We start from the raw sequence: 72,089 nt of genomic DNA on the forward strand, positions 1-72,089 counted from the left end.
AGCCACAAGGGAGAAATCTTGAGAAGAAGTCGAGAGTTCCTTTCGTAGAAAGTATTCTTGATTCAAAGATGATCTAATTTGGAAGGGTCCCCGCTCCTGCCTTTATCCTAAAGAAAGGGGTGGGTACGTGACTAGTCCTGCCCTAGGAGTGGGACCAGGAAGGGGGGGGTGGTTACACCCCTCTCCCATGTCGGACTTTCCCCAGGCCAGGGGCTGGTGTGCCCCTGGAACTGGTTCTAGCCGGCAGATGCGTAGTGAGCACCGGGGTGCCACTCAGCAGTCACCTTCCTGTAAAGCCCTGCCTACCCAGGATACACAAAACCGTGTCTGGGATGGTGCGAACACCGCCCCGGACAGGAAACCCTTTGTCCAAGCTCTCCTCGCTGGGAGGACTCCCAGCAGCAGGAGGTCAGACTCGTGTCTGTGGTGGCAGCATCCATTTTGTGGAGCTGAGGCTTCAGTTAACTTTAACCGGTGTTTACAGTTACGTACATGTCATGTCCCTCTAGAAGGGTGGAATGATAACCCCGTCGCCAGCATTGGTGAGGGGTCAACATCCCAATTCGTATGACACCTTACTCGACATCTCTTGATACCGAAGTTCGCGATATGGTATGCGTTATCATGGAACAGCCATTGGGTCATGGTTCCGCAAGCTGCAACCGGGCTCGGCTCGTGCCAGAGCCCAATTCACACGATTCCACGCACTCTGCCTTCAGGATTGTCAAGGCCTGCCATAGGAGTGACTGATAGGAAGTCGGTGTCCATTTTAGGGTTAGATTTATTTATTTATTTTTTATTTATTATTACATTTATTGAGCGCGCAGCTACCCGGAGGTTTCCCGGCGCTACGCAGCTACCCGGAGGTTTCCCGGCGCTGATATAGGGATACTATATCTAAAGCAAAGGGCGAGTACGCCACCTTGCTCCAGCTGTCGTGCAGCCAGTCGTGTCAGATTTAGATGGCCATCCAGGGGTGGCATAATACATGCTTCAGCCCCTGGTAGGCCCTGGGTACACCGATGCCCTGAGTTACAGGGTCTGACAAGGTGGCCCAGTTCCAATTGGGTAATGCACCTAAGGTACACATGTCAATTTAGCGAGAGAACAGCTAGGCTGTGGGTCTGATTGGCAGGCCCACAGCCAGAGAAAGTCGTAAACCAGTGAAACAAAAGCAAAAAATCTGGGTGATCATAGGATTGCAGACCCTACTCTCCTACAGGTAATAGCAGAATGGCAGTGTTTGAGGAAATATTTTTTTTAATTCCATGCATCCACTACAGCAGTGGAAGGTGGATCTCTGTGCCACAGAAGCCTGGGGCACGCTAGAGGACAAGAGTGTGGTTGCCTGGAGAGTAGTTTGGTCAGTTGAACACACACCATAAGTATTACGTTTAGACTGACCGTCTCCTTGCCCAAAAAAAGAAAATCACACAAAATTTCAGTCTGGTAGTTCCTTAGACAAAGGCAATCTAATTGAATCAATAGATCAAAGGTAAGATATATGTATACGGATATGAAGTAAACACTTGGGTGGCATTTCTAGACTACCAACCAAAAAGGTGTTTTACTGTTTACTCTTAAAGTTGCTGGAATCCATGATTGGGTTTACAGAAAAAAAATAAAAAGGGCTCAACCAAAAGTGACTTTACAATGTGAAAGCCTTGGCTAATAGTAGAGGCCTCCATTGGTATATGCCAGAGAGTTTGTCTCGATCTAGGGTCTGCAGCTTTTTGTAGACACAAGTCAAGTACCATATTGAATTAAATTGCAAGTTGACGCTGTATATTTTACAGGCTACTTAAACACAATGTCAGCTTCTGAATCAAGACAAAGCTTTTCAATTTTGATGTATTGGAGCCATTGTATCTTGTTCACGGTCAAATATAATCCAAGTCTCTTGTGACGCTTCCACTAGCCGGGAAAACTACATTCTTTGTGTTTTGTGCACAGGAACACGTTGTGGACAACCAGAATGGAACCCACAGGCCATCATCACTCTGCTTCGCTTTTAAATACAAGGCATGTAATACTATAGTCACATACAGAAACATGCACAGCATACACTTGGATGGGATTAGGTGACGAAACATGGTATAAATCTTACTGCGCACTGGCAACACACTCAGCTAGTGCCAAAGCTCACTTTTAGTGAGAGAGTGAAAACCTTCAATTCACCGAATAGTGACAACTAGAAAAAATGGTTAGGGGTTCTGCCCACCTCACCCTCCCGTACCTGAGCAGGAGACATCCACGGATGAAAAAAGTAGAGAAAAATGGTACTGAAGGGATCAATCCACTTTTACTTCTCAAACAAGAAACAATTAATTTTCTTGCGAATAGCAAATTAAATCAAGGAAGCATATCTATAAATTCACATATACATATATGGGCGGGCAGCCAGAGAGGCACAACAAAAAACAGTTTATATACAACACATCACATGTACATTCTATACAAATTTACAACATATATGATATCAAAAACATTTTTATGTACCCTAAAGAAAAAAAATATATGTAATATATATATATATATATATATATATATATATACACACACACCAATTTACATATGTATCTCCTCTTACGATCTAATGGAGTATACAAAAAAGGTAGTCCCAACAGACAAGCACCAGGGGGTTAACACATATACCCAACCTATATTTGTTTAGGTGCATCAATGAATAAATCAAATCTTTGTTGTATTAAACTAAGGGACTCCGTTCAAAACTAAAAAGGTGTCGACGCGGTCGCGTTTCAGCCAGATGATATAGGCTTCATCAGGACATGGGTACTCTAATAACAACAAACACATATTATTTTATCCTCTTTCTTACCAAAACAAGGAAACACATTACAGCTGCAAAAATTCAGATTGAACAATATATCTCCCCCACAAGTGTGGAAATGCAGTGTCACTAGGAGACTATATCAAAACAAGAAGAAGAGATATAACCAGAACAAGTGCACCAGACTAAATCAGAGATCGCTCCAGCATCAGAAATGATATTCAAATGAAATACCAAAATCAAAAAAAGGGGGGTAGAAAAACACGAAACCACACCCACACCTGAGGCACGATCTTTAAACACTCTTTTATTTCCGCACCAGCTCCCCTTGTGCAGTGTACAGACCCTGCACCAAGGTTAGGACTCATGCCTATTTTTATTAGAGCAGTCCTAGAACTGGCACACAGCTGGCTAGGATTCATAATGTTTAAAAACGATGTACCCTCTGAACCACATGTTTAAACTGTCTGCCCCATACAGAGCACTATGTATAATGTTTTTCTACAGCTTACATTCTCGTTTGTTTGCTATCCCAGGAAGACTTGTATCACTATACTCCTAAGACCCTGCATGAAAAATTGATATACTTTCTCTTCTATTCTTACCTTCAATCCTCTGCACACCTTCTATTTTGAACATAGCCGCATCCGTGTCAAGCTTGCTTGCCTTCATTTTCAGCTGCAATTGACTTATACCCAATTTCATAGATCAGAATCCCTCTTCTTCAAAACCCTATCCCTTTAATCTAACATTACCTAATCTCCACCAGCCTAATTGTCTCACTAACCATTCACCTGATTCCACATAGCCCCCACTAGTGTTCACACTTACCTGGTAATAATATATTGCAAAGTAAATGAAATTAAAGCATGCAGTTGTTCCTTAGAGCACATGACTTATCACAATAACAAACGTTAATCACTAACCTTTGTTTACCAGAGTAGCATGCTACCCACGGTAAAGCATTTGAACGCCTCATCAGCACTATATAAATACAATTACAATATGGGGAGGACCTGTTTGACAATCTGCATAGGCTCACACATTGCCAATTAAAGCTATACTCGCTGTTTTTCCACTTCTCCGAGCACGCTTTGTCAGGTGAGAGCCTTGTATGCGAATGAATAGGACCACTATTTATTGCACAAGGCAGCATGCAGGAAAGTTGGTGGTTGCGACTTCTTAAACGCAATAGTCCTGTTTATGTAATAGAAAAGCTCTCTACACGTGAGGCCTATGTAATGTGGTCTGAAGATGTTCTATGATCAAGGAAAAAAACAGCAATTCTGCATTTGAATGCATAAAAAAAACAAAAAAAAAAAAAACAGGCCAGTGCAATAATTTGTATGTGTAACTCAAGAGCCTAAATCCATTCTACCCAACACCCCCCTTCAAAATTTAAAAGTGTCCCAGTCATCCCTTGCCAGTCGTCTGGTACCAAAAATCTTAAAGACAACAGGAGAAACCTAGCCAGCTGGATCGGCTTTGTTCCCCTGTCCGTAGACAGACTATGAAGAGACAGAACAGTAAAAACCATTCCGTCTCCGGTTAGCATTGTAGTAAATAGCATCTAATGTTAGGCCAAAGTACCCCAATCGTTGTATGGATAGAGCCTAACTTACACTAATGACACTTGCAGCCTTACCTTCATCACGGACGGTATCAGCACCTTCTGGTTTTTCTTCCACTACATAATTTTAACTGGTCTCTCAAAACCAGTACCATCAATATACTATACACAAGAAGCCCTCACAGCTAGACTGTTGCATATCACTGTCACCAACAGACTGTATCATTTCATGGAATGCACCTTAACTGCACCTTAGGGTACAGTTCGAGTTGTATCAATTGGATAACGAGAGGACAGAGAGCATGAGCAAGTCATGAAAGTTCTGTGGAACCATAGTTCTGGAATGAAACACTTGTGGTCAGGAAGAATTCTACTGGAACGTATTTTATACTGACATAAAATTCCATCTGAGCATATCTAAAAAGGATTGTATTGTTAATTATGCTGCTATATATATATTGAGGAATGAATTGGGAATTAATGGGGGGGTGGAGGGGGGGGGGGGAAGACTACTCATGTACACTGATAGATGGACAACTTGTCATTGCCTGGAAACCCTAACGTTCCGAAAAACTAGATATTTGAGGCAGCCAAATATTTGATAGACAACCAGCACCTGATAATGTTGAATGAGATGTGATGTATGTGTAAACTGAAGTGTACTGTTTTCGTAGGTTCCATTCCAAAAAGGATAAATAGATATCCAAATAACCCACTCTATTGCCATCCATGAAGGTTGCGGTCCAGCAGCACTCTACCGCCAACAAATTTCTCCTCCGGGACTCCCTCCCAGGCCTATGTACCCCAACCATCTCCCAAATCATAGCCTGTTGCAACGTAGGGATTCACGTCTGCCAAGTGTTCTATCCGGTTTAAGAGCCGTTTTCATGGTATGTTCTAGTGGAAAGGATTGAGGATTTATATGGGTTTCCAGTTATTCTGTTAGGGTCCTGTGTAGTGGGTGGCAGTGTCTGAACTCTTAATAAAACAATTTCTCTTCTTTAGTGCAGGTCACATCTTTTCAAATGGCAGTGAGAATGGGATAGATAATAATCTTCAGCCCTTCCCACCGAGGATGAAACAAATCTCAATTTCTGGCTGCTCAGATTTGTGGGCCCTCAAATGGGTGGTCTACTAGCTTCAGTGGGACTGTCCAGATCTTCAAGGATCCTGCTGTAGAAGCATCCTAAAGGGAAAGAGGGGGGGCGGAGCAGACCCTGCTCTAGCAACAAACCCTAGGGAAAGGGATGCAATTCTAACAAACTCAAGCTGCCTAGGCTGCAGTAAGTTCTATCCAAATGTTTGCCAAGCACAGGCGTTTCCAGATAGTCGATGTACATAGATAGCTATTGTACATCTTGAAAGAAGACAGTTACTTACACCCAGAATGAAACCAGAACACACCTCCAAATTCTCTGGTGTTTATTTTCAACAGAATTGATGGCCAAGCCAGTTCACACATCAGCCAAGGAAGACCATAGATATATGATGCACTAGTCTACAGTCCCATCCGTCCAGCCATCAGCAAGGTAAGGGTTCCTTCAAACGTGGCAGGCATGTTCGTTGTGCACTTTCAATGTGCTGGAACATCTTAACCTGGTGATGCCAGAATAACAGTTCAGAGTTCATATGCAGGCTTCAGAAAAACCTTGAAGCCAAGGCATCACGCTTTCTGGAACACCTGCTTGCACACTTGATCCTCGCAGCGCAGTTCCTGCATGGTTAATGAAAAACAAAATTACAGTAAGAGGATGGATAACAAAATTGAAGTGTACACACCAAGCATTTTACTGCCGGTTGACTTGACCAGACTGAAGCCCTGTGGACTTCTGAGATCTGCCACTTTCAGCTAGAGTTGCCCCTCACCACAGTGAAGAGCCACCCGACAGCTAGAAATGCTTCTCGCTACAGATATGCTTGAATAATTCTTTCGCAGAGCTGACCATACCCATAAGCTGTCCCAGTACTTTACAGAAGGAACAATATTAGAATAGAAACATTCATTGTTCTGAAGGGTAATATTATTTGACATTTAAAAGTGCAGCTATAGAGGTTTCATCAAGACTTCAGAGAAATGTCCACTTTAATAAATTCAGGAAGGCAAAAATGCATTCTGAACATGGCAACACAATTTAGCATGGGAAGGCTTATTTTTCTTATTTCTGCCGAAATAAAGTTCCAGAACTGCAAAGGGCTTCCTGTGCAGGGTTCCAAAAATAGTATTTGAGGATCACCCTGTCCAGGGGAAGAGTTACTACTGTCCCAACCGAGGCATCGAACTGCATTAAAGTTATTGATTTAAGACTGCTTTGTAATACTTATGGCAGCATATGCTTCCAAAGAATTCACTCACCAAGAGTCGTAAGCCAATTTCCTCCTTTAATGTATAATCTTACAATATATGTACCCACATAATATTTAGTCACCATAACTAAAATATGTATTCTCTATATTCAGCTGTTTAACTAGCAGTCAAGACCAAATTATGCAACCATTACTGCAAAATACTTTACGATTAAAAATTTAATTAAGTACATTGTAGGGAAGCAGCCATAGTGTCCTAATAGAATCACAATGCATGCAACAAAACATTCAGAACCAACGACATATACTAAATATAAAGCGTCCTTGTATTTCTCCCAAAGCTGTGGCATGCGACACAGGCGGGGGTAGGGGACTGGTATCAGATACAGTAGTACAGGCATAGGGAGGGAGGGGGGAAAATTGTACACTTTCCCAAGAGACCTGTTCGAAAAATCCGAAATCCCTTAAAAAATTATCCATTTGTCCCACTTGGTGCTAAGTAAAGAGGTAAAACACATTATAGCAGCAGTCATCTCAGAGATAATCGCCTCCAATTATTCCAGGCTTCTTGCTAGATCAGACTCTAGCAAGGCTGTATATACACACACAACTTTGATTGCACAGGACTCTGAACATAGCAGGATTCAGTTTATTGCAAATATTTGAACAACCGCAGGCGGTGTGTATGTGGAGACTCCTTTTATAAGTGTTGCAGCAAGATTTGGGACCACAGTAAGGCTCTAAATATGCAAGTACTTTTATTATTCTGAAGTTCAAGATACAAGACTGCCGTCTTTCGTACTTAAGTTTCACATGAATGGTCATGTGAATTGCCCAGGCAAGTTTGTGAGCATTAACTGGATTTCATAAAATGTTACTGAAAATATATATATTTTTTTTTAAATGCAGCCAGTGGTCACCAACTGAGGATCAAGGAGAGCCCGGCTAGTCCGACCGTCTTCACATGAAGATGTTCTGTAATTCCTGGGCAGATCACCATCACAGTGCCATGAATCCCTGGTTGGCCTTAAATGATTGTAAACTAACTGCTATTTCAATCAGTGAAGATAATCATTTTACAATTCGATGACCTTTGCAGTCGTGTGTGGGGTTAATATTATGGGCTATCTAGGCATACAAGTTTAGCCACAACACGCAAAGGTTTTTCAATATTCAAACAGTCTCGCATAAAGGAGTTGGAAGTAGGTGCAAGTGGTCATTCCTGGGCAAGATTGCCTAGCTAGTTGAGAATACTCTTGTAAACTTGTGGGTATGCACAAATCTCTCCGTCTTCCCACCCAAAAACTAGTCAAAAATGTTTTACTCCCAGGTGAAGGAGTTTCTTTCCAGGCTTTATTAGCAGACAATTTGCGTGTTCCAACATGCGGACAGGTGGTCTTTAACGTGAAAGCAATGTACTTGGCGCTGGTCAGAAATAAAGGGCAAATCAATATTCTTCAGCATAAAAAAAAAGAATCTTAATTAGGGCTCCTGGTTTTATGGTATTAATTTTTCTGCCATTTCAGTCTGTATTTATCCATATTTATTTTTTGCAAATTTTGTCTTTATTTACCCATATTTATTTTGAGTTTTGTGGAAAACGTAAGCTAAAATTAGCATATTTCCACATTTCTTTAACCCAGTGGTTCCCAAACTTTGACCAGTGGCTTCCTTGACCAAATTGGAAGTTGACCGTGGCTCCCCACCATTTTTTTACTGGTGAGTCAGGCAGCACACTATGCTAAGCCAGATTTTTAGCTTAAGTGTTTTAAGCCAGGCCCTTTATTACATCGGCCACCCCCTTTGAGACCCCCCCCCCCCAGTTTTTCATCCCACCTAAGCCCTGCATTTACATAAATGTAGGAGTACTTCACCCGTCATACTACTAGCTGCATACGTTTGTGTTTTAAAAAGCGCCGCTGGAATAATGTGATTATGCTGAAGCTGCTTTTTTTGCAAACTTAAGGATGAGCTGCATAATTCTATGTCAGGACCGGAGGCTTCAGATTATGCTATATCTTCCTTCGCTTTATTAACATAAAACTCTACAGCAGCTTAGGAAAAAATATTCGAACAGTGAAAGAAAATGCTTTAAGTCCCAAAGCATTTGAAGGAACGTTATAACAGTCCAAAACCACAACTCCCAAGAGTCTCTTGTATACTACTAGTCCATAGTCCTTCCACCATGTCCATCATAGCTAGATAGCCAGTCCTCTCTTCCTCTTCCTTCGCTGCTCCCGCAGCCAGATAAGTGCTTTTCACGTTTTCCTTTTTGTGTGTGAGATTTACTGTGTATATCGTGTATACGATTTGTTGGGGGCTCGTCGCATGGTTGGCATTTCTTCATTGCAGAGTCGCCGGTCGCGGGAACGTTCTGTTCGTTCCTACGCGATCTTTTCTTTCCCCGATTGTGTGCGGTGACTGATAAAGCCGCCAGGGGGCGCCCGCGCGCCTCGCCGACTCCTCAGCGCGTCTCTTCAGTTACGGGAGCCAAGCTGAGGAGCCTGCCTGCGTCGGAGCCTGCCCTCGCTTGCCCCTGTGACGCCTGGTTTACCGGCTCGGTATTCCTGCCTTCTGACGCCCCGCTGGGGTCTGTATTGCGGCTTAGACCGCGGAAACGCCTTCGGGCGCCTTTTGTGCACCTCATTTTCTTCGTGTGGCGTAGCGCGCTTGAGGGGTAGCAAGACTCGGTCCCGGTGAGGAGAGTCCGCGCGCTGGGGGGTTGGTGCAGCCCTACCTAACACACCGGTTGGCCCACAAAGTGATTGCAGTCAGTTTTGTCTGCCCAAAATCGAATTAACTTTCGTCTAACACCCTCTTGGGTGCATTTAGTGCCGGGTTGCTCCTGGTTTGGGGGGTGTTTCCCTTAATCTCTGTCTAGTGGATTGTTTCCCCTATTTCTGTGAGTTGTGATGGCCCAAGACGGAGAGTATGAGGAGGAGCCCTATTCATACCTCCAGGATGATGAATTTTACCAGGCGGTGGATAACTCCATATACCGCTTTGTGACGGAGGTGGTGGGGCCCATGGAGGACCGCCTCTCCGCAGGCATCGTTGAAGAATGCGCAAAGTTGGCATCCGCGCATTTGGGGGCGCCTACTGACCCCCCCCAGGAACATCGGGCGAGAAGCCGCCGGCACCGAAAAAACCCTGCAGGGAGGAAACCCCTTCAGGGTCGCAGGGGGTAGACAGAGGCGCCTTTGAGCGTCTCCGTGACGCCTTTTTGGCAAAGGCAACGGCTGCACGCCCTGCCCCCCTGTCGAATCCTGAGGCAGCGGGGGACGTTGGGACGGCTCCCGCATCACCAGTGTATGATTCCCCGGACACTGACGATGACGGGGAGTCGGTGCGCTCTTGGCGCCCCTCGAGCTCAACTGCAGAGCTCCCTCGGGATGAGTCGAGCAGGTTGGACCCGGACGAGATTGTCCATCCGTGGTCCGCAGCCTGGACACCGGGAGAGACTGTGGCGAGGTTTGTTGCGGGCCAACTGCGCAAACCGCTGGAAAAAGAAGCCAGAGGCTGTTTGCGAGGGGAATGCCCGAGGCAGACTTTGGACGGGAAGGCGGCTATGATCCGAGTTGGATGCGAAGATGGCCACCTTCCTGGCCAAATTCATGAAAGATCCCCGCAAGGGCATTGATCGATCCTGGCGGTCCTGTCAGGATAAATTACTGGATGCCGTAGGGCCTGCCACGAAAATCCTCGACATGGCGGAGGAGGCGAAAGCGAATGGCACGGTCATTTCCCCGGAGGTGCTATCGAACTGGGCACAACGAGTTATCGTGTTTCTGGGGAATGCCAATTGCGCCCTGTCCACCGAGCGCAGACGTTCGTTGCTGATTAAGCTAGACCCTAAACTGGGGGACCTGGCCTCTTCGCAGGCGGGCGCGGTAGCCCAGGGGGTCCTCTTCGGCGAGCCCTTTATCAGGGAGCTGGGCAAATTTGTGTCCACTTTTACATCGCTGGACAAAGCACAGTCCAGCATTAAACAAGTTTTTCACCAGCGTTTCTCTGGAGGGGCCGGTCGCGGCAGGGGCCGCACGACCGGCCGTGGCCAACAGGCCAATAATAGAGGGCAAGGCTCCGGCAGAGGCCAGTACCAGACCTCTGCAAACTTCAATAATTTCTATCCCACCAGAGGGCAACGTTTTGGCGGCAGAGGTTTCAGGAAGAATTCCGGACCCGGCAATACCTCCGGTAAGTGTACTTTGTTTGGATCAGGTTCCAATAGGAGGGAGGTTGGCAGCCTTTTACGGGGAGTGGGAATTGCTCACTGCCGACGCTTGGGTCTTGCAAACCGTCCGTGGGTTTCACATAGAGTTCTACGACCAGCCCACTCAGGAGGTTTTTCCACGTCAGATTGTGTTTTCAGAGTCAGACGCGCTTTTGATAGACGGAGAGGTCGCGGAGTTGCTTTGCAAAGGGGCCATCCGTCAATCAACGCGCCACCCCAATGGGTTTGTCAGCAATGTCTTCCTAGTGGACAAGACGGATGGGAGCAAGAGACCTGTGATCAACCTCAAGGAGTTCAACGGGTGGTTGATCTATCGACACTTCAAGATGGAGGGTATCCACCTCCTTCGAGACGTACTCCTCCCACGGGATTGGATGGTGAGGCTAGACCTCAAGGATGCTTATCTTGTCGTTCCTATCCACCCGCCTCGTCGCTTCCTCCAGTTCTTGTGGAAAGACAGAGTGTTCGAGTACACTGCACTGCCGTTCGGCCTTTCATCGGCCCCATGGTGCTTCACAAAGGTGTTGCATCCGGTGGTAGAGTACCTCAGGGGCCAAGGGGTGCGGATGTTGGTATACTTGGACGACATCTTCCTCATGGGTCAGTGTCCGGTGGTTTTGGCCGGGCAGCTGCAACAGGCCGTACACCTCCTTCAGAGTCTGGGGTTCGTTATCAACGGCTCCAAGTCGGTTTTGGTTCCCACTCAGAGACTTACCTTCCTGGGTTTCATTGTGGACTCGGTGGAGGCAGTACTGAGTCTTCCACCCCGGAAGATCGCGAAGATCAGACATTTGCTACGACAGACAATCACAAAGGATTGTACGTCCTTGCGGCATGTCGCCAAGGTGGTGGGACTTCTGTCGTCCTCCATCCAAGCGATCTTTCCGGGGCCCCTACACTACAAGGCGCTTCAACGCCTCAAAGCTCAGCACCTCCGGAGAGGAATGGGCTACGATCAGTTGGTTTCTCTCACGGAGGAGGTGAAGGAGGAAATGTCATGGTGGCTGTCTCACATGGAGGCGTGGAATGGGTGAGCGATCTTCGGGTCGGTCCCAGATCTGGTCATAGAATCCGATGCCAGCAGATCGGGTTGGGGCGCTCGGTGCGGGGATTTCTCCACCGGCGGCGCATGGTCTTCAGAAGAACAACGGTTGCATATCAACTGTTTGGAGCTCCTGGCGGGCTCCTTCGCGGTCCGTTGCTGGACCAAGGATTCAGTCAAAGCCTGTGTTTTACTCAAAATGGACAATGTTTCAGCGGTTCGTTATGTGAACCATCTAGGGGGTCCTCGGTCTCGCGCTCTGGCGAATTTGGCGAAGGACTTCTGGGATTACTGCCTATCGCGTCACATTGCTGTGACAGCGGAGTACCTGCCAGGCCAATCAGGTAGCGGATTGGCACTCCAGGTACCTCAGGGATGCCAGTCAGTGGAAACTGGATCCGGAAGTCTTCCATTGGCTTCAAAGCCTTTGGGGTCCCTTTTCGGTGGATCTGTTTGCGTCCCGTCTGGATCACCAACTGCCGCGGTTTTTCAGTTGGAGGCCGGACCCTCTCGCGGAGGCCACGGACGCCTTTCTGCAGGATTGGAGTCGGGAGAAACCGTTTGCGTTCCCCCCGTTCTCCATGGTGGTGCGGACAGCGGCCCAGGTACGCCGCTAAGCTGTGGAGCTGGTGCCAATTACACCGCTTTGGAGATCTCAAGTGTGGTTTCCGGTTCTTCTGGAACTTTCTTGGGATTTTCCAATCCTACTCCCCCTGTTTCCTCTCCTCCTGAGGAATCCAGATCAGGAACCGCATCCTCCCATCTTGCGGAGCTCGCTCCGTCTCATGGCGTGGAGGCTCTCAGGAGACGTTGGACGCTCCCGGGCCTTTCGGGATCAGCTGAGAACCTTCTCTCCAAAGCATGGGCCGATAGTACGACGAAGCGCTACAGATCCGCTTGGCTTAAGTGGATGCATTGGTGTCTTCGAAGGGATTTGGATCCCTTGGTCGCGGGCCTCGTTCCCATCCTGAATTTCCTGGCTGAACTAGCCGACAAAGGCCTTGCCTACAGAACGATTAATGCGATTCGATCAGCGATCTCTGCAGGTCATAACAAGATCGATAATTCTCCGGTGGGGGAACATCCTTTTGTTTGTCGACTTCTGCGAGCTATTCGTCTCGCGTTGCCTCCGGAACAGAGGTATTCCGTCCTTTGGGACATCAATTTGGTCCTGAATTTGTTCCTTTCATGGCCGGCCAACTCCTACCTGTCTCTGAAAGAGCTCTCGGCGAAGTTGGCCATGCTGTTGTGTTTGGTTTCTTGTAGGCGTGTGTCTGATGTACGCGCCCTGGACATTTCGGCGCGCATCTTCTCCCCGGAGGGGGTTACTTTTACTGTGGGCCGCCGCACAAAAACGGCGTCACGATCCATTACGTATCCGGCTTTTCTGGACACCCCTAAGTTGTGTGTTGTGCAATGCCTCAAAGCATATGAGGATTTAACCTTAGAATTGCGCCCCCCGGGCGAGCGTCAATTGTTGATTGCCTTGCGAAAGCCACCCAAAGCTGTTTCCTCCCCCACTATTGCTAGGTGGGTGCGTTGGGTCATGCAAGAAGCAGGCATCAATACAAAACTTTTTGGAGCACACTCTGCCAGAGGGGCCATGGGCTCTAAGGCGTTTGCTGTAGGTGCTCGCTTGGAGGATTTAATGCGAGATGCAGATTGGTCCTCAGACTCCACGTTTAAGAGGTTTTACTTTAAACCTGTGGTGGATTTAGCCCAGTTGGTGGTAAGTAAGCTTTGAACTAGCATAATCTGAAGCCTGCGGTCCGGACATAGAATCGAAATTTGCCTAGCTTATGTAACGGTAAGTTTCAATTCTATTAAGGACACGGAGGCGAGGATTATCCCACCCAGAACGCTCAGTGGTTTCTACCCACCCGTATGGCAGTAAGTAAAGCGTTTTCCTTTATGCTATTACGTTAAGTTGCTAAGGTTTGATTTTCCTCTGTCATATTGTTTGACTCCTGTGACTCCTCGCTTACGCTGTCCTTTTTTTCTGGCAGGCAACGAGGGTGCTAAACAGGATCAATGAGACGAATGCGTGATCTGCGCGAAGAAAGAGGAGGAAGAGGAAGAGAGGACTGGCTATCTAGCTATGATGGACATGGTGGAAGGACTATGGACTAGTAGTATACAAGAGACTCTTGGGAGTTGTGGTTTTGGACTGTTAAAGCATTTTCTTTCACTGTTCGAATATTTTTTCCTAAGCTGCTGTGGAGTTATGTTAATAAAGCGAAGGAAGATATAGCATAATCCTCGCCTCCGTGTCCTTAATAGAATTGAAACTTACCGTTACATAAGCTAGGCAAATTTCGATTCACCATCTGCTGCATAGTCTCCAGATGTTAACAAAAAAATTGTTTCTACTTCAAATGCCACTTCTACCTTGCTCCTTCAGTTTGCATTTTCCTGTAATTCCATTGATCCCCATCCTTCAGCCTGAAACCTTGGAATGCAACTTAACTACATGATGATAATCAGGTCGACTAACTCAGCTACTACAGCCATCAGATTCCAACCACTATAAGAAATATTGATTCCTACTTCTCGGATATTCCCAAATTATAGATCACTATGGAATTTAGTAAGTTGTCCTATCAGAACAATTACTAGGAGGACTCCAGCAGCACCTTACTAGTCCCCTTATAAAGGCATTCATTCTGATACAAGAATGCAGTATATGTTTCACATACACAAACCAAGGTTTTGGAAGAGACCCGATGCCTACTACAGGCTTCTCATCCTACAATTCAAAACTTTACATGGGAGGGCACAACCAGACATCTTTCAACTATGAAGTCATCCAACCAAACCCAACTCCTATTACTTTAATGCACAACTTGAAACTGGAGGAAAGGCTTCAATTTCGTCAGATCACAAGAAAATGACCAATTTATAAAAGTAACTAACAACCACCGAGTTCACCACTAACAGAGTAGCATGCTAACAACCATTAAGTGCTTCAATGCTTTTTCAAGGGTTTTGTTAGCGCAGCATAAATGTAATTACAATACAATACTCCCACACTACTGCTCTACACTAGACACTATTCTTCCAAGCAATAAGCTATTGGCTGTAAATAAGCCACACTATTTATCATTTAGGTTTTTGCCTTTTGAATTGCTTCAGCCCTTGCTATGAAATAACTTTCCTAGTCAGATCCGAGCTCCTACTCTACAGGATCTCAAGCACTTCCTCACAACCTCTCTTGAAAAGACAGTCTGATAACCCCGTCTGCTCATCCTCCCGAGATGGACTACCTTCACTCCTTCCACTACGCATGCAAATAAAATAACTTTGGAAAGTGTGTAACGCAATGTTGCTTTGCTTTATCCCCGGCACTCAGAGTGAACAAACATGAATGTATTTTACCATAACTCCTCATCTTTACATATCCTTTAACATTCGTGTTAGTAGGTTCAGTTCTTCTGATAGCAGCGCTTTACTGAGGCAGTGGAGAGAGTGAGAGAAATGATGTTCGATTTTTAGTTATGGCACACCTGTCAGGACTCAAGTGTCTTATTACTACAAGAGGCATAGTCTTTATTGAACTGCAAGACCTTGACACATGAATATTAAATGGGACAATATTAAATGGCTGCACTGGTTTACTTTTTAATAATAATACTTGCTGAGGTGCACTGAAGTCGCCATAAATAGAAATTATACCGTCACTGCAGACATAAAATGAAGACCTTATTGTATGTTAAGAAACTAACACTAGATGTTTTTAGCAGGCATGGGCGTAACGCAGGAGTGCGTGTTCTCGAAGTCAAGCGCCCGTGAATGACTGGCTATAACCTACAGCGATTGATTTACAGGCACAACGGAGGGCCCGATTGTGATGTGTGCTGAAGGTGGCATTTCTTTCAAACCCCCCAAATCCTGCGCGGCGCCCCTGGCTTCTCATCACGGCGCACACTTGGGGAACCACTGATTTAACCGATAAATATGCACTCATGCTTGAAGGTCTGCCAGGTTTCAGTGCTGTGAGCACCCGCAGAAGATAAATCAGTGTACTTAGTGAAATTTGCATTTTTTCATATATCAACCTTGTGCATATCTACTGCAGTTAAAGCCTCATTACTACAATTCCTTTCTTTTTAAACCCGCTTATCTATCAATCCACACATCTATTGATTGGCCTGGCAGTCATGGCAGACCGTATTTAGAATTACTCAAAAAGCAACCAAATTTCCGTTTTTATCCTCATTTAAAAATAAATACAGACAAGAAAATTGATATTTATTCTGTATTTAGCTGTAAAAACGGAACACAGGGAGCCATAATCTTAATACAGAAAGACGGTCAAAGATTAGTCACATTGAAGCAAAGCAAAATTGAACCATAAACGTTTTCAGCTGTAGCACCCCCCCAAAAAAAAATAGGAACGGTGTGCAATCTTGTGATAAACTGCCCAGCATAGAGTATTTGTCTACATTTTTGATGCAGAGGTTTTCACTTGGGTGGAGACAGCCTCATGCTGCTTTGTGTACACCTTTGCTAGTGCGAGTTTACTTTGTTTGAGGGGTGTCCGTCAGAAGAGGCAGCACGCCGACCTCCACTCAGTGAGAAGGATAGTTGGGGATAGGGAACGTTTCACCCACATCTAGGTGGAAGGAAGTTGCTTGAATTTGGCCTAGCACATCTGGAACTTGGAATCAGCAATTCCATTTGTCTGTCTTAATGTACAGCATTATATTAGTATTTCGAAAGAACACATATTTCGACACTTCACAGGGCATGGTAGGTCATTGGACATTCAACAGTATAAAATCTATTAATTCCAGACCTGTTAAAACGTTTATTTACCACAAATAAAGTAATTTAGACCTTTAGAGTTGAAAACATGGGTTTGTTAACCAACTTTCCTACATAACTTACCTTCGCCCACTTTCTGATCTCAGCCATGCATCGTGTTTTTTTGTCCTTCTAGGCACTTAAGCGGTTAGAGCATTAAGCTGTTTTTCAAAGATCCTGGTCTCAAAAAATCCCAGTGCTCCCAATTTCAGTGAAGTCTTAAGTTATGGTAGGGATTTTAAAAAGCCAAAATGTGGCAGCACTATTTATTAAAAGCCCTAGTACTTCACTGGATATGGTGTGTAATCTTTTCAAGAACTAAAACTTATCCATTAGGCTACAGATGGGAGGCTTTTTTCCCCACTATGCTACAATTCATCTTTTGGCTCCCCCTGTAATATATCCCCACCTTCCTGAAAAGTGTGCCCTTTATATGGCAGGATGACCTCCAAGCTCTAGTTAATGAAGATTCTTATGATTTTACCTATATGGCTTAACACTTCCTATCAGTACATCCAGGGCCGTTTCTGCCATTAGGCAGGACTAGGCGGCCGCCTAGGGCGGCAAAATGGTGAGGGCGGCTTTTTGTTGTGTAGCAAATCATGGCTATGGATGTGCAGTGCACTGTGCAAGCGCGCCGCACCTGCTGTTTGCTTGCTGTGACACCAACCTGATCATGTTGCGCAAATGCGCACTTTAGAGCCGAGCGGGGCACACCCTAGCTTAGTGGCGGCGGGGGCGGGTGGCGTGCACCCTAGATTAGTGGTGGCGTGTGGACTGGAGCGGGTCGGGACACACTAGTGTGGGTCCCCAGGGCCGTCAATCTTGTAGCGCTGAATAGCGCTACCAATGACGGCCCTGGGAAACAATTGTGGCCAATCCGTGAGCAGTGCTTCAGCCAGGGAGGGCAGCCCAGGACGGTGACGCACACGGCGCACAAGTGCAGTGCCACCGTGCTACCATCTCTCGGCGCGCGCGGGGGACGGACTTTGTCGGCTGGCCTGGCGGTGCTGCTCTAGTGCCCTGTGATGGCCGTGAATTAAATACCACAGTGCCACACAGTCTTTTTGTCCCGTCCGGACCGGTCCCTACTCCGTCTCCCGGCCCTCTTTTTTTACTGTCTCCACTCCGACCCTGGCACCACGAGCCTGCAATCAGCCACAGCCCTGCCGTGGTGGGTCGTGGGGACGTGACTTGAGTCTTGCACTGAGCAGTGCACCAGCCGCCCGGTGAGTCACGCAGTCAGCGAAGGCCGCTGGCTGTGAAAATAAATATATAAATATATCTTTCGGTCGGATATAATGGAATGGATCGGATGCATTGAATGCAATACATGTAGGTTGTTCACTCCTAAAAGCACCATTTCCTGGTATATATATTTCAAATATAATTATTAAATGTGCCAAAATGTCTCTCATATTGAAGCTGTGTATGCATCTTTTCTCACACTAATGGCTCTGTAATAAGTACACGAAGAGTAGATGGGGTTTGCAGAACATGTCTGGCTTGAGACATATTTCGACAAATCCCAAGCCAGGAATTCTTTTAGAAATGCTTAACATTACCAAGCCCGTTATTGTACATCATTTCAGGAAACGCACTGCCATAAAAGTCTTCGCGAGCGTGATTCGGAGGTGGCCAGGATAACCTGCACTTCTCAGAGTGAGCTCGCAGGTTTCCCATAGATACACGACGGGCCTTCTGCAGATTAAATAAACGGTTCCTTTCAAGGGAAACGTGGTAAAGGTATCTTAACTGAGTAGAAAGAATTTTCTGAGGGGGAAAAATAATTCTAATAGTATCCAATATGTCTGATGGTGGGATGACGTCTGGAAAACTTCTTTGGAGGCGTGCAACATTTTTATTACGCAAGTTTAGTCTTGGTTCATTCCCAAATTATTAGCCTACTAAATTCGCAGCGTCCCCCTTTTGCTACATCAATGCGATTGCATAGCTATTCCTCCAGTATTTACCCTTTGGTTCTGAAAGTGTATGTTACCTTTTCTTGCAAGTTAACTTTAACACACTTTTGATAACGGATCACGAAACTGCACAGATTGTGGCAATCTTTTTTGTTTCAAAACTCCCATTTTTAATGTGTAAACCTACGTGACCAATTCTGAACAAACATTGGGTAGGAACTGTAACAATTGCGACAGTTTTATAGAGGAAATATTTGCAACACGCCACAGATTTTTTCTTGATGCAATGCTCGGAGGTCAAATATTAAAGAAACATGAAAAGTATGTTTTTAAAAGAGAACATTGATCGGGGTCAGACTGGCTATATAGGGCAATCAGGCAGTGTCTGGTGGGCTGGCAGGACTGGTCAGTTTGTGGACCTGTTTTATGGCCTGCTGTGCATGATTTTTCAGTAGATTGCAGTAAGCTCAGATCTAAGTAGTCTTTGATACCGTGCAAAACACTTGTCTTTACAAGTTTAACACTGCTCCAATATCCAAACTTGGGACACTTTTTAAGGTATGTAATTAACTAATGGGGACCACTTTCATTTTGGAGGCCAGGCGGCTATCACAGCTCTTATATCATGAGATTGCAGCAAAAATTTGCCGCTGCACTATGGCACCAAAGGGACAAGTGGATTTTGTTACAGGACAAGTCGATTTATGAAGCAACCTGTCCCATGGACAAGTAGATATTTTATTACATTCCACACCCCTTCAAATATCATGAACAGTGCTTATTTACTTATTTCATGTTTAATGTGTTTTATTGTTTAATGTTTAATACAAGTTCTTTTATATCTAATGGATTTATTCTTCTAGCCTGGATGACGGGGGAGAGAGTGATGGTAGTAAAAGGGAGGGGGCGGCATTTTTCAATTCTCGCCTAGGGCGGCAAAACACCTAGAAACGGCCCTGAGTACATCTGGACAGATTTACACTGCCACCATGTACTATATTACAACAAGCATTTACAATGCAACGGTTTCGCCTTCGGAAAAGTTAGAGCTATTGGCATTGTAAATGACAAACTTTTTATTTATGTGTTGGTTTTGAAAACAGATAAATATATGGCATTGTCATTTACAATGCCAATAGCTTACTCTGTCGCAAATGCGAGACGTATTGCATTTGCACACACACACACCCACACAAGAGCCCCACACACACACAAGAGCCCCCCACACACACACGAGGCCCACACACACACCACACAAGAGCCCCCCCACACACCACACAAGAGCCCCCCCCACACACACACGCAAGAGCCCCCCCCACACACACACGCAAGAGCCCCCCCCACACACACGCAAGAGCCCCCCACACACACACACACACGCAAGAGCCCCCCACACACACGCAAGAGCCCCCCACACATGCAATAGACCCCCACACATGCAATAGACCCCCACACACGCAAAAGCCCCCACACACGCAAGAGCCCCCCACACACACGCAAGAGCCCCCCACACACACACAAGAGCCCCCCACACACACACAAGAGCCCCCCACACACACACAAGAGCCCCCCACACACACACAAGAGCCCCCCACACACACAAGAGCCCCCCACACACACAAGAGCCCCCCACACACACAAGAGCCCCCCACACACACAAGAGCCCCCCACACACACAAGAGCCCCCCACACACACAAGAGCCCCCCACACACACAAGAGCCCCCCACACACACAAGAGCCCCCCACACACAAGAGCCCCCCACACACACGCAAAGAGCTCCCCAAACACACGCACAGAGCCCTCCGCTCCATTTGCATCAGGTGTGAGGCTCCTGACTGCTGACAGCCAGGAGACTCCAACAAAAGGAGGCTTATGACCTGCTATAGGCATTGTAAATGACAATGCCATTTATTTATGTTTTAAAAACAAAAGCATAAATAAAAATAATGTCATGAGCAATGCCAATAGCTCTAACTTTAAGAATGCCGAGACCATTGCATTGTAAATGCTTGTTCCCTTTTGGCGGCATCTATGTAATTGGTACACAAGCTCCTCCCGCTGCCAGTATTAGAATAAACCCTGTGGATTGAATGGGCATGAAGTCTCATCTCTCCTTTCACCTACCTGACCTTGTGTGATTTGAATGTAGGGGCGCTGTATTGTACAACGCTTAAAACCCCAATATTCCTAATCTGGCGCTTTTCAAAACCACCAGACACAATGAACGCACCTGAACGCCTTGAAGTGAACCACTTTGCAGGATGAGCTATGAAGGAACTTGATCCCGTCACCGGGAGGAGGATGTATGGTCAGTCGGGATGCCCTATGGTCCAGGTTTGGCACGTTCCAGGAATGGAAGTCCATCACTACAGCGCTGTCATCAGGGACATTTTAAGGATTTTGGGGGCTCTGGGCCAAACGTATTTTTGGGGACCATGTTTGGAACATCTTGGATTTATGATCCAGTTTCAGGTAGTTCGTGCCCTCTTTGGCCAGATCACTGACAGTGCACAGGGGCACTCGTCCAAATTCAAAATGTGTGTTTATATGTAATATTCGGAGACAGTGAGGTGTATTTAGAATATCGTAACATAGCAGCAGCTCACACATAAGAGGGTGCAGTGGGTTCGGTTTCACATCTCAGGGGGTTCAGTGGTACTGATCCCCCTCGAGCTCCAGGGAATTGTGGGTCCCAGGCTTCCTTAAGTAGTCTTCAGGCTTATGGACCGATAGCATGAGGGAGTCTCCGAGACACAGAGGGTGAAAGCGAATGAGAGCAAAAGAGTGAGGAAGAGAGGTAGGGAGAGAGGGGGTACGGAGAGTGTGAGGGAAGAAGAGAGGAAGGGAGGGGGGCAGGGGAGAGAGGGAGGGGCGGAGGGAGAGATGGAGAGAGGGGGAGAGGGGGAGAGAGAGGGAGGGAGAGAGGGAGAGCGAGAGGGAGAGAGGGGGTACAGAGAGGGGGGTGCGGAGAGTGTGAGGGAGGAAGAGAGGAAGGGAGGCAGGGGGGAGAGAGGCAGGGAGAGAGGCAGGGAGAGAGGGAAGGGGGGAGGTAGAGGGAGAGATGGAGAGAGGGAGGGAGGGAGAGAGACGAGGGAGGGAGAGAGAGAGGGACGGGGGAGAGAGGGAGGGACGGGGGAGAGAGGAAGGCAGCGAGGGGGAGAGAGGGAGGCAGCGAGGGAGAGAGAGGGAGGGAGAGAGAGGGAGGGGGCGGGACAGAGAGGGAGGGAGAGAGGAAGGCAGGGAGGGAGAGAGGGATGGACGGAGGAAGGTAGAGAGACGAAGGGTGGTAGAGAGAGGGACGGACGGAGAGAGGGAGGGATGGAGAGAGGTAGTGAGGGAGTGAGGTGGGGTGGGAGGTGGAGAGGGAGGGAGGTGTTGAGAGAGGGGGACTGGAGAGAGGAATGGAAGAAAAGAGGGACGGAGGGAGGAAAGGAGGGAGGGGAGGGAGAGGGAGGGAGGAAGAAAGGGAGCGAGAGAGGAAAGGAGGGAGGGATGATGAGTAGGAGGGACAAAGAGAGTCAGGGAGGGAGAGAGGAAGGAGGGAGGGAGAGAGGGGGAGACGAAGGGAGGGAAGAAAAGAGTTAGGGAGGGAGAGGAAGGGATGGAGAGAGATTAAGAAAAAGAAAGAAGGAGAAATAGCAATGAAGTGAGAGGGGAGATAAAGTGAGAACGAAAAAAAGAACAAGAGCTAAAGAGAAAGGAGAAAAAGCAGAATGGAAAGGGGTGAGAGTAAGAGAGAGAGAGACACACATGTAGAGCAGGAGCGAGACAATGTGAGAGACCGAAAGAGAGGGAGCACGAGAGCGAGCGAGCAGGAAACAGGCAAAATAAGAGAGATGAAGAGCTAGAGAGGGAGAGAAGAGACGCAGAGAGAGGGGAGTAGACTGTGTACCTTGTGAGAGAGAGGGGCAAGTAGACGTCACCAACAGCAGAGCTGACGCTCCCCCCTGGGTCGGTAGGTACTCACACGGGTCAGCGTGAGAGGCACAGCCTTGCAAGCGCTATGTTACAGTCTAACTAACTACAAAACAAAGCGCTATGTTACAAAGTCCAACTAAATACAAAACAAAGCGCTATGTTACATGGTCTAACTAAATACAAAAGTAAGCGCTATGTTACACAATCTAATTAAATAGAAAACAAAGCGTTATGTTACACAGTCTAGCCAAATAAGAAACCAAGCGCTATGTTACAAAGTTCAACTACATACACAACAAAGCGCTATGTTACACACTCTAGCCAAAGTCAAAACAAATTGTTTAAGGAAAACGAATCTGACATTAAAATCACCCGTGAAAAAGAGAAAGGAATGCTAAGAAAGGGTCCGACCAGAAATGCAGTTTAAGCTAGACCCCCCACGAAGCACTGACATTTCACAATAGCACTGACTGTAAGAAAGGGAGCGAGAGAGGAAAGGAGGGAGGGATGATGAGTAGGAGGGACAAAGAGAGGCAGGGAGGGAGGCTGGGAGGGAGAGAGGAAGGAGGGAGGGAGAGAGAGGGGGAGACGAAGGGAGGGAAGAAAAGAGTTAGGGAGGGAGAGGAAGGGATGGAGAGAGTAAGAAAAAGAAAGAAGGAGAAATAGCAATGAAGTGAGAGGGGAGATAAAGTGAGAACGAAAAAAAGAAGAGCTAAAGAGAAAGGAGAAAAAGCAGAATGGAAAGGGGTGAGAGTAAGAGAGAGACACACATCTAGAGCAGGAGCGAGACAATGTGAAAGAGAGACCGAAAGAGAGGGAGCACGAGAGCGAGCGAGCAGGAAACAGGCAGAATAAGAGAGATGAAGAGCTAGAGAGGGAGAGAAGAGACGCAGAGAGAGGGGAGTAGACTGTGTACCTTGTGAGAGAGAGGGGCAAGTAGACGTCACCAACAGCAGAGCTGACGCTCCCCCCTGGGTCGGTAGGTACTCACACGGGTCAGCGTGAGAGGCACAGCCTTGCAAGCGCTATGTTACACAGTCTAACTAACTACAAAACAAAGCGCTATGTTACAAAGTCCAACTAAATACAAAACAAAGCGCTATGTTACATGGTCTAACTAAATACAAAAGTAAGCGCTATGTTACACAATCTAATTAAATAGAAAACAAAGCGCTATGTTACACAGTCTAGCCAAATAAGAAACAAAGCGCTATGTTACAAAGTTGGGATCTCTCTGGGGGCAGTGGATAAATAGAGCTTCGGATGGGGGCATCCTTTAGAAGGGTTTCTAGCACCGGGAAGGGGCGTGAGATAGAGCCTCGAATCGAGATGCGACATGACTGGGGGGTAAGACCTGGGCCATGGGTGAGGGGAATAATACTTAAAAGAAATCTCAGCCTGTGGAGGAGAAAAACTGTAAGAGTTGGGAGGGTAGAGGAAAGGGCGCATGGCAGAGCTTGTCACTTGAGGCCGTGGTATATGGTTCCAGAAAATCGGGGTTCACCGTAGAGATTTTTGCTTTCGGCAGAAAGGGTAAGACACGCCAGGCCTGGGGTGGCCAGAAACCCTTTCTGATGTTTCATAGTTCTAGAGGGAAAGGTGCTCTGGGAGGAGCAGGGAGTGCACGGACGCAGCCCCTGGTGGCTTGGTTCCCTCGCTGGCTCTGCTGGGGGAATGGGATATGTGCAGATGTGGGTATGAAAAGGTGGCATTGTCCACGCGGCCACGGAATATACGTGCAGTGGGATTTATTGAGCTGTGTTGTGACATCTCGGGTGTTACATAGTTGTGGAGGGGGGCGGATTGTGGTTCGGGGGAGGGTGCTGCCGAGTTCCTAGACTCGGGCTTGTGCTTTCTATTAGAAACTGCAGCTTTCCAAGGGTTCCAGGTCCGTATGCTGGTGTTTTTAGCAGTGCTCGTCATACAGGGGAAAGTGCCAATTCTGAAGCCCCACACACACTCATGCCCGATGTGCCTACCTTCACTTCCAGCAGTTACCCGAGTGGGGAAGCTTGTTTTCCATGAGCAGCGCAGACTTCCAGCGCTCGCCGTGGCTCCTCTTCTCGCGCTGGGCGGCGGCGGGTGGGGGGGGGGGGGCGGGCACTTCCGGCCGGCCGCGCTGGGATTGGCCGGCCGGCTGAAGAAACCCCCGGGCGGGACGGGATACCAATATATGTTTGTGAGGACAGGGGGGGGCGGGAGAGGACGAGGGGGGCGGGCGGGAGTTCCTAGACTCCATTCCAAACGCTGTAAGGAAAAGCGTACAGTGGAGCATGGTGTATGCCTAGCAAAAAAGAAATACAACATTATATGTAGGCAGCTAAAAATATATGGGTGGAAATGCATGAACACATCTGAAACAAGGGTAATTAGCACGCAAAGTAAGACCGAGAATGGTGGATCCCGGCAGATAAGTGTACATTGAGTGAATATAAATTAAAACGGACGGCGGGAGGGGGCGGGAGAGGACACAGGGGGCGTGAGGGGGGAGGGGGGCGGGAGAGAACACGAACGGCGGGAGGCGGCAGATAAGTGTACATTGAGTGAATATAAATTAAAACGGACGGCGGGAGGGGGCGGGAGAGGACACAGGGGGCGTGAGGGGGGAGGGGGGCGGGAGAGAACACGAACGGCGGGAGGCGGCAGATAAGTGTACATTGAGTGAATATAAATTAAAACGGACGGCGGGAGGGGGCGGGAGAGGACACAGGGGGCGTGAGGGGGGAGGGGGGCGGGAGAGAACACGAACGGCGGGAGGCGGCAGAAAAGTGTACATTGAGTGAATATAAATTAAAACGGACGGCGGGAGGGGGCGGGAGAGGACACAGGGGGCGTGAGGGGGGAGGGGGGCGGGAGAGAACACGAACGGCGGGAGGGAGGCGGGAAACGTGCCGGGGGAAAAGCATGCCCAGGACAGCAGCAAGCACGGCCCGGCCGGACCAGACACGGGGGCGTTCCCGGCGTCCCGTGACGTCGGCAAAAGCCAAAGAATGTCGGGAACGCCCCCGTGTCTGGTCCGGCATTGACGGACAGGCCCCTCGTCCAATGGCTAGGCTCCGTTTATGGAGCTAGCCAATCGGACGGGGGGGCGTCTTCCATAGTGCTTACTATACTCATTAGATTTCTCTGGAGGCGGAGCCTAATCGGCTCCGCTCACCAGCGAAACCTAAAAAGGGGGTGGTTTGTCCACCTAAGTGTGGAAGGGTATACTCAGATGTGAGTCCCTTGCTCATTGCACCATCAGGATTCAAGCAAGCCGGGCCAAAGACGGCTGAAATGCCAGAAACCGGTCCCCGGTAGCTTGTTTCCTTCCCAGTGTAAGAATTGGCTTTTGTAGTTTGGTTTGCCCTGTTCCCATCATGCACTGGGACAGGAACAGACTAATTTGCATACAGCCAGGTTCTGAAACTGGGATGGTGCAGTGAGCTAAAAAACGGTGTTGGATCTAGCCCTGATCTCTTGACTGGGTGAGAGTATTCTGTTTAATTCAGAGACTCTGTCCCTCACCACCCCTTGTTGTAAATATTTTTGTCCACCCTAAGCGTGGAAGGGTATACTCAGATGTGAGTCCCTTGCTCATTGCACCATCAGGATTCAAGCAAGCCGGGCCGAAGACGGCTGAAATGCCAGAAACCGGTCCCCGGTAGCTTGTTTCCTTCCCAGTGTAAGAATTGGCTTTTGTAGTTTGGTTTGCCCTGTTCCCATCATGCACTGGGACAGGAACAGACTAATTTGCATACAGCCAGGTTCTGAAACTGGGATGGTGCAGTGAGCTAAAAAACGGTGTTGGATCTAGCCCTGATCTCTTGACTGGGTGAGAGTATTCTGTTTAATTCAGAGACTCTGTCCCTCACCACCCCTTGTTGTAAATACCATGTACTATATTGGCATCGTGTTCTTGCCAAATCAACATTTATTTGGAGGAACCTGGGTAAGTAGATTGTACCTTTTTAGGAGTTAGAGGCCATCTCATCCTAATCTTATACGGCTTCCTTTAGGTTGGAAGATCCCATGATATCTGGGAAGGCTATGCCAACCATTTTTGCCATGGTGTCTCTGGAACGCCCACCCTGTTCCCCTTACGTTTAAGATTTCCTTTTTATAAGCTCACCACCAGTGTGGAGTATGGCGCAAGTGGTCCATAGGAACCCTTTCATAGTCTCCACTCTAGCACTTTAACCACATGGGTGCTAGGCGTTTTCCCGCTGTGCGCTGAAAAATCGAAAATGCCCGAGTTCATGACGAGTTGACCTTGTCACAAGCGCAGCGCAGGTAAGGTCCATGACGAGCTGGCTTTGTCACCAGCACTGAAAGGGTTAAGTGGCATTAATGGTTTCCTGACTGCTATTCTGTTTGTTCAATGGCGGTGAGAAATGCAGTGGTTCCCTTGGGTAGATATAGTTTTGGAGAGACATACACCAGATGTATTTGTCGGTTTAATTGTAGCATGCTAACCACAAAGTTTTAGGTACCTACATCTGCCAGATATGTGCCCATACAGTTCTATGACCCAACTTTAAAAAATCCTTCAGAGGTTATAAAAGGATCTCACCCACGAGCTTCAGGGCATTCTTCATCAGGACCCTCACCCAGAGTAGGGGTACCTCTGGGTGGACTCAGGCCAGTTCAGGAGCTCTTTATTGTAGGGATCAAGTATATAAAAATCTCTGTTAGAACACAAGTCTATAACTTTATTATTGGTTACTACGATAAGATTATAAACAAATGCACTGATTTGTACCATAGTGGCGCTAGGAGACTTCTAATGGCCCTTGCGTCGCTGGCCTGGTCTTCAAATTTAACCTGTAGGATTAGCCCGTATGGGCTAGTGGACCTTAATCATGACAAGAAAGAGCCCCTAAATATGGTCTGAATCCACTTGGGACAGCGGTTGCCATTTGAGGTAAATGCAGACTGGGACATTTGGCTAATGTAGGACTACAGAGCCGATCTCACTGTGCACCCTATAGGGCAATAATTCAACCTTCCCTGGTATGACAGTATTCCAAGAAAAATGTGTGTAGGGCAAGTGTATACATTATTTATAAATGCTAGTATGGGTTAATCACAATACGATTAATCCATTTTTTGGTAAAAACCGTGGCAAAAATGTTGGCCTAGGATTCAGAAGTGGAATGGGCCAATGGGGAGGATGTAGCCTTGCGGCTAGAGCAGTCGACCTCGGACCTGGGGAATCAGGTTAGAGTCTCGGCAACGAAGCGCCACAACCTGCGATTCTGGGCAAATCACTTATTCTCTCCATGCCTAACAAAAATGAATGTGTACTTCTGTAACGAAACTGGTGCTCATGTAAAGCGCTCCGATACCTGATGTCTCAGGTCTAGTCTGCGCTACCTAAAACTCCCAAATAAATATGGGATTTACAACCCTCTAGGTTTTTCCCCAGTTTCAGAAGGAGTCCAATTTCTGCTTCACACATAGTTGGCGATTCCATAGGCTCAGTTGAAATAATTAAACAAGGTTGTCAGAGGGCAGAATAGGAAACCATAATTTTGTCTAGAAAGCCACTGGAAGACAACCCCCGGACAGGGTCTTGTTCAGACTCATTCCATTTATAGCTGACAGTACCTCCAGTGACTCAATGGTGCTTTTCATTTCTTGTCTTTTTCAAAAAATGAGGTTTACCTACAAGGGATTTTGTTTTTCCAAAGTTTTGACTGCTTTTTATAACAACTGTTTGAAGTCGACTCAAACATCTATCTTTGTAGAACATTTATTGTTGGAATGAGAGAGAAGGTGTCAACAGTTTTTGTATAGGTTATTTGACGTCACCTTACATACTATGTTTTGTTGCATTTCCCTGATATTTTTTTTTTAAATATACAGATATATTAAATATATGAATGCTTTTTTGAAAGATATTTTGTTGCCCCGTGTAAGATTTATGATTCATTTGATAAATTGTGATTTTATTGTATTTCTGTTTTTGATTCATTCTACCTTTCACCACCATTTAAGGTGTGACTTCAAACAGTTGTTATAAAAAGCAGTCAAAACTTTAGATAAACAAAATCCCTTGTAGGTAAACCTCCTTTTTTGAAAATGTCATTGCCCATACCTGCAAGGGTAGATTGGGTTCCCACTCCATTTGACCATTTCATTTCTGGTCTTCACTTCTGTAAGCGCTTTGCATCTAGAGCATGGCTTAAATATTATCTCATCCTTACTTCCTTTCTCAGCTGTGTTGAAGAATTGGTACCCTCTGTGTATGAGGGGTTGCCAGGGGGAGGGTACCTTCTTCCACATACTGTGGAAATGTCCATACATAGTGCCCTTCTGGTCTAAAGTTGCACAAACAATGGCTACAGTGGTGGGGATTCCGGTACCGATGAATCCTAAATGGTCACTGCTAATGATCAAAGGTGCCACGGATTGGTCCAGGTACACACGAGATTTGGCTCGAAACAGCTGCAGGGGTGGCCAAACGCAATATAGCCAGTAATTGGGGGTGCAGACGCCCCACAGTGGGACCAGTGGCTAAGGGACCTGGATTGGCGTCAGAGGGCGCAGGAAACTATATATAAATCCAGCAGTTGCATTAAGAAATGGAGGAGGATGTGGGGGCCTTGGCACAAGTATCGGGACAGGTGGGGTGGGATAAGGGGAATTGTTGTTACAAGCCCTTGTATCTAAAGATTCGGTCTGTACAATGAATTGTGGTTATTCTGTAAGCCATTGGAACACTAGTGTTTTGTACGAGACCTTGAGCAAAGTTAATAAAAAGATTTATTAAAAACAAAAAAAAAACAAAAAAGGAGAAGAATTGGTACACTGTGGTAGATACCTTCCTTGTGCAGTCATCTATTACGGTTTTTCAATCTGGGGCCCTGATTTTTTTTTAGGGTAAGAAGCGCTAAAGTGTACATAGCAACTTCACCACTAGAAGTATATCAATTTTGCTAAACTTTTTATGGAAATTGTGTTTAAGCTGCGTAGAGTAGATTCCACTTCTTAGCATCTGCAGTTGGCCTTTGACTATTGCCATAGATTTTTTACCCATCTCTTGTGATATTGTGGTCTTATGCTCATGCCCAGTTTCTTCTAGTTGTAGGAGAAGCCTACAATCTATAAAGCTTTCACCTAGATTGGCTCGAGTGTTATTCCCCTACTATGGCTTTAATACAGCAAACGATAGAAGATTTGTAGCCAAGGTGTCGTTTTCAGCCATACAATTTGAATTCCCCGGCAGAAATCACATTTATTGGGTCTATAAAAAGAGGCATGCAGGTCCTGTGTGTGTTAGGTTTTAACTCATTCATGTGCCAAAAATGAAAGTTTGGGGTGAATGTCCACTACCATCTGAGCTTTAAAGGGCCTTTCCAGTTGGATTTCAATGGGATATTATGGAGCCTTCTACTGTGAATTTTTTTTTTTTTAAATCTCTGGTATAAATAAATGTCTCCAGGTATAGCTTTGTGTGATGAAGGTTGGGCATATCAATCTAAAGCTTGGTTCCAGACCTGCTTGGGGTCACCTTGTATAATTGGGGTGCTTCTTGCCGGACCTGTAGAAGGCTCACGTCTGGGTCCTTGCTGTGCTCTAAAAGTTTTTTGCTGCTTCCATGTATTGGTGGGGCCACCTCCCTCCACTTTACCCTCACTTTGGGGCAATGGCTGCTGGGTAGCTCCATACACTGTGTGCCACCTGTCCTGCAAGCCAGGCGATGGAGAAATTAACAGACCCCTCCACACCTTAGGTGCTTCGCATGTGGAGGTAAGAGATGCAAAGGACTCCCTGGTCAGAAGCAGAAGTCCCAAGTCAATGCCAACTGATCACCAAAGAATTTCTCATACTCCGGTTGATCTTCCCACCACAGCCGGTGGCCCTCGTTTCCAGGGCCAAACGTCTATGAGCCATTATCCAACACATTCTCCAGTCAAGCAGCCCTCTACTCCTCAGATACACACTGGGACCTATATTACCCACATGCCACCTTCCATGGGTCTTCCTGCTGCCATCTAGGAGCGGAGTCGGATTCCATCATTAAAGAAGTTGCGAGGTTGCCCCATATGTACTGCTTGGAGTCTTCAGCTAATGGGACTGAAGTAGGGTTGTATCATCATGCCTAAAAGGCCCTGCAGATCATAAGGAACTTCTTTAGTGTGCTTGGCTGCTGAATATGGGGGTAGAGTGGTAAGGAGTGGGGATGCTTGGATAAGCTCAGTTTTATCCTTGTGGGTTCCGTTTAAGTCTTCATGTGTTTAATGTAGAGTTTGAATATAGGTTGGGGCTGCAAGATTCAGCATCATGGCAGTTTGGCATAAAACGCTGAGGAGGCTTCTGTATATTGGGTTTCTGAATAAAGCCCTCTTTATAATAAGCCCCTCTCTCCAGTGTTTTTCTGTATCTACTCTTGAGGGAAGTGGTGGATGACCGAAGGAGCCACACGAGTGAGTGGAAGTCTGCTAGCTGCTATACACATCTGGTGAGCGCAGAAGAGAACATTTTCATGGAGCTCCACGTTTGTCAAGGGCTAGAAGGCTGCAGAGATCCCAAGTGATGTCATGGATTTACCACAGTAGAGGAGGCAGTGAATATGATATTCCGTGCTTATCAGAACAGAAGGCCCCAATGATGGTCAAAGGGTGAAGTCAAGGACATTGCATAGTAAGGTGCTGCTACAGAAGTCTTGGGCTGTACCAGAGTTAGTTGATGTTGGAGTGGGTTCTTTCCGTATATATACTATTTTCTGAATTTATAAACATGAAGCCTATTTAGAGAATCTTTGTGTGTCCATTTATTGACAAGTTTCTCAATGATGCAAGATCCTTTGAGAAGATTTGATCCTAGAATTTCAGAGACCGGGGGTTTTCCTAATGCAAGAACCTGTTGTGATAAACCACTTTAATCACAACTCTTTCCTATTGCTAACTTATCCACTCCATGTTAGACCGTGGTGGACTATGGCCTGAGTCAGGCCATGCCTCGCGGATAGCCAGTTCATGCTGGACCCTGAAGCCTGATCCATGATAACAAAAGCCTAAGTGTCTTTGGACTGGACAGCCAGCCAGCCACCAGCGACCGCTGTGCACATTTTGTGCGTTTAGGGACAGAATGCACACAAAGACACGCACACCCACAAAAGATAACATGGTTGAGGTTTGTTGCATTTTTGAGGAGTCCAGTTAACTAATCACGCAGGCTACAGGCCACAAATTCCAGGGAGGTTTGGTAAGAGAGCAGTATCTACCAACAGTCGAGCAGAAGCGTGGCTTCTCCATTCCCCACACAACCCCTTACCAGGTGCAGCTTATCCTCTTCAAGCCAATGAGTCCAGCCACGGTTCTTCTTCTCGCCCTTCTGCTCACAGGTCAAGCGATCATTGTCCCAGGAGACTGTACACTGTGCGGGGAAGGGGGAAGCATACAGTTTGATTTTTCAACTAAGAATTTCATTTGGCAGAAGCTGAAAGTTTAAAACAGGCCTTCTCACTTCTGTAGAAGCAAGTGAACTTAACATTAATAGGAGGTGTGGACTGTTACCACCATTACTATACCCCCCTTCCATTCATGCCCCCCCGCCCCACGGCAAACCCCTCCTCATCCACTCTCAAGCACCTCTATTTCAGGTTTCGTTACATTCAATGGGGATTTTTACATTTTAAAAACACAGGAGGACAGAGGACTGAGTGTATACATCCTTGGTAGTTTTACAAAGCAAACTAGGGTTCTCCTGGCAGTTGGATAAATGCAGGGAGATACTGGAATCAAAGCTTTGCGGTGTGTGGTTGTAGGAGTCTACAGGTACGGCGAACGTGCTCTCCTTCGACAATGAAACCCTCAGGAATTATTTGCCCCTCTTCAAACCACTCCCCGCTATGGGTTAGGGAAGCCTACAACAACAAAAAAATGATAAAAATTATGTAAACGTGGATTTGCCAAGGTAGCAAGTCTAACCTCGAGAGGTTCTGCACCCCACCCATGAACAATAGACTAAAGACCTCTGGCTTCAGCTACAGAATCATGCTGAAACTTGTTTTAGCTTATAGAAAAGATGAAATATGCACGCCCTCTGGCATAAATCCACAGAAAGGCACGTTCTAATACAGACATTTAAATGTATGAGCTCATTGTTCTATCCAACAATTCACTAAAAACTCATAACTGTGAAACTCATCTAAGGAACAGACTTCCATCATAGGGAACACATTTGTTTCTACCATTTTTAATGGGATTACTCTGTGCTTGAAGAAGTAAGTGCTTGAATATTTGACAGGTTCAGTATCTGAATTATCAATATCTTACAGGGAACTGGTCGACTCCCCATGCTTTGCGACATGACCTGCCCCATGTGTGGTGTTCATTACATTCACTTTCAGCCGCAAAACAGCTGTTACCAAGCAAAACCATTATAACTGAGGTTACTGAGCGTACAAAGTATGACATGCCAGTCTTGGCTTTGGTGAACCTAAAGTTGTAAACCAGGGAGGAATCGAGCGGGAGGTTTCCAACTCCAGCACACACAAGTGACATATCGAACACCCATTCAGTCGCTTCAAAAGTTTAATAATCATACCGTGCATTTCCTGTTATCCAAGCCTTTTGTGTCCTCTTCAAACTCTTTGCCCACTGTGAATTCGACCAGGTAGTTCCGGAGTGAGCTCAGCGTGCGGATGGTGAATGAGTCTCCATTCTGTTCAATCACCTTTTGGGGCTTCAGCAATTTGGCAATTTTACGTGTGGCAAAATCCACATCTAGAAAAATAAACAAGTTCCAAATGCAAGTCAGTGGGCCTATAAATACTTAGCTGGAGAGTGGAGTGGTGGAAGGGATAGTGCAAACATTTGCCCAGGGTTAGTATGCCCCACAAGCTTAGATTTGGGACAAGCCAGCTATTCAAGAAGAGTCTATTTGCTCATGGCTTGGCAGTACCTTAGAAGGAAGTAAACATGACAGGTAGACAGACGTGCAGTAGAGCCACAGCAACTCTGACATTTAGAGGTGGTCAGGGAATATATACACACACAACTTCCAAGCACATCCAAGGGATATCACCACCAAACCTTTAAGATACTTTTGAACCCCCACACCACTACCAAAGCCCTTCAGAAGTTACAGGCATACGCGTCACAACCACCACCCTTTATTTTTCTTTACTACAGGACCTTCAATAGGACTCAACTGTCTGGGAGGGAATGGTCGAGATGGTCTGAGAGGATGCAAACAAACTCTTTAACGGCCCTTGCTTCTCTCGAGGCCAATCGTTTGGGTCGCAGACCTCCACTACAGGGCCCACCACACACAGAGGTAGCATCTCTACAGAATCCTACCCCTTTCCTAACTTTTGAAAAATCTAACTCCACACCCACCCACCCATGATCTCCAAGCTGTTCAACCCCCACTTGTGCCCCAAAACTAGCCAGAACAGGAGTTAGAAGCACTTATTCCAGTCAAAGTCACATTCATGGCAAGAGAATATCCAAGTCCCTATAAAAGCGAAATTCTGTATGACACCACATTCAGGGAGTTTACAAAAGTTGCACTCTTATTTCAAGGAGGAGTCGTTTACACCGTTCCTAGCGAGGACCTGATCCAGTTAAACATAAAATAAAGCCTGGAGTAGTCTTCAAGAACTATCCATATAGCAAATATAAACATCAGAACAGTCTATATCAAGAGAAATCCCCTTGAAGAAATGGAGAACAAGCATTTACAATGCAACGGTTTCGCCTTTGGAAAAGTTAGAGCTATTGGCATTGTAAATGACAACATTTTTATTTATGTGTTGGTTTTGAAAACAGATAAATAAATGGCATTGTCATTTACAATGCCAATAGCTTAATCTATCGCAAATGCCACACACACACACCCACAGAGAGCCCCCCACACAGAGCCTCCCCACACACCCACACAGAGCCCCCCCCCACACACCCACACAGAGCCCCCCCCCACACAGAGCCCCCCCCCCCCCACACACTGCGAGCCCCCCCCCCTCGCACCCAAGTTGGAGGGGTGGAGTTGGAGGGGTGGAGAGTTGGAGGGGTAGAGTTGGGATCTCGAAAATCTTTCTAGCTATGAAGCACATTATCCTGGGTAAAGCGATTCTGGTCTTTTTCTGACCTCTGGTGGTCGTTTTCTATCAAGACAGTTAAATAGAGGCAGTTGCTAGGAAAAAAGGTAGTCCCTAAACAAAAGGGGGAGCAGACATGTCCAGTCTTTAATGCTCCAAAGCCCACACAAAGTACATACAACAGATCTTCCAGACAGTGCAAGCGCTGTCTAGGCTCGACTTAAAAATGTGTGCAGGAGGGTTGGCTGGCTGTGGAGCATGGTAATGTCTGGTAGTCCCGTCTACCCCCTACCCCCCAAATGATTTCATTTCCAACAATTTTTTTTCTGAAGAGCAAAGAATGGCCAAAGGTGTAGGGATGTGGGGTGGTGACAACACATGGAGGATTCTTCTTTAATATATAGTACAAATAAAAAGAGAGGAGGGTAATGAGAGAGGTTAAGGAACTCCATGGTGTGCATGGCTGCCCAATGATATTTCCTGATGCACAGTTGATCAATAGTATCACTTTTGGAGTGAGAGCTAATATGGGCCATACATAATTTGAAAGTGTAATTAGAGCAGCAGTGATCATGTTTTCCACCTCTGGGTTCGTGGTTACAGGATGGTGACTTGGAGCTTTGCTCCCATTGTCTGTGATGTCCCGTTCATAGCTTTGGTGAAACATAGCCCCGATAATGATAGTTACCCAGCTATAATTCTGTATATATTTTTCTATTAATCCTCCCCCAGAGTGCTAGGTTGTGAGAAGCATGGGAACTGTAAAACAGATGGCAAGATGGCTTGCAAATAAATGGTAAGTCTGTTTAGTATGGATGCTCACACGGGGTCCTTTGATGCATACTCAATGACTGGGTCCGAGACTGGCCTTAGTTCTGAGTTCATATTGATGAACTTAAAGTGTTCTCGCGTATCTTCTTTCCCCATAGGAGTGCAGACCATTCATTGGATACTTTTGGATTTTTTGTTTTGTTGGATGGATTTAAAATATTTGATCAATAAAAATATTAGTAGTTGGGTACAAAACTGCGACCAGAATGTATACACAAGCGAAATCCTCAAGTGTCCAGCTAAAGTTACGATCCTGAAACCAACAGTTGTAATTGGACATTAGGCCAGTCTGCAAATACCACCAAAATGTCTGTTTGAAGAAATACTAACAAGAAGCGGAAGGGAGGACGAAAGAAGGGTCACAGAGCCAAAGCACAATATAAAAATATTGCATTTAAACGAGGTGTGCACTGCTCACTCTGCCCTGTTAAGGTCCTTGCAAACGAACCACACCAATCGACACACAGAATTGTCACCCCACCCTCTTGGCCAGCTAACGTAGAATGGGTAGGTCCTCCAACCCATTTAAATTCATAATTCCACTGACTATTCATCAGAAGCTTCTGTGCCTTAGCTGTTCTTTCCCCTTTTATCATCCGCTCCAGCTTCCTAGCCAGGTTGTCTGAGTTCAAATTAGCAAAGAGGAGAAAGTGACAATTCCACATCACCTTTGCACATATCTATGCCTTCAAAGTCAATCTATGCTCTCAGAGTCTGTGATGACCATTCCTAGGCTTCCCACCTCAGATCCATCTCTGTCGTAATGAGTCTGTAGACATTGCATGGTGAGCATTGGACAGCCCTTGAACATACCCAAATCTGCAAATTGTTTGCTGACCGAGGAAATGCAGAACGGCAGCAGTCTTTGCTGTAGATATTCTATGAGCAAGCAGAGCATGAAGGGTGCCACCCAGACTAGGCCAATCTGGTTGTCCTTTGCTGGTTTCCTAGGCTTGTATTTAGCCTTTTTATCTGGTTAGTCTCTGAAAATAAAATGTAGCCACTAAATGCTCCAAGCACTTCTAAGCACAGGGAAAAGTGTGTGTGTGTGTGTGTGTGTACACACACTTTACACACCTACCATCCCCTAGACCAGCCTCTTCTAGTTCTATTGCTCCAAGAACTTCGGTATACTAGTAAGATCTAACATCATTTCAAACTATGCAATTTAGAGGTGACCTTGGTTGGTATTCCTGTTAGGTATAAGGAAGTAATATCTGCCCTCTATAATGGGTTTTATTCTATTTTTCCTGTTAGTACATCGGTATTCCAGAAATTGAACAAACAAAGTAGTACCACACCTTCATGCAGCTGCAATGAAAGCTGAATTAAAATTAAGTACGGAAAGATCAACCAGACTAATAGGAAAATTAAGTATGCCAAGTCATGTTGTTGATCAGATAGCACCAGGCACAATCCAAGAAAAAATCCTTCACTTCCTCAAACTGTTTCTGAAAAGCTGCTACAGAAGACTTGACCATTCGAATCCTTGAATTGTCCGTATCCGGTTCTTTAAAATATTTGGCTGCAGATATTTCCATCGGATAATCACACCAGGCTTTATCCACGAGTCTAGTCTGCAATGTTTATATAAAAATAAAAACAGGTGGGAGGAGCCAAGATGGCGACCGGAGCAGACGCGTGAGCTCCCGGCTCCGCTGGTCCTTTAGCCTCGCAGTACTATCCTGCTCTATATCCTGCTCAATTCAACGCCTGTTCGGTTGGAAACAGCGCGCTGACATCGCTCATGTCCCTCCGGAGTCTCAGCTCGTCCGGAAGGCGGAGATAGCCTGGTACCCGTCCCGACGCCCTGTCCCCAGCGTACATCGCCACCGGATGCCGGACCTCGACGGAGCAAAGACGACCGGCCTGCCCGCAAGATGCCCGCAGCCCGTGAGGAGCTGCCCCTTTCCTGATCGTGGACCGCGGCGCACTGATTGCTGTTGAGTTTTAAACACCGCGACCACCTCGCGCTCGGTGAGTGGACCGCACTACACGGCCGGCTCCTCTGCTACGAGCTGGGTAAGGGCTGATTAGACTACGCTACGGGACTTGCTCGGACACTGTGGTTCGCCCGCCCGCCCTGCCGCCCTGTTCTGGCCAGGGGGGTCCTTTCACTGGCGACTTGAGACTACAGCTGGCTGTAATGGGAGACGAGGCAACTGGGGATTCTTGTCTGACCCCCCCAAGACTACGAGATCGGCTTGTGGGCGATATGGCTGTACCCGCCGACTCTCGGAGTGCAGAAGATCGCCCACCCTCACTTCGTGCCTGCGGCGGCTTGGCTGGGCCGGGGACTGACTGGACTACACCCGCTTGTGTCCCGGGCATAGGGGGACCGCAGCCTATCCTGCTCCATGTTGATATCCTGTCTGCCCTCAGCGACTTCAGATCGGTGCTGTTTCATGACTCCCACAGGCTGTGTGAGAAACTCGATGGCATAGCCCTCGACTCGGAGCTGACTCGGAGAGACTATTCCCAGCTACAATTGTACACTACCCTGCTGGTGCCTGGGGTTGCAACAGTGTTACCAAGTGATTCTAGCGGTGGTGAGACCCGGGACGACTTGACTGGCGCCTGCGGACGACGGCCTACCGATTCCGCCTGTGATACATTGTTCACACATTTGGGGACTGCTTCTTTGTTTCCACCGCCATCTTCGACAATGGGACTACTAACTGAGCGATTTTTGGCCCCCTTGAAGACTATCGTCGAAACTTGCGCTTTTTCCCCTGTTGTGTTTGTGCTATCAGGAAAAATTTGAGACTCTTTTGTTTGGGATCAATACATTGATGGGTATTTTGCGCCGTCCATTTTGTAACCGTGAGTCTCCCCCTTCTTCTTTGCCTACATCTGGTCTCTTTGTTGTGGAGGGGGTTGGCGCTCGACGAGGGGTGTGTCCTGAGGGATATCCGAGATCGGGCCAGGGTTAGGCGGTTTCTTTGTTCTTTTGCTTTCTCCCTTCTCCTACGGCTGTGGCTTCTTGCGGGGGGTGGATACACGGGGTCTCCCAAGATCGGGCCAGGGCTAGGCGACTTCTTTAGTGTTATGTACGTGTAGACGGGCTGGGACTGGGATGGGACTGCTTTTTGATTGATTTATTCGCATGTTTTCCCCACCTCCAGTTTTGATTGCCACCACTGTCGTGCTGATGATAATTGTGGTTGGGGATGTTTACGGGGCCGGCGAGGACCGGGAGTATACTAAATTTGCCTCCTCCCACCTCTTCTGAGAGTTGGACGGTTTTCTCTCACTCTCTTTATTCTCTTTCCCATTTGGGGGTTCTCTTGGGGCGACAGGCATGCCTATTGGGGGGGGGGGTGGGCCGTGGCCTTCCGCTGGTATGCAGGGTGGGGGGTTGGGATGTGTTGTATGTTTTCTCTGTTTCTATGGCCCTCTTTTCTTTTCTTCTTTCTTCTATTTCTTTTTCTTCTACACCTCTTTGCTTCCTTGGGGTTAGGGTTCAGTGTTGTCAAGGGGTTTATTGCTTCGTAACATTATGCGACATAGCGGTTGGCCCTCACTTTTTGGGGACGGTTAAATTGCCTTCTGACACATGCCTTCCTCTATTACGCCTCCTTCCGGGTGCTCCTTGAATGATGATAGCTATCCTGGTCAGTTATTAGCTTCTACTCTCTTTGCAGTTTTGGAAATTTTACTCCACAAAATCATAAAATTAAACCTTATTCTATCCTTGTACTATGGTTCTAGGCTCCATACGATATTATGTGCTCAGAGACTGTTGCAAAGGCGTTCTGTCCGGTTGGTTTTACTATATCCTTCTCCTATATGTCATAGCAGCCGGCCCTGAGGGGTTGTAGGCAGACGCTGTGTACTGTGCTTTTTATCAATAAAGGTTTAAAAAAAAAAAAAAAAAAAAAAACCATACTGCATACCACTTATAATAAACATTGGACAAGCCAAAAAGTCTGGTGTTGGCGGATAACCTTTAGGCTTTAAAGTATTAAAAAAAATCCCTGGCTTGCTTGTATACTGGTTCAGGGAGGACCTTGCCTGGCAGTTCGGGCTGGACTGCTCCCATTGGAGCATGACCAAGACTAATTTACATATGGCTGAGTCAAAACGGAGGTGGCATAGTGTGAAAATAATGGATGCAGCCTGAGTAATTAACAGTGGCTGAGATTATTTCAAGTATGCATTGCTGTGTCGCCCTAAGTTGATGGGTGTGCCCAGACATTAGTTCCGTGCCTTGTGTCCCATGGAATCAAGCTATACCTGGCGGAGGAGCCCTAATTGGTGCTAAACTGGTCATGGGTTGCTTATATTCCAATTCAGAGAGGACCAGGCCTAGCATTTCGGGTTGGACTGTTACCATTTGAGCAGGGTCACCTTAGGCTTTGACAGTGCTTCTTTTGTTTTTATCATGGATTTTACAAATTATTATTTGGTAAACTGTTGGGCTGTTGTTCATCTTAAAAGATACGAAAAAAGTCCTCACACCCGCATTTACCCCGACCCAAGTAGCCTGTGTCTCCATTTACATTACATGGCATGGTATTCCTTTTCTTGATGGTTCCCATGCAGGCACAGTTGAGGTTTAAAGAACTCCCACCCAAACGGATGCCACGGGTGTGGAATCCAGAATGTATTACAAGCAACCTTCCTCACAACAGGCATTCCCTCACTTCTGTAAGATGGTCTTGCATAGATATGCTCCTTACTCCTTTAAAGGGAGAGATATTAGATTAAAGATGTGATTTTCTGGTTTGGCGTAGACCATCCGCAATCTTTAAATTTACATCAGCATAGAAAGAAAGTGTCCCCTCACCCCATCCCTTTAAACAAACATCAAAACTCTGTGTGGCTCATTTGGCTGAAATGGGTACATGTCTAATTAAGTAAGCCAGACTTGAATAAGTAGGGAAACCAGCTTGTTGCATGTTAATTGTCCTGTTCTCAAGCATAGCGATATTGGGGCGGAAATGATTTCCATATTTTTGAGGGCCCCTTTCCTAATACTAATGGACGAGTACAACAGATGTTTGGTATTTTGGCCTGTTAAGTGCCCCGACTGATGCTGAACAGGCTTTTTGACTAATACATGCATGTGTTCATAACGCCGAACTACTTTTTCCAAACAACTCCATGCCATTAGGACACTATATTTCGGCCCAGGCCTTTCATTTACCAACTCTTTCCATTCTGGTATTCCTAGTCCTGCTTCATCTAAAGTAAAGCAATTTGATTAAAGTGCTATATCACAGTGGGTTGGAAACAGAACAAGGAAAGGCACGGACAGCGGGAGGGGGGGGCAGGAAAGGCACGGACAGCGGGAGGGGGGGGGCAGGAAAGGCACGGACAGCGGGAGGGGGGGGCAGGAAAGGCACGGACAGCGGGAGGGGGGGGCAGGAAAGGCACAGACAGCAGGAGGTGGGGGCGGGAAAGGCACAGACAGCAGGAGGTGGGGGCGAGAAAGGCACAGACAGCAGGAGGTGGGGGCGGGAAAGGCACAGACAGCAGGAGGGGGGTGCGGGAACGGGCACACGGTATTGGGCCGCTTTCCTAATACTAATGGACGAGTACAACAGATGTTTGGTATTTTGGCCTGTTAAGTGCCCAGACTGATGCTTAACAGGCTTTTTGACTAATACATGCATGTGTTCATAACGCCAAACTACTCCATGCCATTAGGACAACATATTTCGGCCAAGGCCTTTCATTTACCAACTCTTTCCATTCTGGTATTCCTAGTCCTGCTTCATCTAAAGTAAAGCAATTGGATTAAAGTGCTATATCACAGTGGGTTGGAAACAGAACCAGGAAAGGCACGGACAGCGGGAGGGGGGGGCAGGAAAGGCACGGACAGCGGGAGGGGGGGGCAGGAAAGGCACGGATAGCGGGAGGGGGGGGGCAGGAAAGGCACGGATAGCGGGAGGGGGGGGCTGGAAAGGCACAGACAGCAGGAGGGGGGGCGGGAAAGGCACAGACAGCAGGAGGGGGGGCGGGAAAGGCACAGACAGCAGGAGGGGGGGGCGGGAAAGGCACAGACAGCAGGAGGGGGGGGCGGGAAAGGCACAGACAGCAGGAGGGGGGGCGGGAAAGGCACAGACAGCAGGAGGGGGGGCGGGAAAGGCACAGACAGCAGGAGGGGGGGGCGGGAAAGGCACAGACAGCAGGAGGGGGGGGGGCGGGAAAGGCACAGACAGCAGGAGGGGGGGGCGGGAAAGGCACAGACAGCAGGAGGGGGGCGGGAAAGGCACAGACAGCAGGAGGGGGGGCGGGAAAGGCACAGACAGCAGGAGGGGGGGGCGGGAAAGGCACAGACAGCAGGAGGGGGGCGGGAAAGGCACAGACAGCAGGAGGGGGGGCGGGAAAGGCACAGACAGCAGGAGGGGGGGGGCGGGAAAGGCACAGACAGCAGGAGGGGGGGCGGGAAAGGCACAGACAGCAGGAGGGGGGGCGGTGGGAACGGCCACAATCAAAAGCACTCACCTGGACTTCCTCCGGCGGCGGTCAGCCGCGGAATGAACAAAAGAAACATGGAACACCAAAAAAAAAAAAACCCCGCCCACCGCCGCACTGACGTGCTAAAAGGGGCTGGATGAGAAAAAAAAAAAAAATCTCCGGAACGCCCACGAGTCGCCTCGCAGAATGACGGACGCCTCTCTTCCAATGGCTAGCCTCCATTTATGGAGCTAGCCAATGGAAAACAGAGGCGGGACAAAGCCCACATACTGCAAAACAAAAGATTTTGCCTGCACGAAACGCTGCTTTCGACAGGTGAAACCTAAAAAGGCAGGTCTAATCTATGCTCCGAGTGAGGTACCCAAGTGTGATGGTGCAAGGTTTCCAGTCTGTGACTGTGTTAGAGTTCCATCGTAGGAAACCAGGCCGGGCGGCGTCTGGGTTTCAGCCAGCTCAGCAGGAATCAGAAGCACTGAAAGGCGCAATTAACCAAGCCTTTGAAGGTGGTGTGTCCGAGTCCTAGCCCTCTATCCCACCACTGTTGTCAATAGTAGAGCATACCCAGAAAACAAAATGAGCGATAAATGCATTACTACCTCGCTAACGGCTCGTGATCAGGGACTGCAGAGAACACTCACGCTTCGAGGCGTTATTTTTGTCTGTCCTGAGAGAACGTAGTTTGTCTCGAGATTGGCAAGTTGGAATATCACTGTTCGGATTTTAAGGTCTAGCCAGAGATTAGCAAGTAACTGGCCACAAACTGTATGAGGTCCCTTATGCAGACCCTCCAGGATATCGTGATTTGCCGCGAAATCGGCACTTTTTTAAAAATGCCGCGATTTTTACAAAAGTGCCCGCGAAATCGGCACTTTTGTAGAAATCGCGTGGCATTTTTACAAAAGCCGCTATATGGGGGGTCTGATGAGAGCTTCATACGTGCGTGAAATAAGTTGTGAAAGGAAAAGCAGCGGCCGTGGGGGACTCCAATCTGAGAGTCGAGTCTGCCGTGAGTACTCCTGGTGCGCAAAAATTAAAGCATTGGGCCCGGCCGGCGGCAGGAGCCTGAAAGGCATCGGCAAACAGTGAGTGACACTCGCTCTCAGCAGCTCTGATAGCCGTGCAGCAGTTGTGCGGCCGCGGGACCCGTGCGGCTCACCACCGCGGCCGCCGGACCGGGGACGCACTCGTAGATAGGGAGACACCTGCGCAGTCACTGAAAAGTAAGTACATTGGCCCCACGCTGACACCAGGCAGCCTGCGGCCACTGCTTAATTTTAAATGTACACTGTAAACTTCAGTCACATAGCGCCTGCACCACGGAGCGCACCACCATTGCAGATCTGCATCGATAATTTCAGACACCCTAACTAGTTAAAATCTGCATGTATGTCTGCCCTGTCCCCTTATTATTGAGGTATCGGCAAGTTCTGATTCATTATGATTTCAAATACATAAATCTGCACTGTCAGCAAGCCGGAGCGGGGTTGCTCTGCCTCGGCCGCGTGACCCTTGCTTTTTCTCACAGTTAGGGAGAGTAGCGAGGGCTTCCGGAATATATTTAACACAGTCCTTAAATTCAGAGTAAATGCCAATGGGGGGCCTTGCTGCACCTGTCACGTGCCGAAATATCTGCACAGGAGTAAGGACAGACATTGGTCATCCTGAGGCTTGACTGGTGATGCAGCCACGCTCCGAGTCAGTGAGTATGTCAGCTGTCCTGACTAGTACTATTATCGTAATTTATTAACAGGCTGAGGCAGCTGAGATCCATACTGGGGCCTCTCAGGACAGGAAATAAATATTCCTTCCTAGTTGTAGATTTGCTGTGAAACTGCAGCAGCCCATAATTGTGAAGCACACACTCGAGGGAGACAAAGGGGCAGATTTATGTTAACTGGTGCATCCCCAGGGATGCGCCAGTTAACATGCGCCACAGTGCGCCACAGCTCCGCCAGCCATGGTGCGCCGCATTTATAATGCGGCGCACCATGGTGCAAAAACGGCACAGATGCGTGACGCATCTGTGCCGGAAATGTGGCGCATTGCTGGAGTTACGTCGCAAGCGCGACGCAGCTCCAGCAAGGCTCGGGGGTGCCCCATTTTAACAATGCTACGTCAAGACCTACGCCTGCTTCAAGCAGGTGCAGGCTTTTGACGCAGCATTGGCTTAAAAGTGACTGAGTGAAATCTCATAGATTTCACTCAGCCACTTTTGTGAGGCGCACCTGCCCCGGAACGCCCACCCTGCGCCGGAACGCCCACAAGCGGCGCAGGGCTTTACAACGTGACGCATCTGCCTAGATGCGTCACGTTGTAAATCGTTCGTAGGGATGCACCACGTTTACGCCGCCTTGTGTGACGCAACAGCGGCGTAAACATGGCGCAAGGGCCTCATAAATCTGCCCCAAAGTGTCTACATTGTAAATAAACCAAATATACATAGCTTCATGTTGTTAAATAGGTAAAAAAACTAAGATATGTGTTTGTTGTAGGAAAAATGACCACATAAAATGCTGCAAAGTTGCAGCTAAATTTCCATATTTGTGCCGCTAAATTTCCATTTTTGTGCCGCTAAATTTACTAATCCATGCCGCTATATCCTGGGGCGTCTGCTTATGGAGAGAGGCACCCTGGTCGTGCTACAGACACCTTTAGCACTACCTGAGCTCACGCGATTAACAAAAATATTGAGGGGCTTCTGGTCCACGACCGCAGCAGCAAGAACCTCAATACGAACAGCAATAGAGGTTACAACAGCAGAGAAGCAACTACAGCAACTAAGCAACTACAGCCCCACACACTAATTATGTGGGGGGGGGGGCACAATATCTCAAACCCAGTGACCCTGCTTAGGAGATAATAACCTGCCCCTTGTCAGCAGCCCAAATGTTAGATCCGTATTTTGCAAATCACTTGAGCAGTTAGTAGAACGGACACTGGACAGGGGCGTATTGGCAAGGCGGGCATTCGGGAATGGGCCGAAGGGCCGGTGCCTCAGTGCCCTCTCTGGGCCGTTTTTTTCTCCCCTGTCCCAGTCCAGAGAGTGGACTAGGAAAGGGGAGAAAAAAAACCGGCCCACAGAGTGCACGGAGACAGAGACACAGAAAATGAAAGCAGCCTCGCTGTGCGGCCAGACAGCGATTGTAAGCCATGGGCTCTCCTTCACCCCTGCCCTGCCAAGCAATCAAGCTGAGGCTGGGCTGGGGAAGGGTGATTGTTTTCAATAATCGGCCTCCCTGGGGGCCAGGTGTTTCTCAGGCCTTTAAGCCATTTGCACCTCGGCCCCCTGGCGCCCACAGCCCAGAAACTGTGTTAGTCTTAACACCTCGCCCACAGCCCTTCACATTCAGGGCACAGTGGGCGAGGAAGAATGGGGCTTGCTGTGGGGGCCTGGTGATGTTTGGAATTTTTTTTGTTTTATTTATTTATGCGATTTTATATAGCGCGGACTTTACGGAAGGTGTCAGAGCGCTTCACACTAGGAACAGCAATAATACATGAGGAGAAAATTATAAGTGGACAAATTACAAAAGCAAACGTTAAGTTACATGAATCAAAAGTGACAATAGTGAGCAACCAAAATACAAGATGAGCAAACGATACATTATAGGAGGAAAAAGTGACATGTGTGCAGGTTACAAAAGCTTACAAAATACAAGTAGAGGTATAATACTGCAATTAATGGCAGACACTCCAGCACAAGAACAAACGTTACGTAGGCAGTGGTGGCACTTGTGCAAGTATCTAAAGCAAAGAAAAGTGAGAGGAGCAAACAGTGTGTTACAAGAGAAAAGTGACGTGTGCAAGTTACAAAAGGGTACCATAGACAGTTGCAAGGGTAATACTACAGTAAATGGTAAACACTCAAACTGCCAGAACACACTGGGAAGGCACTTCCCATGCACCAGCTTCACCTCAGCCTCCCCCCTGGCTACCTTGGATGACCCAGAAAGCTGTGTTTTGTGCTCCCCTGCCAGGACATTTTCCCAAGGCCTGGAGGGTTGATTAATTAACTAATTGCAGGGGCCTTACCTCTGTTCATGTGCTCCTGAGCTGAAGGTCTGGGGAGGGCTGAGTAGGTTAGTAATAGCAGGGGCTTTTCTGCTTTTCAGGTGCTCCTGTGCTGGAGGGCTCGAATAATTTTGTGACAAAAAGGGGCCTTGCTATTTTTTTTAGTTGCTCAGAATGTAGGCCATTGCCCACCTTGGCCCTGTGTCGTGTGCAAGAACAGTATCCTCCCACTTTCATTCCTTGTCTGTGCAAATGGTGTTTCATGAAAGGGCACGCCCCTTGAATGTGGGCCACGCCCCTTAAATATGGGCCACGCCTCTTGAATGTGGGCCACTTTTTTCGTCAGTGCCCGGGCTAAATTGTGATCCCAATCCGACCCTGACACTGGACACCCTACGTTTGCAAAAAAATGAAACCTCTTCAGTAGATCCAATAACCCCAGGGACCCATCTCCCAGGTGTAGAAATGCGTAGCTTACAGGTTACACGCGATACCTGCACCAAGGACCTTAACAGAAGATGCTATGCTATCACATTGGCATACAGAGACAGGTAACATGCAGAAGCTTTCCCATGTTGCCCAGGTCCATGCTGGACTAAATGCTTTAGTTAAACGTTTTCTTAACTTCCTATCACGTGCATCTTTGCTTCAGCCATTATAAAAACAGGACCACAAGCCCGAGAATGCAAAGAAAACCCCGAACTTGAGCAGCTAGTACCACATAGACTTGGAAATTTGTCAACGCTACCGGTTACACATCTGTGCAGCGCGTGCACTACTCACCTGAGTCTAGGAGCATAAGAGGCAGTCAAACGCAGACAAGCATTCACCACTGCTGGGGGGGGGGGGGGGGGGGGGGGAGACAACTCTAGGAGAGGCTACTTTTTCAAATTTTTAATTTCCAGCTGTGATCCAACTATAGAGCACTGATACTCAAAGTACAGTATAGGGGGGGGGGGCGCCTGCAGCCTTCCTGACCTTGACATGTGGCCCCCTGATCAACAGCAGCCTAGCTGTTCACTCGACTCAACAGTAATATTAAAATGATGGTAAATAAACTGACAGGCATTAATTTAAGGGGTAAGTGAAGTTAGAGAAATGAAGTAACTAGGGTTCCCGCTGTTGCACCTCAACTTAAGGAACACCTTTATTTTTAATCACATCTTGAAGCAAAAGTGTACACATTTTATAAAGTCTCTTCAAAATTCAAAAAGCGTATTTCATTAACATGCAGGACCATTTCTCCTTAGTAAATCAGATGTCAGTGCATTGAGAACTATTTATGTTGGTTAAAGTAATAGTTTACAAACATTAAATTAAAAACATTCATTCTTTACCCGCCCACCCAGACAACAATGCCAAAATTGAACTAAGAGTAAAGTCAGTTATGCGCATCCTCTGGGTGGCCTGGGATCTAATTCATGAACAACAATCTAATTTATTAAATAAAAACACAAGAGAGGATCTCGCAAAGCCCACATCCTGAAGTCATATTCCAGGGTCTTCGTATATGCGATACTGAAGAAAAAGAAAACTGAAACAATTGCTTAGGATCATATAATTTGGTAAAGTAGGGAAGCCGGGATTAGTCCCTTTTCTGGTTCACATTATGCATTTCAGTTACAGATATACATGCTTCGCTTCCCCTGTACCCACCATACCACAAACCACCCTGCCGGCATCAACGTATACCTCAGTCACTTCACAGAGTGAAACATTTTGGCCCCTGTGTAAATGTTTTCGCGTACCCATGGACGAAAGGGACTCCCTCCCAGTCCCTGCCTGCCATCACGGTAAAAGGTTTCCAGTCATATCCATTGACTCACGGTCAAACCATCGTCTATTAGGTGAGTCGAAGAGATTTATTTAAATCAAATTTAAAAGCTCAGAATGTATTGGGTTGCCTCAACTGGAAACAATGCCCCGATGACACGCGGAAATGGTCAACATATGTCCCAGGTTGTCGCTGCATCTCTGAATAATGTACTTAGTGCTGTAATTTCTCGTTGCCTTCTGGGACTCGTAGTTGCACTCCCTCCCCCGCAGGACTACGAGTACCAAAACACTAAACAGATATAAATAATAGGCCATGCTTTTGAACGGGGGCAGCTTAAGGTCTATGGGCTGGGGAGAACTCTGGGCGTTAGACTCAGGCCGGAGACCCCGACAGAGTTCTGGTTCCTGCGGGTGCAAGGGGGTGTTGGTTGAAAACTCAAAATACGACGAGAGGGGGCCGACTCACCCAGCCGCTGCATATACGGCTCGAAGTTCTCGTTGCTGACCATGTTCCAGGTGCCGCTGAAGTCCGGGTGCGTCGGGGGGGCCATGCTCGGGGGCGGGGCAGCGCTCAGAGTCACGCCAGGTTCCAAAGAAAGTTTCTGCTGAAAGTTTGATAAGCAGACGCTGCAGTGGGAGCTTTTATTAATGGCCGAGGGCGGGGCAGTGGCGTGCCTGTCCAAGGAGAGGTCACGTAACGGGGGGCGGGTCGGAGGCATGTGGCAACCCGGTGCGTGCCACAATTGGCCCAGGACAAAGGGAGCCTGGGAAGGCACGCAGGAGTAGGCGGCCAGGGCACAGCCCAAGAGGTGTTAGACTCCCTCGAACCCGCCCCAGCACGTTCGGGGCACGGCGCCCTGGCACACTTTATGGCTCCTGCACTAACGTTTCAGCGTTGTTATGTTTCCCTTTAATTATGTATCCGATCAACTCCCTTTAAGGGAATGGAAAGGAGAGACGGACCGGTAGGTGCATATGTGCATTGGTTCCTACCTTTACCCTATGCAGTGCAGGTTGTACATTTCAGACATTGGCAATTGCTGCCTTAGCTATTCCGAAGAACAAAACGTGTTTATAAGCCACATTTGAAGGTGAACTGCTGCATAGGGCCAATGTACTCTTACTGTAATTGATTCGGGATGCTCGCCTTTTGATTACAGAATGGTTTTTTTATGCAGATTGATATAGCGCGAACTCGACCCGAAGGTATTGGAGCGCTTTACATGAGCACCAGTTACATTACACAAGCCACAAGGACACAATTGAACAAAAGGACAAAGGACAGATTGAAGTACTGGGATCTTTAAGTGATATTAACTTTAAATCGAAGAAATTATGTATTTTGTATGCAATTAATATTATGGGTACTATACATAAACTAAATAAAAATACTGCATTATTTGAGTTGTAGTCTGCCTTCACACCAACCACATACATCAGTGAGCATTGAAGTACCAGTTTGCCTACAACTTTACATCTGGACACCTCGCTTGTCGCTTGCCTTTGGCCTCCAGGTTCCTGCTGGTTTCCAGACTGATCTAGTGACACGGCAGCTGCCCGATTTCCCCCCTGGTGTTCTTCCAATCGAGTTTTCCCATTTAGCGTTCTTCCCACCTACAAAAGCCTGTCCACCCTACTTAATGCAGGCCGCAGCATGAACACACCGCTGGCGCGCCAAAGGCAAGCCCGTCTGCTCCCATCTGCGCCCAGCACCATGATCCCTGGCCTTACCCTCCCCCGAAGATATACCAATGCTGAGTTCGAACACAGATGCCACAACAAACACTGCCTCCGTGCTGACCCACACTCCATTGTAGGACCTTTCACCTGCGCCGAAGCTGTTGTGGATGTCGGCGATCTTGCGGTGGAAGAACGAGGCGAGAGAGTCGCAGAGGTCTTATGAAGGAGTGATGTCGTTGTTGCCGGTGCTGGGGTTGGAGAACTCCTTGACGATGCTGAAGAGTTCCTTGCTGTCGTGGGCGTTGTTGTCCAGTCGATCCTTCAGTGATTTTTTCTTGGTGGTGCGGATGAGCTGGTGGTGCTTGCGTGTGGCTTGTTTGAGGGTGGTCATGTTGTCTGTGGTCTGGTCGAGGAGCCAGGCTTTCTCGAGGGTGCGGCAGTTCTTCTTGGAGTCCCTGAGTTCATCGGTGAACCAGGTGGCTTTCTTGCTTCTGGGTCTGCTGGGAGGGTTCTTCAGTGGCGCGAGGTCGTCTGCGCAGGCGGTCAGCCACTGTGTGAAGTTGCGGGCTGCTTCATTGGGGTCCGTTGTGCTGGCGGGCGGGTTCTGGCTGAGGGAGGTGGTGAGCTGCTTAGTGGTGATCTTGCTCCAGCTCCTGTGAGGAACCTGTTGCTGGTGGTGGTGGATCGTGGTCCTTCTGAAGCTGAAGTGGACGCAGCTGTGGTCGGTCCAGTGAAGTCCGGTGGAGTGGCTGAAAAGGTGATGTGCTTGCTGGATGAGAAGACGGGATCAAGCGTGTGGGCGGCGTAGTGGGTGGGGGTGTTGACCAGTTGCTTGAGTCCGATGTTGGGGAGGTTGTCCAGCAGGGCGGCGGTGTTGTGGTCCTTGTTGTTCTCCAGGTGGAAGTTGAGGTCCCCTAGGAGGATGTAGTCCGCGGAGGGGAGGGCGTGCGGGCTGATGAAGTCCGTGATGTCTTCGCTGAATTGTGTGCTTGGTCCCGGGGGTCTGTAGACGAGGGTGCCTCTGAGGGTAGTCTTTGGGTCGGTGTGTATCGGGAAGTGGAGGTGCTCGGCGGCGGGGAAAGTGTTGTTGGAGTCGGTCGTGATGCGGAGGGTGTTCTTGTGTACGATGCCTCCTCCAGTCTGGTTGACCACTTGAACTTCCATCAACCGCCGAGAAGACTACACTTCACCAACCTTTCACTTACCCGTACTCCCTGCATCTACAAAAGCAGAAGTGGAGGACGATCCTTCTCCCAGATTGCAGTAAAGACGTGGAACAGCCTCTTCCGATTGGCCCTCAAGAACTGGCTGTTCGAATTAGCCTCCGGGACCTGCAAGCGCCTGGATACCCTATCAGGTGATTAGCAGCGCTTTATAAATCCTGATTGATTGATTGATTGATGAAGTAGCAGGTGACTGTTATGAAGTCTGTTCATTTTAAGTGTTCTCTCCTAATTCTTTAACCACAATGTGAGTGCCAGATAGAGAATGATCCCATGTGCATAACGCATTTTTATAGTATGTTGGGTGTGTTTACTACAAGTTAGTAACACATGTGCTTGGCGAAACGCGAATTGAATCTGTGTCGCTTTACACAATATTTCAAAATATGATATGCAATAAATAGTGTACACAAAGAGAGGGACAAGGGCTTTTTAGGTGTAGGTCCAGCATACATGCCCATATACCTAGAAATGAATCAGTAGGTATGCAGTTCCTATGGAGGTGCTTAAGAGGATCAAAGGGGATCGGGATTCCAGGTAAGAGAATGAAGAAGGGGAAGGGGGAGCTCCAATAAGGAGCAAGGGCCCTAACACACTCCAAGAGGTGTAATGCTTCATCATAGGGCAGCTCCTTGTTGGGCCAGCGCTGCAATGCCCAACTGGCCCCGCAGGTGGGCTTTTTCCTGGAGGTCTTCTATGTTGTTAGCCAGGAGGCCCCAAACAATTAGATGGTGGGGCAAGTTTGTAGTGAGTAGAGTGGGTGTCAAAAGTGAGTTAAAAATAGCTATGAGTGTCCGAAGAACCTTTATTCCCTGGGCACTGATGCTATGGTTAAAAGCTGACTAGGAGATTCTTGGCTGGCAAGGAAAATTAAACCTGCTGCAGCCAAGTGTGTGAGGTGAGAAATGAAAATAGGTCAATAGGTTGACACGTTTCACGCCTTGATTCTCTTAATGGATGAGCAGCATTTCATCAGGACTGGGGGGGAACAAGAATCCAAATCTACTCTAAAGTGTCGGGGACGGTCAAGAGAGTGTCCTAACGAGTACTGTCTCGGTGTCATGGATTCAACAGTCATCCAGAGAAGGTAGAAAAGGGATGCAAGTAATATCTTCCTACTGGCAAAACCTAGAAAGGAATGAGGTGGAGCCTCAGCCTGGACGTCCGGATAGAACATAGAAGACCTCCAGCAAAGAGCCCCCCTGCAGGGCCCGTTGGGCATTGCATTTTCGGCTCAATGGGGAGCTGCCCTATGATGAAGCATGACACCTCTCTCCTTATTGGAGCTCCCCCTTCCCCTTCTTCCTTCTCTTACCTGGAATCCTGTTCCCCTTTGATCTTTTTAACCACCTCCATAGGAACTGCATACCTTCTGATTCATTTCCATGCAAAAAATATTACCCTTGCACCCTCCCAATCTAGTGGTAGCCCTCTCAAAATACAGTTGCCCCCCCACAGTGTTTTAAGTGGGCTGAGAAAGGTGGTACAGGGGTCTCTCAGGGGAGCGTGCTGCAGTGGTGTAAAGTAGATTGACACGCCCTTCCTCACAGAATGTGACGAGGTGCCCCTGAGTCTTCCATATCTCACAGATATTCTTTGGCTTGAGGTGGAATTTGGCTCACCTGAAGGATTGTGGGGCCCCTAAAGGGATGGGAACCCGCCTGCACCGTAGGGGCTTGCGTTGCACCCATGGATCGTGGCCGGAGAAGCATAACTAAGAAGCTCTTATTAGAAGTGTGGTCCTAACTAGGGGTGTCTCCTAATACATGTGGCTTCAAATAATTTCTGGTCGTGGTGGTCCTTGTCTTGCTAATAATCCAGGACTTGGTTGCTCCCTCCTGATGATCCTGCTTCTGGTTGTCCTTTCCTGTCGGCCCTGCTCTTCCTCCTGTACCTCATTCTCATTGCCTTTAGCATCCTGCATCTGTGACTCCTGGTGTGCTTGGCACTTCAGGAATTGCAAGTCCTGGCATCCTGATCCGCCCCAGTGTCCTCCTATTGATGTTCTCCTTTGTCCTGGTCCTCGTGGTGGTCCAGATTCTCCTGATCCTCCTTTTCTTCCTTTTCATCCTCATGGTCTTGCAGCTCATCCTGGTGGGCTGTCTTCTTGTGTTCCTAGTCTTCCTGGTGGTCCTTTTCCCTTGCTCCTTGCCTTCTTGGTTTTCAGGGCTTAAAGTGGGAAGAAAAAATGGGATGGGGCTCTGAAAGTGTCATGACCTAAGAAGTGTCATTAGAAATCTGTTACAAAAGGCGTGGCCTATATCAAGAAGGTTGTGGCTTAAAACTTTTAAACCAAACTTCTGTACTTCCTATAGCGTGCCACCTGAATGTGATCTTTTTTTATTGCATCCAGACACATCACATAATAACAGACATGCCCCTAAAACAAGCCATATATTTTGTCTTTGCCTATGCTTATTAGCTGTGTAAGAAATAGGTAACACTGATTTTGTTGTGAACAATTAGAACTGAAAATGTTTAAATTCTGAAATATGAGACTGAATTAAATATTGCTAAGGTCTGTGAAAGGTAGTGATTTCTGGAGTGCCTCAATCACTCCTGTTCTCCCCTACGCACCACTTTATTCTGCAGTCTTTGGCTATGTTAAACACTTACAGCTTTTCTCTCCCACACCTTCTGAAATCCTCCATCTGCACGTCTCACACCTCATCTCTTTAACCTTCAGCACCCTCTTTACACTCTCCTGCATGCCCTTCTTGCATTTCCTTTACTTCACCATCACCCCACACACAACATACGCACTCACCTTTAAATACTGTGTTTTCTTCTCCTTTAGTCCTTTCAATATCTCGACAACTTTGCACCTCATTTGCCTACAATCACAATTTCAGTTGTCACTTATAACTATTTCTGTGTGCCCTCTGCAGAGAGGCCTGGGATGGGATGGGCGTGTTTTGAGCACCTCTATGACCCACTGATAGGCTCTGTGAGAAACTTGCACTGCCTTCTCCATTGGTGCGGATGTGTCAGAGCACGCACCCACAACCTGAACTCACAGAGACGCCGGCCTAATGGCGATCATATGCTGCCTGAACCAAAAAAATACAGAAACACAACATCCTGTAAAAACCAAACACTCTTACTGAAAGCAAGCTTAAGTAAAATGTGTGAAATGCTCACATAAACTACACTGCTGACATTGCCTTAAGGGTTTTTACAGTCATTGTTCAGAAATCGATGAAAGAAAGAGAGGGACCCCTTCTACCTCACCAAGGGAATAGGGTACTATTGACAAGTAAAAACGGATTATCCCTTGGTTCTACCACACTCTATAGAAAAGAACTCTACTCACAAAAAAATAATAATAATAATAAATAAAATAAAAATCACAAAACGTTCTTTTTATTAAAAAAATATGTTTTCAAGCATTTCATTAAAACAATCACTGGTACTATATGTCTCCTATTCATATACAATAAAAAAAGGAACATAGTACATATTAATGCACATGAAGCAACAGCACATCACATAACATAGAGAAAGAAAAAATAGACGATTGAATTTGTCATTCAAAAGAACATATCCGTTGGAATCATTTTATAACTAGGTCTGGATACAATGTTTGTTTTAGGTATGTACAGATCCAATTACTTACACAAATTATATAAGTGATGCGTCAACGCGTTTCAATGGTTTTATTGATAATATTCCATCTTTTTCAAGACAAATAATACAAGTCTCTCTGTATGACACTGTATAGTTGCCCTCGACTTTAATCCTTATTGAAAATTGTGGGCGCATATACTAACGACCACTTCTTCAGCTTGCTACCCTTTTGGCCAAGACTTCTGATCATACGTGTATTTCATGTGATCTGGTAAATTTATACATGTAGACACGTTCCTTAAACGTACAGCCCCAGCGCTTTATGGGTAGTACGTCACCACACACTCTCTTTATGTTTTTGTTTTCTTGGTTTCAGAAATCGGCCAGGGTATTCTCCTGTAAAGCTAGAAGCATGAATATAGGGCCTGATAGGGACCAGTTTCAAGTTCAAGTATTAATTATTGCAGGGTCTGAGAATTAGTGGGACCTGCCCAACTTATAGCCCTGCCCCAGTCCTTTTCCTGGCTGTCACCTCCTTCCTCCTTCTCCTGATCCTTATTTTTTAGGGGATCCTGGGCCTCCTCCTCTGCCTCACCCTCCTCTTTGTCCTCCGGGTTCCGCTTCCTCATCCGCCTGGTCCACCATGTTGCCTTGCCTGCTCCAACACACCTGCTCCACCCCTCTTTCATCTGAAGCCAGCAGGGCCTGGCCTCGAAGGAGTGCCAGACTGCTTTGTCTCAATGTCTGTCTTGCAGCTGTGCTCACCAGGGGTATAGCAAGGCTGGCATGGGCCCTGATGAGATCAACAAAACATGGGCCCACTAATCAGTGTTTGGTCGGTGAAGGTACATAACTGGTTTTCAGTAAGCACCACTCCCTCCTGGTCCCCAGTGCTACTGCACCCTATGCACGCTTGTTTCTATGCAGGTTGTGCACGCTGTGAGCTTTGGATGTGCAGAGGTGTATTTCTTGTTTACAAGGTGACAAGATCACTGGGAGACTTGTGCTGATGAACACAGCTTAGGGACACATTTAGCTTTAGTCATCTTAAAAAGGAGTGTGAACGCCTGCAGTGCATCAGCTTAGAGTCAGCGAAGGAGAGACCTCCATAGTAGCAGTAACCCGAGGGTGTCTATGGCCTATCTACCCTGCATTCTTTTATTAATATTGTGCAAACTTTTCTGCCACTGACCTTGTGAAGCCTGTTCCTGCTGTTCCCGCTACAGGAGTAGCACAGCTGATTGCCCAAGTGCCGCTGGGAGTTTGAGACCGCCGCGAGGCCGCAGAGGAGGACGGGGCGCCGGCCCCGGGACTGCGAGGACCAGCATACACCATCTCCAGCTGGTCCTCTTCCCGTGAGAGCCGCGCCCCCTTCCAGTGCCCCGCCTCTAAAACTTCTCACTCCTTAAAAGCGCTACCTGGACCGCGCATCGCGGGACGCGCGCGGGGCGAAGCCCGGGCCAAGGGCGGGCCCGTTGTTGCCCGTTAGTGCCCGATAGAGACCGGACCGGGCCATCCCCCTTTCATCACTGAACCCGCAGCCAGACAACACCATGCCACCAAAAACCAGGAGCATTACAAAGACAAAATCCAAAAATGCACAGGAGGTAGCTCAAATAACGGGTCCTATTGATTTATTCATCTCACGGACCCATGAGGTAATAAACCAGAGTATCGCCCTGATGGAAAAGAGAGTGTCATTAGACCTCATGAACGCGAATGCAAAACGTTCCTCTCTAGGCGCCATAGCAAACGTCACCTCTCCTATCCATCTTAACTCACAAAACTGTTCCCTCCCTGTGACTCTGTCAGCTCCAGACATAAATACAGTACCATCGATAGTAAACCTTTCTGTAACACAGTCCGAGTCCGACCTCTCACTAACGTCTGACGACTTGGAAGCAACCCCTGACCTGGCGATTCGTCATACCCAGGAGGACGCCCAGACAAACGCTAACCTGCTCCAACAAGGCGAAAGGGAAGGAGCAATTCCAAAACGAAATCCACTAATCGCTGAAAAAGCAGTAACTATGGCTCCGTGTTCAGAACATGCGACAATTCATTCAAATTCCACAACGCCGCAAAGTATATTACTCCCTTCCGCAACTAACCTACCTCACATGGCGACATCAAATGAGTCTTTTGACAACCTATGTAGAACATGTAAAGTCACCTCGCAAGTACTTACTACAACGAAAGATCTGCTATATCAATATCTGAAGCCCATTCAACTTAGTATCAGGAACTTAGAAGCCCAGCTAACTATAATTTCTGCCACCCTCCTTGATACTAATACTCGTATAGAAATAAAGGGTCAGCGGAATCCTTCGCAGCCACCCAAAAAACAACTCCAAGCACAACAACAGAAAGTAGCTAAGCATCCAAATCTAACTACCCTAGCCCAGAAAAGTCACAAACAAAACACCATACAGCAAAAGCCACTACCCACAACGCCCCAACCACAGCGGAACAAAACCCCCGCTGTACCTAATCATCGAACAGAAACCACGGACCCAGTTATTGCAGATACCCCAGGCCCACCGACAAATATAGACACCAGCAGAACCCTTCCAGAAAAAAAGCCTCCATCCCTTCCATCGAAACCAGCGGCCTTCCAGTAGTCTCCTAAAAATACCACCAAAAAACCACCAGCAGCTAGACGCCCTGCCCACTTGCCCCCGGAAGCCACCCCCTATACGATAGTCCTCACAGGTGTACCAGAATTAACCGACGATACACCCGAAACTGCATGGTCACTTAAAAATAAGGTCATGCAGTGGTTAAGCATTAATAGACCTCTTGAATCCCATCTATCTGGAGGGATCACCACAGCCCGCAGGGTAGCCTGGATAGGCAAAACAACAAAATCAATCCGCGGAGACTGTATTATAGTGACATGCAGAAACCCCTCCGCAGTGGACTACATCTGCGCCTGGCCCTTGCTCGAAAAAAAAGGGGGGATCGATGCTCGCCATCTTTCCTTTTTCTACCCCCCAGCAAAACATCATCGCAATACCCCACCCTGGTCATGGCATCAGTTCCCGAAAGAACCATGGAACCAGGAGCCATGGAACCAAGAGCCGTGGAACCAGATGGAATACACATATGACTATGTAGGTAGGAATGGTCCGAGAGAACGGCCAAGAGAACGGCCGAGGCACCATTGGCAAGAAAGACCCTATCAAACCTATGAAGGCTGGCAGGGTCTCTCAACGCAAAACCGTTTTGACTGCCTAGAGATGGTCGACTGACCACTTAGGGACGAACTTAGACATCCAAAACCTGTTATTACACCGCAACCAGTTAACTCTTTGCACCACCTAGCACCCCCAGAGTCCCCTTCCAATAAACACAAAAATACATCCCAGGAACCTCCTAATGTTCATTTTATCACTTCCAAAAAAGTTACCGATATCACCCAGGAACCATTTAATGGGCTCTTTAACACCTCAAAAAAAGTTACCCCTATCACTCTTTCAGCAAAAGTTGACACTATTTCAGGATTGTGCCACCAGCCAGCCGTACCCTCTAAAGTTCTAGCTGAACGCCCCTGGGTCAAATTACGACAACTACCAGTAGTCGAGGCTGCTAACAACCCGACAAATCCATCACATACCTTGATGGAATCTCCAAACCTGAGTTTCTCCATCGCATATTGGAATATTGCAGGCTTAACCACAAAAATAACATCTTCCTTGTGGCTTGACACAGCAAAGCGACATCAAATTCTGTGTCTGCAAGAAACCTGGTGCACAACCCCACTGCATTTAGCGGGTTACAAAACTCTTTTTACCCAAGCAGTACCTGGAAATATGGGCAGACCAAAGGGGGGGCTTACAACCTACATTGCCAATACCCTCCCTCTCAGAGTGAAACTACTAAAGGAGTCACCCGTCTTCCAAATCATACAAATCACGCAGCCAACAGCATCCAAAGGAAATCATCATATATTTATAAACTATTACAACAACTCAGGCACTTTGGAATGCTGTTCATATTTAGATGAAATAGTCACATTCCTAACTTCATTTCAAAAAGACAATAATAAATCTCCAACTTATTTCATCTGGGGTGGGGACTTCAACTCCACATTGTGCCCAAAGCATAGAAACGGGAACTGCGGGCTCCAAGATGAATTTGGGAATCCCATCCCTCACTTCGCGCATACGCCATGTGGCAACAAATTAAATGAAATTCTTTTCACCCTAGACCTCGACTTTGTCAACGAATTAGTCAATCCACAGCAGGATTATCTACCCACCTTTCATGGGCGAGGCTGTTCCACAACCATCGACTATATCATAGCCTCAAACTCCTGCAAAGGGCAACTAATCAACTACGAAATTGGGTCAAACCCAATAAGCGACCACTATTCGCTCAGCGTGGAAATCCATATAACACAAGCAGGTACATACCCCGCAAAACTTAGTTCCCTTGATCAACACTCGTTGTCCATGAACAAATTGAATGGGTACACAATTAAATGGACAAAGATTGACCCGGAAGAGATGACACAGAGGATCCTCGGAAAAACACACCACTGGCTAGTCAAATGCATGTCCCCGGAGACACCACCAGAAACAATTGTCACCTCCTTCCAAAGCATCCAGGAAGCAATAAGGGATGAGCTATTTGTCAACACAAAAAACAAGTCCAGGCTCCCTACCACGAGATGGTTTGATTCCGCCTGCCGGAAGGCACTAACATCCCTCAAAGAAGCTCTATGCAAGCAACCGAGAGACCCTCAAAAAATCTCTCAATTGAGGAAAATCTACAACACTGCTCGGAAAAACCGCAAAAAACAGATCAAACGAGACCTCTGGCTGAGTCTACATGACAGTGCTCAAAGGAAAGATAGCACTGCATTTTGGCAGACCATAAGATCACCCTTCTTGGCCAACAGCAGTGACTCTGACCATCTTGATGTGGCAATAACTGAGGAGGACTGGGTCTACCATTTTTCAAAAATTTTTGGAACCCAAATAGACGTCGTACCAAATAACCAAACACAAGAACTTGAACCGGTGAAGAACAACATCTACCCGATTAATTTACGTTTCACCCTCAACGAAATTATAAAGGCAATCAAGGCCTCAAAAACTGGTAAGGCCCCTGGCCCCGACGGGGTTCCAATGGATCTGTTCCTACATGACGTGGATTACTGGTCAAAAATAATCACACGGGTCATGTCAGCAGTAGCCTCAACTGGTCTCTTTCATTCATGGTCAACCTCAACACTACTACCCATCTTCAAAAAAGGTGACCGCAATGACCCTGCTTGCTACAGACCGATCTCCCTTCTGGATTCCACGGGCAAGATTGCAGGTCGATTACTCCTGGACCGACTACAATCTTGGGCCCGGGAGAATAACATCATAACCGACCTAAAATACGGCTTCCAGAAGGGGCTTGGGACTGTGGAACAGGCCCTTAACCTCGTCCTCCTGGCTGGAAAATATGCTCGCGCGAAAGGAGGCAATATCTTCCTTGTCTACGTAGACCTAAGCGCGGCATTCGACTGTGTCCAGCATGCAAAGCTCTGGCAAACACTAGCCGACCTGGGTGTGGATCCTCCGATATTAACTTTTCTAAGAGAACTCTACACTAATGCAGAAGGTCGAATACGATTTGGCATCAGCCGTGAACTGTCACGACCCTTCCAAATAACGAAAGGAGTAAGGCAGGGATGTGTACTGGCTCCCTTCCTGTTCAACCTTTACACAAACGGGCTTGAACAGGCGATGCTGGAAGGGAGCCAGGAACTGCCCCAGATAAATCACCGCCCGATACCCACCCTCCTGTATGCTGATGATTCTGTAATCTTAGCACGGACCTTAAACCAACTTCAGCGGCAGCTCAACAAATACGTAACATTTATGGACTCACTTGGCCTTAAAGTTAATATCAAAAAAACGTTTACAATGAATATTGGCCCTAGGACAAAAGTTTCCAAACCCATATTGGTCAACAATAACAGGCTAGAAAGAACCCCGGTGTATCCATATCTGGGCATCTTAGTGGATGACGAAATGAACTGGCATAAGGCAGTGGAAGCCAGAAATCTTCATTTCCGCCGTGCAACCTCTGCACTAATTTCCTTTTCGAGGAAACTTGGCAAACCAGCCCCACCCGAACTGTTAGCCATATACTATGCAAAATGCCATAGTGTGGCCACCTATGGAGCTGGAATTTGGGGACATGGATGTATTGACCAGCTTCAGGTCACCGAAAATGCCTTTATCAAATACATCCTAGCTCTTCCCCAAAGTTCCCCGATATTAGCCTCGCACCGGGAGCTTGGTATGGAATACATCATCGACACCATCCGATGCCAGCCCATCTTACTGTGGCATCGAATATGGTGTAATCCTGAAAGTCATCTAACCCGCTCCCTTATTACTGACTGTCTTGGCTTAACAAATTGGCGGAAAATTCTGTGGCTTAACTACATACATAATCTCTTTAAAGATCTGGACTGCGAGCACTATTTCCACGAACCGCCCTCAGTCGAAGACATTTCAAGGAAACAACTAAAGCAAATGTGTATGGGCCATCTGAGAGAACTTCGAAATCAGCCAGAGATTGTTAAAACGCAAAACGAAAAAATCTGTTCACTGCAGCAAGGAAAAGCTATCCAGTCCTATTTGACATATTTTCTATCGAACTATGAAAAGTTCTTACTAACTAGACTACGTTTCGACCTCTTTTATCGTCTGGTTTCATTCCCGGAAATGAAGAACTGGTCCCGCAATCTGATGCGATGCCCCTGTGACGGAGTCGCCTCACAATCTACGATTCATGTTGTCCTTTTCTGCAAATATTATAAACTAGCAAGGAAAACATGGATTATCCCTATTCTCCGATCCAGTGGACTTAGACAATCTTACCCAGTGCTCTCCCACTTGCAATCCCCGAAATCCCCTTATGAAGCCAAACTTATAGCAACTTTTCTCAAAGCAGTAATATCAACACGCCGTAATATTTCTAGCTAAATCAATACTTCTCCAACCTGTAAAAACCAGTCCACCGTTTCAAAAAATTTCTCTGTACAGTGATTTAATCCTTTTTGTGATCTTATTGTTTTAAATTTTTTCCCCTGTGTTTAAAAATCTTTTTATCAAATGTACTTTTTATGATTATTCAATTTGATAATCGAATAAAAGTTGTTGAATACTGAATACTGATAATGTTTTTTACAGTCTGTCAAATTATTACTGTGAGAGGGCCTGGCAGCGACTCGACTGAGCCACATTGTTTGGTCGGGGGTTTCACAGTGCACATGTCAAAGAGGCCTATTGCTTACAGTACCTATAAAATAGAGTTTGGGTCTGTCTCTTTTAGCCATTGGCTTTTCTCGGCCAGCCTTTGGCTTGAGACTTGGTTCATCTGATTTTGGCTCAGTCTAATGGAGTAATCCTATCCCATGAAATGCTATTGCCTGTTGGGGTGTATCCTTCTTAAGTGCTTGCTTCCCTCGAACTGCACGAGGGACTATTTTACAACTATAGAAGCGTGTATCCCTCAACCTTCTGTTGAGTGCTTGTCTTTAACTACATGAGAGTGCTTTGCAACAATAGCCTTCTGTCCGCTCGTGCTGGCTGTTTGCTGGTTTCCTCACTCTAATGTACCAATGCTGTATGTTAAAAAAAGAACTGTGGGAGGACTCAAGGTTGTTCCTTGGAGAGTTTTTCTACTTGGTGGCTTACAGGCTGGTGGGCTGGGTCTCCCCTATGTGCTAGATTAGAACAGCCAATAGGAGTGAAAGGAGTTTGGACACACTAGTCCAAGAGGGCTGAAGCATTGCCACGTGGGCGTTTTCCCCAGCTCGGAGGCGGGGGTGGGGGTGGTTACTGAAGGACATTAGGGTGAGAGGAATGCATTAGGATAAAGACCATGGATAGGGTGCAAGATGTGGGATGGTTTATGAAGAATGGTGAAGGTTTGGAATGCAGGGTTTTTTTGTTTGGGCAATGCTGGAGTGAAGGGGAATCCAGTCGGATTCCAATCCAGCAGCTATTACTGAGCTGGCCCCAGTGAAATACACCATCAAAACAAAAGGAGCTACAGCGGGAAAAGAAAGCCAGGCCGCCCCCCACTCAACCCACTGTCAACAACAATTAGTCTGACCAGAAAAACACACCTAATACTACAACTTCGACACTGGTGGGGTTCCCATACTTTTCAACTCCCTCACACACGTATTCCCTATCGGTAGTCAAAGTGTCTTGGTGTGTCAATTTACAACAAGGACGTCAAATTACCATCATGGTCCCACCCAAAGATAGAAAAGTGTGAGAAAGGAGAGAAAGCACCTCACGGTCGTAACACCAAGGGGGTTGCTGGCTGGTACTCACCGCGACACCCACTTATCAACATAGGTTACTTTCTCTCCATCTAGAAAAAAGAGAAGTGTGTGTTCTATCGTGAAAATCTCAAAACCAATGAAGTAAAGGAAAAAAGACAGTGAAACCTAAGTGTAGATAGACTGTCAGTGCATAGTGTCGTTGCAAGTGCCCACCGGAGCCCTGTGAGAATACACATATAATTCTCACAATTAAACACTGGTAAAGCTTACTAGCTTGCCGTAACTTTATTGAGTGCTGTAAGCCTTCCCAATTAAAAATGGTTTCAATAAACCATAAACAATTTCCTTAAGCCAACATGTTTTGTTGCAATAAAGTCGTGCAACTTCTTCAGGGCTATTGGGGCTCCAATATAAACTTCATGTGAGATTTCACATCAGACCAGCTGGTTGCGTAGATTCTTCATACCTAATAAAGGATTGCATCATTATACCAATCCTGGACCCCTGGTGCCTTTCTCGCCTTCCAGGGCATTGTTATCGTTCATTTTGCTAGTATTAGCATTAGATTAAGGAAGCGAATTGTGGGGTGCCCAGTTTTGCTAGTAAGAGTGAGTCCCAGCATACAGGATTCTAAGGTGTTGATTGTTCTCCCAGGTGCTATGGTTGTCAATATAGTGTGTATTGTGGACCAGTAATTTAAAAGTCTTGGGCAGGACCATAACATGTGCAGTAGGTCAGCGTTCGGCTCGTGACATCGGAGGCACTCATCAGCTCTATCAGTAAACATCACACTTAGTCTGTGGGGAGATAAATATGCAGGGGCAATATCATTAATTGTATAAACTTAAATTTGGATTACGTGCCACCTTCCAAGTACAGGATGTTCCATAAGATAACGAGGGTTTCAGTGAAGTGTAGGGCTCACACACCATCTTTACTAGTGGAGATTATATGTTACAAGCACATTGCGGGGGTCTTCACAAAGTCAGGATATAAAAGTAACAGTGCTTGGGGTTGTCTGTACTATTAGACGTTATTACTACCCAGGGAAACCCTTTTTAGCAGCCTCATAATAACAGATTGAAACAACCCAATAAGGTTCTAAACCCATGTCTTGCACTTTGCATGCTGGTTCGTAGCTCGCTGTGTTATATTAGAACGATTGCAATTCATGAACAGCAAGTAAGAAGAGGATCTCTGTGTCAAAAGTAGTAAGTCGCTTATCTATATAAAATAAAAATCTCTCATCTGCATGTTACACGATGTGCTTTGCAGGAGACACATTAACCCTTTATGCTACTTCTGAGTCAAACCTGTGGTCAGACAGAGCATAGATCTCTCTAGCAAGTGCATTATCCACAAAGTTATCTTACCATAATTATTGTACATTGATATTAACAGGGCACACAAAACTCTCTGCAGTAGGTGCCTAAACCCCGTGAGATATTTTAAAATGCAGCCTTTGTATCCAATTAAGCCAGAACCGATTTACTGTCTCGTTTCTCCTTGTCGCCAATTTATGTGTGGGAGAGTTTCAAAACTAAATGTATAAATGGTCTCACACTGCATTTCACGACTCCGCCCCTCGTGACCCTACCCCCTTTTTGTTCCCACATCTTGTTGACCCCCAATTTAAGGGTTCCCTGAGTAACGTTTTTCTAGTACCAGCGCTGGGTTTGGGTGACGTTGGTGCTTGGTTGGGGGCGGGGGTGTTGGGTTAAAGGCGGTTGGAGCCAAGGTTACAGTGTTTGTATTAGCGAGGTTGGAGAAACGAGAAAGCAAGCGAGCGTTCTCGCCACACTAATCTCTGCCCTCTGACTGCCAGGCCTCTCGCCCGATGCCCCTTGGCACACTTGGCTGGTTGGGCAAGGAATGGGGCACACAGGGAGTTGGTATGAAACATTTGTAATCGCTGCCGTTATTTCTGGAACAAATGTCACTGGGTGGCGAGTGAGCGTGGCTGGCAGTGACCCCCACCATCGGTGCCTCCGCGAGCTCCCAGAACCCTCCTCGCCGATTCCGGCACCTACATTACACGTGCATTGATGTTAGGATTATATTGGGACCTTCTGAACCGCACGGTATGAGTAGGTTTTCTTTCCCAAATGTGCCCAAGTACCACGCGTTGCACTGCCCTCTTCAGTTCAGAGCCATTATTACACCGACGGTCGTCCTAAGAGTATCGGATCTACAGCTGATGCCACCTGAGGTTTCTGGGCGCTAGAGCCGTCAAGGAAGGGGCATTGGCAGCTTCGGAGGGAGACGACATGCGCTTAAATCCGTACATCTCATTGGTGAGACGCCCAGTCACCCAGGGGGCCGTGCTGTCCAGCTGTCCCTCACAGGCAGGGCTTGAAAGACTGACAGGTGACTGAGATCAGCAAATATACAGAAAACAATGTATTTATCAATGGATATCATTGTAGAGTCTCTTCTACCCCCTCTTATAGCGTCGAACACTATGTGCGACACTGGATACACCGAGACATTTAATTTTGGCCATACAAGGGGATATTAATGGATCTAGTGGGGCGCGTGCGGGGTCCGGATGTGGGTGGGGGTGGTGGTGTTAGGGTGCCGAATCCCGGTTGGCCCAGAGTGTCGACATTAGGTAGCGCTGGTGGTGCGTGCCATCAGAGCCTCCCTGTGCCTCCATGAAGAAGCAGATTTCGGGCTCTTTTTCTGGGGGGTCAGAACAGCTTGTCTGAAGAGCAGTTTCCGGGTGTTTCCAGCGCAGGAGGTAGTTTAGCTGACACTCCCGGGGCGCGGTCAAGGACGCCTGCTGCCTCTGCCTCGTGTTTGTCCAGTCTTACTCTAGACTAGAGGCTGCTATCTTAGCAAGACACAACAAGGCCGTGTTTCCGGCGACATGCTTTGAGGTGTCACGTTTCGCCGGAAGTCCTTTCCCACGGTGCATAACATTTCTGAAGCTTGTTCTGTACTTCACCAGGACCCAGTGGAGCAACATTAGGGAGTTTTGTCAGTTTGGTTCTCATCCTGGCCAGTCTGACCCCTGGTGCTGTAACTTTGGAGTGTCAGGTGTGCGACCCGTGCAAATTAAAAGATGTACTGATCTAGCAAGGAGTGGCGCGAGGAGACATGGGAGAGCCTGAAAACAGAGGAATATGTGCTGCAGCAAGTTATTTAGGAAAGATTTCACCTGACTAGGTTAAACCGAAAACGATGCTCTGGTCTGCTTTTTTGGACGTGGTGGGGGTCTTTTCTCCGGGGAAGTGGCCAATTGAAGGGGGAAGCTTTCAAAGCATCGCTTGCCACCATTACCCCCGTTTCAGGCTCAGCTTCTGCAGAGGTTGTTTATTTTCACCATTTAATACTTCATAAACTAACTTTCAGCCCAGCTACATACAGCTTTAGCTCTACTTCCAGTACAGCAATTTAAGCAATACTTAAAGATATAGTGAAAGTAAGATTTGGGTCTGCCTCTTGCCCTTTTTGTATAGCTTTATTGCCTATTTTAATTCTTTGCTGCTGATTTAATATCTTTCCTCCCTATTAATATTCAAGTTCAAAGAATCTTTATTTGGATTTAAAAACCATCCATAAAAGTACAAGTACATCACAACATTTCATCCAAATAAAATCAATGAAATAATCATTAAAAGCTAATAAAAAGTGGCACAGTTAATTACATAGGATAACATTCAAATTACATTATTTAAAGTGCAACATATAATGTGTTTAGCAACGCCTGCACTAAAATGGAGGCAAAAAACAGATTGATTGACCGCAGTATGTGCAAAAATAATCGCTAGTGCAAATATACAAAAGTGCAAACTATGCAGATATAGTGCAAATTTTTCAGACCATGTTCATTGTTGCTCGTGAGCGAACAGCCGATTGGAAGAAACAGCTAACTCTAAAAATTACGACATCAATAGGTCTCTAAATGCTAATTTAAAATCTATCAGGGCATTCTCTCTAAAATATGGGATTAAGTAATGTTTAGTATATTTTACATAGAAGCCACAGAAGAACATAACGTGTAAAAGCCTTTGTTTACCACCTAAATTGCAGGGACAGCTTAGGTTTTCCAGACTCTTGTTGTAGCCTAATGGGAAGCAAAGTAGATTTTTAATGCTCCCGTCTCTGAAGCGAAACAGCAAGCTCCTGTTCCATCTGCCCAATTTTTTCAGCAAGTAGCCCTGCGGCATATTGTTAGATCTGTCAGGTGTTCCAAGAAGTTGAGTATAGTTTATGATTGTAGGCTTTACAAGCTAGATCCTTTCCCTCTCCTTTGTGTACTGATCATACAAGGCCCTTTTTACTAGATTCTTATGGGTGCAGTCAATAGTTAGGGGTGAAGAGAATAGTTCCCCCTTCTCCACACTTACTAAACTTTTCTCTACTGCTCTTAGCCAGGGTATGTGATTGCCCCGCTCGCTTTTTAAACAATCTTTTATAATATCGCGGGTTAAGGAGGCAGCAGGATTGAGCCATATTTTCAACCAAAACAAGGCAGGCCTCGATCTTATGAAATCCTCTACATATGGGAGATTCGATTCCCTGTGACAAACAAAAGTTGGAGCAGAAATCACCCCCCCCAGAACCTTCCTACAAAATCTATTCTCTTCGATCTGTATGTTGGTACAATTCGAATAGCCCCACACCTCTGCACCATAGGTTCCTGTTGGTAAACATTGCGTTTTATAAATTTGTAACAGTGGTGCTATTACCTCGGCGTGTTTAGGTTGCCGAAGGCTAGTAATGGAATTAATGGCTTTACCCATTTTATTCCTCCCCCTGGCGACATGCGGCTGCCAGGAGCCAGAATCTGAAAACAACAGACCTAGGTAAGGGAAAGTGCTTGTTCTTTTTAAAATATTATTCCCTGAGACAATTTCAAAGATTTTATGCTTTTTTGGGACGCAGGACATTATAAAAGATTTGCTAAAATTAGTGCACAAACCAAGGTCGGCCATACATGAAACAAAACCTGTTATTAAAGTGCGTAATGCATTTGGTGTGCGGCCCATAAGGACCGCGTCATCCGCGTAGAGAAGTACGGGAAGTAGTTTTTTATTAATAATCGGGACATCACTGGTCAGTTTACACAAAGATTTGCTCAGTTCATTTATGTACAAGATAAAAAGCAGGGAGGGGCAAGACACAACCTTGTCTGACCCCCCTGCCAATTAAAATGTCCCCTGAAACTTCACCGTCACTATTTATTCGAACGCGTGCCTTCAAGTCACTATGTAAATGAGCTAAAAAACAAACAAGTGACTCTTCTAACCCATAATTTAGCAGAACAGACCATAGGCGGGAACAATTAACAAAATCAAAAGCTGAACTTAAATCCATAAACCCTAAATACAAGGGGGATTTTTTGGCAGTGGTGTATTTAGCCAATAATAAATTTAGATTTAAGCATTGCTCCACCGTCCCTACATTGCTTCTGAAGCCTAACTGACATAGGTGTAAAATCATGTTATCCTCTGCCCAGATCCTAATTTTATTAAAAATAACCCTTCCTAAAATCTTCAAGGTATTATCTATTAAAGATATGGGGCGATAGCAGCCAGGGTCTAATCTATCGCCTTTCTTGAAGATTGGCACGATGATGCTGTTTGACCAGGTTGCCGGGACTTGGTTGTTAGATAAATTATTAAAAATATTGCACAATAAGGGTGACCAAAAATCAGGTTCTGATTTAATTTGGTCGATGGACAATCCATCGGGACCAGGTGCTTTGTTACTTGCGCTTTGTACGAAAGCATCTTCCACCTCCGTTATTGAGATGTTCAATGCTATAGAGGGGTCATGTATTACCATTGGTGGATATGGTGCAGCATAAATACTTGAAAAATGGTCCACCCACCTGTCCCCTGGTATATTACAATTTATGGGGGTGATATTTGATCCAAATGATCTCAAATTCTAAACCTCACCCCAGAATCCGGCGGTATCTCTCAATGCCGCTGTGCATGCAAGGGATTCCCAGTGATCTTTTAATAACTCTTCTGTTCGTGTTTTTACGATGCGTTTATAATTTGACCTAAGACTCCTCACCAAGGGCTGATCCTGCTGATCAGCCATAAGAGCAGCCCGTAAATCACGATTTGCCTTAGAACACGAAGTGTCAAACCACCTGGGCTTTTTATTACCATTATTGTTTACTGGGGTAGGTTTAGAAATCTCCTTTTTTATAGCCCTGCACAACCCTGTAAAAGCCTCGATAATGTCCTGTCCAGAGTTATCACAAGATAGACAGACGGACACTAGCGAAGGATACTTTTTAATTATATGTGCTAGGACCCCCTTATCTATCCCCTTCCAGACTACCCTAAGATTGTCCGTTGACGCCACCAGATTTTTTGCCCCTGGTTCTTTGCGTTTACACAATTTTTAAAAAGATTTAAAAGTGGACAAAATAGGATTATGGTCGCTATGTATGGTGTTGACAAACTCAGCCACCAATAGACAGTCCCCAAGCAGGGAAGATATGAAAACGTAATCTATTGTTGTTGAACTCCTGCGCCCTACTTAGGTAGGCGCCTGTCCTATATTCACATTAGTGTTTACCTTCTCTAGAACATTAACCAGATCACGTGTGGTTAGAAGACACAACAGTTCTTCCCCTCTTTTGCAGGGAGGGGTTCGAGGGTAAATATGGGTGTTAAAATCACCACCGACACAGATACCATCAAGTTTACCATACTTTTGCCCATTCATAATTCCATCAATAAAATCAAACAACCTTATAAAATGTGCGTTGGGATGTGCCGTGAAATCATTATTATAAAAATTGATTAAGCATACCTTTATCCTATTAATATAAATCAAGGCCTGAAAATTCATGTCATTGGTCTTCAAGGGTTCAATTTTAACTTCTGATGATATCTTAACCCCCACTCGGTCGGCCCATGGCCGGAACAACAGCAGTTTGATTATAGCAGCTATAGCCCTCAAGGAGCAGAGAAGTAGTACTCCACGTTTCTTGGAACATTAAAATATCATAATTAATAACCCAGTCTAACCAGTCTTTAGATTTCATTTTTGTATTTAGACCAGCAATATTCCAGCTCAGAAGTGTTAGACTATTGGACAGTATAGGGGTAACAATGGCATGAGTAATTATTTCCAAATCAGATGGCGGTATAGATGGTTCAAGGTTTGCAGATGGCACACTGTATGGAACAATTCCCTTCTCTATACTCATTGGATAAAGTCAGTCGACTCCCTCCATTCCCGCCTCAATAGCTTGTTCCAAGCTTTCCAAATGGGATGCTATTTTCTTCAGTCTTTCTGTTACTGGTAATATAAGAGATCTGAGTAAATGTTCAATATTTCCCATTAAGTCATCACTGGATGTTTTTACTATAGTAGGATGATACGGTGGAGTAGCTATAACAGGGAGCAAGGATACATCCAATTGAGGACTTTTGAGAGAACCAAAATTGATCTTGGTGGGCTTACTTCTATGTGGTCCGCTCCTCCTCTTTCTCCTTTTTTTGGAGGGGGGGGGGGGAGGGGGGAGGAAGTGGGGGGTTTATCTGTTCGGGAACATTTAGTTTTTTAAATATTATTTCCCTGAACCGTTTCCACTGTTGTTAAAGGTGTGTCTACTAAAGCTTCTGCTTCTTGTGTAGAGTTAGAGAACGAAGCGGAAACATTTAAATGTAGTTCACTGCTTGTGGTGAGTGGGGAGGTTGTGTCTTGAAAAAGTAACGGGGTACCGTCATTGCTAGATACATCAAATCCCTCCTGTTGAGTGTGGATCGTAGCATATGGTGAAGTTGCTAACTGAAACAGGCCTAGGGATGAGCGTTTATTTTTATGAGCTCAATGGATCTACGTCGCTCAGCACGTCGCTCAGCAAGGGCGATTTCCCTATCCACACCAGAAGTGGCCCTAATGACATAGTCATCCAGGGGTCCTCTATGTACCCCTCCTGCTATTGAAGATTTTCCCTTTGGATGATGTGAAGACATAGTACTTTCTAGACCAATTGAAACATAGACTGGATTTCCCAGAAGCTACTCGTTAGATTCCAAAAGAAATAACAGCTTACTATGAAGTAGACCAAAAGGGGCAAATAGATCCGGCCAAATTAATGTAAGTCAAAGGGGGAGGCCCAGTCCAGTCTCCTCAGGCCTCTGAGGGCCACAGAGGGCCCGCCCTTTGCCCGGGCTTAGCCCGGCGCGTCCAGCACGCGGCCTTGCGGGACGAGGAAGCAAATGCTGATTTATGCGCCTCCTAGCGCTGGCTGATGACGGGGGGGGGGGGCGGCGTCCCAGATTTGAGGCTGCTGGGAGTTGGAGTCCTGACCGGCGGAGCCAAGCCCGGCCAGTCAGGAAGTAGTTCGTTCTCACCGCTCGGCGGAGCAAAGCCCGGCCGCCACCCACAAACAAGAGGTTGCTGGTACGCCTCAGCGGAGCAAGGTAAGCTCGGCCGGCGTCAATTTCCCTTTGGAGCTGCCCTATTAATGTTTTTCTTACACCCTTGTAGCATTAAGGTTTTAGTCTTAGTTTTGGTTGGTTCAGTGTAGTGGTGCTGGAACAGGTTTCAGAGGGGGGGCTGTCATCAATTACAGCACCGAACTCATAGGATTGTGAAAAATCCAAGCCTCACACAAATAAGTCTAGCAAATGAGGCACACCCATTCTGCAGGAGAGTAGTAAGGGTGTGTATGTAGTCGGTGATGTATATAGGAGCAGGCTGTCACAAATGTATAAATATAGCAAAGAATCGTAGCACGCTGTCTTTTATAGACCACATTTTCCAACATTTTCACAGACCTTCAGTTTTAGTGGTAAAACTATATAGCTCACAAAAAAACAATGTGTGGAAATCAAGCTTCAGCTGCTATCATTTGCACATTATTAAGTGCCACATAGTTCACCCTACAGTCAGAAAAAGAAAAGTAAATATCAATCTACTTGTGAAACGAATAAGCAGCAATTTGTCAGATGACATAGGCTGGACATTTGACCTCCGGCTTTGAACGCACAGCAAATGTAATAAGATAAAGATAAAATGTCACGGCATCTTTATTGCCCATTCACATTCCTAATGTTAGCATGGTTATTTCAGGGGGTGCTGCAGCACCCCTGCACCTCTACTTCCAACGCCCATGGTTCAGTGTATCCTTTCACAGCTGAAGTCAGGTAACTATTTTGCTTTGTGCTTTTTAGGTCAAGCCAGGGCAGCGCATGCACTGCTCTGCGAGGCATGCTGTATTGGAATATGGATTTGAAGCCCCACCCACTCATTGCCCATCTTTGTCATGGCTTATGTCGTTGTCCTTCGTAAATGCTGGCTTCGGATTCCTTAATAGGCTGGTTAGTCCCTCCTTAGTACCGCCTTGTTTTAATTTGTAACCTCCCTTGAGGACTGGCCCTTTTACTGCGGTTGTTACACGGTACGTCTTTCTTATTTAGTCTGTAAGCACTATTTTGTTTAATGAGTTTCCCCTTATGCAGGCACTACATGCTTTCTTGCAACATTCAGCTTTCTCAGGGCGCTTTTACAAAAAAAGCAACTTGACAAACAAATGCTTTTTATGGTAAAATCGGCCCATACCGTGCTTTCACTTTAATAGCGGCCGCGGACCTTTCTTTAGAGAGGGCTCGTTTAAAGAAAGGAGCGTGACCTCTATTAACGTGAAAGCGCAGCATGGGGCGCTTGTAAAC

General features: G+C 46.8%; 1 protein-coding gene across 1 annotated transcript; it reads right to left on the reverse strand.

The window, feature by feature from the left end:
- Nucleotides 1–5,768: 5,768 nt before the first annotated feature.
- RBP7 (retinol binding protein 7) lies at nt 5,769–48,352 on the reverse strand. Its single transcript, XM_086921365.1, has 4 exons — nt 48,128–48,352; nt 33,123–33,301; nt 31,848–31,949; nt 5,769–6,075 (listed from the first exon to the last, which is right to left on the reverse strand). Exons 1-4 carry the CDS (start codon nt 48,210–48,212, stop codon nt 6,025–6,027), a joined length of 417 nt encoding a protein of 138 aa, XP_086777491.1. The 5' UTR covers nt 48,213–48,352; the 3' UTR covers nt 5,769–6,024.
- Between the last annotated feature and the right edge of the window lie 23,737 nt (nt 48,353–72,089).

Source organism: Lissotriton vulgaris, chromosome 5, assembly GCF_964263255.1.
Source record: "Lissotriton vulgaris chromosome 5, aLisVul1.2, whole genome shotgun sequence".
NCBI lineage: Eukaryota > Metazoa > Chordata > Amphibia > Caudata > Salamandridae > Lissotriton > Lissotriton vulgaris.

Coding starts and splice junctions, on each gene's coding strand:
- RBP7 (XM_086921365.1), bottom strand. CDS start 48,212: ATGGCCCCCCCGACGCACCCGGACTTCAGCGGCACCTGGAACATGGTC. Junction 33,302..48,127: donor GCCGTATATGCAGCGGCTGG/GTGAGTCGGCCC, acceptor TTATTTTTCTAG/ATGTGGATTTTGCCACACGT. Junction 6,076..31,847: donor AAGAGGATAAGCTGCACCTG/GTAAGGGGTTGT, acceptor TTAACCATGCAG/GAACTGCGCTGCGAGGATCA.